The 72,089-nt window shown below is 44.2% G+C and overlaps 1 long non-coding RNA gene across 1 annotated transcript; it reads left to right on the top strand.

Moving 5' to 3' along the window:
* Positions 1–19,000: 19,000 nt before the first annotated feature.
* Positions 19,001–35,511, top strand: LOC138304523 (uncharacterized). The gene is made up of 3 exons (XR_011205586.1): positions 19,001–19,275; positions 29,418–29,555; positions 34,340–35,511. It is a non-coding gene; the product is annotated as an uncharacterized lncRNA (long non-coding RNA).
* Positions 35,512–72,089: the final 36,578 nt, after the last annotated feature.

The raw sequence follows: 72,089 nt of genomic DNA, 5'->3' as shown, positions 1-72,089 counted from the left end.
TCTTACTGACCAAAGTACGCCCCTGATAGGGGGCTGGGAATTCTTGCCTTGTGAAATTAGACAAACAGTCACATGCGAAGGGCACGCGCAAAAAACAGGATGCAGCGCCTCGTGACCATTCAGCTTAAGTCGAGGCCTCTCCTGGAGTTCGCTTGACGGTGCGGACAAAGGGGCATGTGTACACGTCAGCGGCCCGACAGTGGCGCAGGCCGGTACAAACAGTTGAAAATAATGATATCGACAGTGGGCCCTAAAAGTCTGCTCTCTAGGAGACCGAGAGGATTTGAGAGTGGACAGGGGCTGTCAGCGGCTAAGTGGAAACTTAAGAGACGCTCAGGCGGTGTTCCGAAAATCGCGATTGTGACGAGTGATGTGTTAAACACAAGCCCTCAGAACTGCCTCGGAAATCCGTCTGAGTGTGCCTCGTAAGCGGGGTGGTCAAACTGGCCGGCTTTGGAGCCCAGGAGTGTAATCTTTATATCGAGAGTCTGTTAGCGTCTGTCCCGGTGGCGGTTTTCAGAATTTGCTGCGACCAAGGTGGTTGCTAATCAATAGCAAGAAGGCAAAAAGAAAGAATATAGATCAAAACGCCCCCTCATATCGTTCTGGGGAGGTAGCAGAGCAGGCTGAGTTCGTGTGGCCCTAGATCTGAGCTAATGCAGCAGGTTCAAGTACAGGTACAGGCAGGTTGACGCTGCCTTCCATCTTTTGGAGGTCGACAACATTATTCTAATAGGGAACGAGCTTGGCTATAAACATAAACAGAGAATAGTAATATATATATATATGTGTGTATATATATATATATATATATATATATATATATATATATATATATATATATTACTATTTTCTCTCTCTCTGTCTCTCTCTCTCTCTATATATATATATATGTATATATATATATATATATATATACTGGATATAGTACAGATTTCGGGATTGAAAAGATCTTATCATTAGCATGAATATATTAAAAATAAAATGTGTGCACTTCTTCCCTTCTGTGGAGTCTGGGAGACTGATGCTCATCGCGAGGATGGAATGCAACCCCACCCCCACTACGTATTAAGAGGATGCATTAATTCCCTTCAAATGAACAGAGACATGCCTCAGCTCTGGTGTCTGTGTCAGATGATCTCTCTCTCGCTCTCTCTCTCTCGTCCCTCCCCCAGACGCTCATTAATGAAACAGAGACTATGTTCACATAATGTGTCTGAGGCCGTTTAAGGCCTCAGGGTTAAATCGTGTTTTTTCAGCACCAGCAAATTAAAACAGAGGCCTAGAATTTCTACAGATGTGGATTGTCATGTGTCAGCAAAACTCATGTGAGCAAGCCAAAATGCTTTCTCTGTAGGTTGGTGTTTACTGCAGAGATCTTTCTGCAAACTGAAGTTTGTAGGTATGATTCCCAGGGGACCTAGCTTCGCCTTTCATCTTCCAGAGGTTAAAAAAAGAATATGGTTGCAGTGGATGAAAATTTGCTGTATGTAAATTGTTTGAAATGCACTGTGCATCCCATTGTGTGCTTCAAGGCACATACCTGCTTGCCAAACACTCAGGCCTGATCCACAAAGATAAACTTAGACCTGAATTCTAAGGGCCCAATTCACAAAGGTAAACTTAGATTTAGGTCTAAGTTTACCTTTGTGAGTTGGGCACTTAGGCCTCAGGTCTAAACTTGGACTTCTGGCCTAAGTTTATGTTATATCGTATGAAGGTTATGTGAAGGTTGTTTTCCTTTAAAGAATGTATTTAGGAATGTAGTGTGTAAGAATCTGGCAGTAAGGTTCCACTGGGAAGTTCCACATTTAGTCAGTTGAGGTGGCTGGCTGGTAGGGCAGGACTGGGTGGAGTCGTCTCATTATCAATAAACCTTTCTGTCGTCAAACAAGGAGTATTAGAGTATTTTAAGTGTCACAACATTGAATTGGCGATGATTCACCAGATCAGCTCAAGAGACGGCTTGAGGTCCAGAAATTCAAGCGTGCGTACTGAATAATGTACAAGTTCAAGCGTGCGTACTGAGTAATGTACGAGCGGTGAGAAGTTTCTTTTCTTCTATAACTGAACGTCGGCATTTCAAGTAAGGATATTTCTACCTAAAAAAAGCAGCTCATAAAGCATTACGCGCGCATGTGTCCAGTGTAGCCTGCAGTTGCGCTAGTTAAAAACACGTCTTGTTTGCAACCGTGATGACCCGCGCTGCTATTCGGGAATGCACAGTGGAAAAGTGTTATTGACTCCTATGGCAACGCACGCTACTGTTCAGAATTTAACATAAAACTCTAATTGTGAGCGCTACCTTCACAACGTTTTCTTTTCAATATTTGGGAGTCTGCTTGTCGGGTGTCCGTGCTCAGTGAACCTTTCATAAACTAAGTGAGAGAAATTAACAGAGTAAAAGGACTACGGCTTGATCTAATGGAAATCGAGAAAAGACTATGGCCCTAATTTTTACAATGGCGGTAAATGCCGCCTACCGCCGTGGCGACGGCCACCAAAAGATTGTCACCGCGGCTAACATCCATCTGCCATAATATGACCACAGCCAGATTTCTGCCACAAAAAGGGTGGAAATCCGGCTGTGGCCATGCTGGCAGATGGTGTTAAGGTAGCGCTGCTACCACCAGCAGCGCCACACCAGTAGACCGCCACCAGCCGTATTATGTCAAATAATACGGCCTGGCGGTGTTCTGCAGGCGAGTTTTGCTGGCAGTAGCAGCGCCCGTCCCCTGACGGAAGACCTCCTGGATGCAGGTAAGTTGGGTTTCCGACAGGGAAGGGGGCTGGGGGGTGTTGTGTGTGTGTGTTGGAGTGTGTGCATGAATGTGTGAGTGTGTGCGTGAATGCTAATGTCTGTAATGTTGTTTGCGTGTGTGTGCATGTGTGAGAATGCGTGTATGAATGGAAATGTGAATGTGTGTCAGTTTGAATGTGTGTTCGGACGTGTGCATGAATCAATGGATGAATGCGTGTATGCTTTTGTTAGTGAGTGTGTGAATGCGTGGTGTGTCCCTGTGAGTATGCGTATATGGGGGGAGGATTGGAGGTGGGGAGAGTGGATGGAGGAGGAGTGGGGGTTGTCTGGGGAGTGTTGGGGTGGTGGGTGAGCCTCCTACCAGTGACAGGGAAGGAATTCCCTGTCACTGGTAAGGCCTACCGCCATGGTTTTCGTGGCGTTCGTAACCATGGCGGTAGGCAGGTTCATAATGCCGCTGGCGGTACAGTAGCAGCAGCCTGGTTGGAGAATGTTATCTCCGGCCCAGCGGCTGCTACCGCCATGGCAGTTGGTGTGGTATATTGGTGAGTTGGCTTCAACCAGCTTGTCGGTATCGGTGGTCGGTGTAAATGTGGCGGTACTACCGCCACATTTTACCCAACCGCCGGGGTCATACTGTGAATTACTACAAGAATAAATACAACTTATTCTTTCTAATCAATTTGACTTTATTAATAAAATAAATAATTAACAAGAATAACTCAGCTATAATTCCACCACCAGTGTTTTTGCAAGATGTTGGTACTCCAGACATTGAGTGGGAAGAGTGGATCAACATGTTTGAGAATTATCTCGAGGCACTAGATGGTCAAAGCTTCAGACCTACACGTAAAAGAGCAATTTTAATGAGCATGTTGGGTAAAGAAGGGCAAATTGTGTTGAAATACTTACAAGTTATCATTAATGAGGATGGAACGCAAATTGAAGATGTCTATTTGGAAGCTAAACCAAGATTTTAAAAAAGTTTGGCGAAAGACACTAGTGTAGTAATGTACAGATATAAGTTCTACACAGAACTACAAACAATGGAAGAGACTATAGATGATTTTGTATCCAGATAAAGAAAATTATTTACTAAGCGTCAGTTTGGTGGCATGACTGATGAACTGATAGGGGAGCAACTTTTTGTCCAATGCAAAAGCAAAAAAATACAGGAAAGGTTATAGGCAACGAAAAACCCAACACTTAAAGATACCATAGAAATTGCTAAGGTGGTGGAGCAATCAGAATTTTACATGAAAGAAATGGAAAAAACGAAGTCTGTAACAATGTCTCCTGAGACTGCACCTACCACTAGTTGTAATAAGTCAACTTGCAATTACAAGTCCAATGCCAAAGAATGTTTCAAATGTTGCAGTAGTTTTCACAATGTGGATTTCAAAGGTTGTATTTCCTTATGAAAAGAATGCAGGAAATGTGGACACAAAGGACATTTTGCAAGAGTGTGTGGAGCTTTGTTCCAATCGAAGGTAGCAATAATACAGGACGAACAAAATGTTGACAATTGTGAGGGGTATGAAGAAGAAGATAGAACTTTGTGTGTGGAAGAGTCACACACCGCTACCGGAAGATTGGGTAGACCAAATGTAATCAAAGACAAAGTTGAGCAACTCATAGTGGATTCAGGATCCTTGTACACTCTCATACCCAAGAGCATGTTAAAACGTGAATGGCCTGAAGTTAGTTTATTGCCTAAGGACATAAATCCAGGTGGTTATCAATGTGAAACAATTGACATAATTGGGTACATGGTAGTAGAAATAGAATTTCAGGACAGGTCTTTGGAAGGTAAAGTTTATGTGGCAGAATCTGGACCTCCAATCTTAGGTTGGCAAGACCAGTATGACCTTCGGATTGTCATTAACCCTAAAACTTCTAACCAGATTATGGTGGTGGAAGAAATGACTGCTGAAGAGATCATTGAGGGTGCAAAAGATGTATTTTTTGAGAATCTTGGAAAATTGAAAGGTTATGTACTCCATATAATATTAAAGAAAGATGCGGTGCCTGTGCAACATACTTTATAGAAAGTACCAGTAGCAGTTAGAGGGGAAGTGAAAAACTGATTGATGATATGATCTCCAAAGGGATTATTGAGCCAGTGGAAAGTTCTGAATGGATTTCTCCAGTTGTTATTATGAAGAAATTGGACAGCAGTTTGAGATTTTGTGTAGATTTGCTCAGTGTGAATCACAACATAATAACTGATACTTTCCCGTTACCAAACATCAATGAAATGGTGCTGTAACTTAAAGGGGTCGTTTTTCAGTAAACTGGATCTGAAGAGTGCATATCCTCAAATCAAATTACATCAAGAATCAAAGACACTCACAGCTTTCATAACTTCAGAAAGTATATTCCAGTTTAATGGAATGCCTTTCGTGTTATCGTCAGCTGCAAGTGTGTTTCAAAGAATGATGGCTAACGTTTTAAAAAATGTGAACAATGTTATGTTTTTTCAAGACGATATTTTGGTGTTTGGAGAAACTGTTGAAAGCTATAATGTTGCAATGAAACAGGTATTAGACAAACTCATTGTGGCAATGTTATCGCCCAGAAAACAAAAGGGTATGTTTTTTGTTGAAGAAATTGAGTGCTTAGGACATACTCTCTCAACGGAGGGTGTAAAACCTAAGAAAGACTTGTTGAAAGCTATTAAAGATGCTCCTTCACCAAGTAATAAAGATCAATTAAGGTAATTTATGGGCCTTATAGAATATTACTCAAAATTAATCTGAACCTTTGCAGATAAAACAAAAAACAAAAAACTTAAGAAAACTGTTAAAAAACAAAGTAGTTTTGTCTGGGGTGAGGAAAGGATGTTGTGTTTTAATGCTATCAAGGAGGAACTATATAAAACTATAAAGTCCCATTTGAGGTAAAGTTCAAAACTATCATTACAGCAGATGCTAGTGCTGTGGGCCTGGGAGTGGTTTTGTCAAAATGTCATACTGGAGGGGAGAGAACAGTAGCATTTGCGTCAAGGTCTCTCACCCCTAGTGAAAGGAATTACTTGGTTATTGAAAGAGAGGCTTAGGCTGCTGCCTGGGCGTTGGAATATTTTCGAACATACATTTGGAGTATGTCCATCGTATTACATACAGATCACAAGCCCTTAGTTAAGGTAGTGGCACCAGGTGGTGCAGAAAAGGGTTCCGCAAGTTTAGCAAGATTAGCTGCTTGTCTACAAGAAAATAGTATATCCTAGAATGTTTTCTGCGGTGTCGCGATATTCAAGCAGACTGTTTGTCTCGTATGCTAGTAGAGTGGCAAGAAATGGATAGAGCAAACCTGGAAAGGTGGGAGAGCGAGGATGCAGTTGCGAGTTTTGAAGATAATTATGAATGTGTGCGAGGTGCAGTGTCCAGACCCCCGTACTTAAAAGTGCTGGATGAATTTATCGATTGTTGGGAATGAAGTACTAATGAGAGGAGAGAGATTTATTCCCCCTGCAAGTTTGCGCTTGATATCGTTCACATAAATGCACAAAGGACATTTGGGACAAACATTGATGAAAAGAAGGTTGAAAGAGGATTTCTGGTGGCCAGGACTGGATGGTGATGTAGAATAATGGGTTGAGAAATGTAGTGAATGTAAAAACCGTGAGAAAAGATTAAAGGTAGGCAAACAAACTAGTTGTAGTGTCATTGAAGATCCTGGTAAGGTATGGCATAGTGTGTGCTTGGATTTTGTTGGCCCACTAGCGGATTTGGGTGCTGAGTTGAGGTTTGCCTTAGTTTTAGTGGATGTTCATTCAAAATGGCTTGTGGTGAGGTTTCTTAGAGAAATTACCACTAGATCTACGATAAGAGTCCTTGAAGAGATTTTCAAAGAAGAAGGGTATCCTAATAGAATTATAACAGATAATGAGACATAATTAGTATCTGTAGAGATGAGGAATTTTTGGGAGAAAACAGGTATCAAACACTCCCGGACCAGTCTTTACAACCCACAGGCTAATGGTATTGTTGAAAGGGCCAACCATTTGGCAAAGGATGCAATTTAGGTGGTAGTGACAAATGGTAGTAGTATTCAGTCCACACTGTCAGATCTTGTTTGGGCATACCGTACAACTAGGAGTGGTGTTACAGGGAAAGTGCCTTTCGAATTAATAAGAGGAAGGAAAGCAGGAACAAAAAGTTTGCCGGCATGGATGATAAATCTGTTAGATTTTGGCTTGGATATTTATAAGGAGTTTCAGGACAGTGGTAAAACTACTATGGGCAATAGAACAAATAAGTATAGGAAAATTCAGAAAGGGGATTATGTTCAAATTAAGACCAATAAGTGGTCAGGGAATTGGAGAAAATGTTGAGGTCCTTTCAAAGTAAAGGAGGCAGATCGTTTTTTGAGTTGTATTAGAAAATGGTGAAAAATGGAATTTGAGAAAAGTGGCATGGTATGGCGATGCAAATTCTGTAGATGTCAAAGAAGGAAATGGGTGTGGTAGTTATATGTTAATGGGTGACAGAGCATTTTTCATAGAAATGTTGGTAGGGGAAATCCAAATATGCATGAGAAAGAGAGCGTGAGTGAGAGAGAAATGAGTGAGATAGAAGTGAGTGAGAGAGGAGTAGCTATGGAACCAAAAAGAACTCAAAGGAACCACAAGATTATGGAGTATTTGAGAGATTTTGTGATGTAATTGAAATTTGTAGTTATATATGAGTAAGTCCTTTCATCTTATAGCTCTGGTTCGACTCATTGTTATTGATGTTTTAATTATAATGTGTAGTGTTAATTTATTTATTTATTTTTAAGGTTTTATTGTTTTGTTTGGGTTTTTTTGCAAAGGAGGAAGATGTGTTTTATCCTATGAAGGTTATTTAAAGGTTGTTTTCCTTTAAAGAATGTATGTAGGAATGTAGCGTACAAGAAGTTGGCAGCAAGGTTCCACTGGGAAGTTGAAGTGGCTAGCTGGTGGGGGAGGACTGCACAGAGCCGTCTCATTATCAATAAACCTTTCTGCCACCAAACAAGGAGTATTGGAGTATTTTTAGCATCACAACAGTTTACTTTCATGAATCGGGCCCTCGTGTCAGAAAGTCAACCTGTTCTTCATATACTCTTGTTTAATGAACTAATTTTGCCTTCTTTTACTATGTGTGTTTTCTCAAGTGAACGGCCTAGGTGCAGGCATGTATGCATCTCAGGGCCCAAGCACTTAAGGCTCATTGTCTGATGGAGCAAAGGCAGTGGTGGCTACTGCCAATCAAGGGTGGTGGGATGACGGAATGGAATCAGAGGGGAGTGACGGGGGTATAAAACATTTTTTTAAACTTACCTGCCGCTGCTGCTCCCGATCCTGCTGTCATTCGCTTCCTTTCTTCCCAGCAGTCACCACAGGCTCCCAATCCAGACACTGCTCTCATGCTAAAGCTAGCATGAGAACAGCAGCAGGATTGGCCTGAGTGGGCTGGTCTGACCCTTGCTCAGGCACAGAGAGCCAGTGCCATTTCTCCAGCCTGGCTGTGCAACAGAGCCAGGTTGGAGAAAGGTAAGTGATCATGTCTGTTTGGCCGGCCAAACAGACATGTGCACTTTACAGTGCCCACCACTCAATCCTATGGCCTGGCCCCGCCCACCCTACATTCCAAGCTGTCAGACAGACAGCAGCAAATAAAATGATAATAACATTGAGGTGAGCAGGAGGGGGGGGCGGCGACGCTCCTCCATGAAAACGGAGGAGCCGCCCCCAAGCAATGGAGGATCTGGCCTAGTATTCCGGAAGGTGATTTCTCCCTTTGAAGTGGGAGAAATTAATCTTCCACCGCCAAAGCTAGTAGAGCCGAGATTCAGAATCTTCTGAACTAACGAGGGGCATGCACAAATACACATGCAACAAAAATAACTACTTTAAAAATGATAAAACTTTTGGGGTATTAGTGAGATTTGTGAAAGAGAAGACAACATTTCCTATCTCATGGAACAAGGTGAGCCTCTGTCAGGAGCAGCATCCACCTGCTCATTCAAGATGCATGTTGTATGAGCTTTGAATTAATTGGATGGTACATATGCATAAGCATGGTTGCTCAAATAGAAAGTTCAGCCTACCTAGTTCCAGATCAGCCCGCTCTGCAGACTCTACCTCCTCACCAACAACTCTTAAGCCATGGTAATGTTGTGCTGACTCCACCCTGCGCCTACTAGCACCTGTTTTGCACTTCACAGTCTGTCTGATCATAAACATTGGTGCAAGAAACTGGGCTATTTGCAGATGCCCCCCACACTTTTTGCCCCCATTTAGACCACTGATGCTGTCATTTTTTATCTGAAAGTGCAGTGAGGCCTACTAATCAGACCTCAGTGCCAGTGCTCTTTCCCTTAAATTGTACTGTGGTTTTGTAAACCAATTTGGAAAGGACTTTAGCACCCCTGTAAGGCCCTAATAAATGGCACCAGTGCATCCAGCGCAGGGATGGTAAAGGGGTCACCAGGGCTGCCGCTTTGATTGTGCCACCCTGCTTGGCCCTAGTAAAAGCAAAGCCTGAAGAGCTGCCATGTCAGCCTGCACGAGCAGCTTGTCTGCTCAAGTTTGACTATGCCCACACCAAGTGCAGGCAGAGTCCCTCACTGCCCAAAGTACAGGTCAGTAACCCCAAAGGTAGGCTTCATATAGCCCAGGAGGCAGGGTGCACTGTGTTATGAGTGAGGACATATATGCACAAGCATATATGACCATGTGATAGCATTTAAAACGGAATGCTACCGCAAGTGAATGGCAGTTCATACGATAACATGGGCTTGCACCTGGTGAACCCCCAGAAGTCCACCTCCATGATGGCCCGACCGCTTTCCCCTGGGTTTAATGTCAAACACTGTGCTTTTTAACCCTGCCCAGGATTAGCTAGCATGTACCCTTTTGGCATCTTTAGAGGATGCACACCAAGTTGCTAGGTTTCTCTTGTCTTGGTGTGCTCCCCAGAGTCATTTGCTGCCAAGGCAAGAGTCTGCCCTCCTGCTGGTTTCGCTAAAACTTTCCAGAGGATGGAAACAAAGAGATTGGGCAGGCAGAAAGTCACACCTCCGCCCACCCAGGATGGCTAGTGCGTACAGTAATCAAGGCAGTGAGCCTCAAAGGCTTTCACCGCCCTTGATATGTAATCTTTTTTCCCTCACTCGAGAACAAGGCCCTTCCTGCCCTTCCCAGGCTGGCAGGCAGCAAAATTAGTTATTCAGTAGGCATATACCTCCAAGAGGCTAGCCACACCTTTAGGGTGGGCTAGAAGGTCTGTACAGCTGAGGATAGGATTTGCTATGTTGGCAAACCTTGGAATTAGAGGGTAGAAAGGTGACTACTCCCACAGGAAGTCATCACCTAGATGATGGACTAACCACAGGAGCCAGTAGCCCATTGGCCACTGTCACTCTCACCCTTAATGCCCCGTAACCTAAGATTTAAGGGGCTACCCTGGCACCAGAACCTCAGTTCTGACTTTCAATTCGAGAAGAGGCACAGAGAAGATGTTGTCACCGACAACAGGACTTTGGACTCTGCCGCAGCGCAAAGAGGAAACTTAAGTGCCCTGAAGAGATCATGTACTGGAACTGTGTGTTCGACGTGTGCATGTGGCAAAAGCTCATTGTCCTTAGCAAGAGGGACTGCTGTAGATGCCCGAAAATTAAGCAGACTCCCCTGACTTGAGGAACCAACCACTTGAAACCTGCAGAAGTATCGTCGTGCTGTGTCACAAGAAGTGCAACATGTCGTGTCCCTCTCGAGTGAGACCAAAGAAAATCTGTGCCCTGCACCCCAGAAGTTGTAGTGAGGCTCACACCAAGCTTTGAGCTGCTACACCACTCTTGTCGACCCCCAGCCCACGAAATATCTGTGAATTACTTTTGCCACTGCCAAGGCTTGTTGATCACCAGCCTGGTAACTGACCCATCCCCAGACGACACTAACTCAGAACAACTCCCAGCAATAGTGACCAACGTCAGCAATGATCCCACTGCTTCCCGAAGAAGGCTACTTTGACTAAGTGGCAAAGCGTCTTTGGCGTGACCCTTTAATGATTGTCAGTTGCAAAGCCACCTTTGCACCCAGAGCTGCTGGACGTGGGGATGAAGTGCCAGTTCTGGAATCACGGTCCTGGGACCCCAAAAGCCTCTACTGTCTGGGGGTAGAGTGTAACTCCAACTCCAACAGTGGTTTTGCAGAGTACTGCATCTTTGACCGCACTCGCGGTTCCTGGTCTTTTATAAGGACAGCAATGCTATCTCTGCACCCAAACTCCATCGGCAAGGTAAAAAGGTACTGTCTAGAGAAACCTGGTTTAGGGACCCCTCAGACCTTAACTCCAGGTGGGTTCCACGGAACTCACCCCACAAGTGACCAATTGCACACCATGCTTTCCTCCATTGACTTCAATGGTACTTGTGTGACAACTAAAAGTGCATCTATTTTTAAATGCTTTAAAAATCCACAACTCCAGTTGTATGTAAAGTACAAAGTTTGTTGTGGTGTCTAAATTAAGATACAAATCTGCTTTACTTTTCTAAATTGGTGTTAAATTTCTTTCAAGTTGTGTTAATTACTTATCGTCCCTGTTGATGTTGTGAAATGCTTTACACATGTTCCTCTAAGTAACCGGACTGCTCTTTGCCACTGTATTAGGACTGAGCTAAGGCTTACTAGTGTGAACCTGAAGTCCACTTCTGGGTAATGTGTTTGTATTACATGCTAAGACACCCCAGTAATACCACATAATACTGCCACCTTGCTACACGTGGGAAATATGAACATGTTCCACGAATCTTAAGAAGCTGCTAAAGTTTCCTCTTCCAGCTTGGATCCTGTTCAAGACGCAGTGATCAACAAGATTCTTCAGACAGACAAACTGGATTACCTAGCAAGGACTCTCTATTTCAGGTGGCCCCAATGTTGAGGACTAGGGGTTTTCAGCAATTTCAGCTAGGATTTCTATGCTTACAAATATTAAATGATCATGCAGTGGTGCTGGACGTTTCCTCTTTTCTGAAGGGTGTGCTATTTTTGGAATAAGATCTTGAATCCTTATTTTGCCTGGGTATCTTTTTTGATGTATGAGTGGAAAGGATTTCTGGTTTTACTCCCTTTTCGTAGTAGTGTGTAATTTTTAACCTATCAAAAGTTTTATTGTGTTTTAAGAAAATGTGTCTAGTTTTATGTGTATTTATATCCCTGTAGGATTATTTTTATAATCGAATAAAGATAAACTGAAATACATTAGAGAGTTTAAAATACAGGTGACTGTCACAACATCTACAGCACCTCCAGACCACGCTTGAATTTAAAAGACTATAAAAGAATGAATAAGCAGGCCTCCTCACTACAAGGCATAAGCCTGTGTAACGATCTGCCAATGCTTTGCAGACTGTTCTCTTTCCCACTGTTCCTCTTTATTCAGCTTCCCCACCTTCCTGCCGCCCCTGGTCAGAGCCCCTCTCCTGACCTCTTTCAAAATCTGTGAATCTCCTTTGAGGTGCCTATAAGTCCCTGCACACACCCTGAAAATAGGATGTGGTCAGAGTCTCACTATTGCTGTGTAAAGCATGCTACATTTTAGCGGTTTCCAACTGAATAAAAAGTCCTAAAGCCTTGATATATTTACTTGAAATTTGCAAGGTTTTGAGGCATAATTTGCAGTCGATTTTATCTTGATTCTCATGAAATGTTAGTATTGATGATGTGAGTTGCAAATACCTGTAGCCAGGTGCTCTGCTGGATTCAAAGATTCAACACAGTGCAAAAAAATTGCCAGATCACAAAGTAGACGCTGCAAACATTGCTTCTGCGATGAGACCAGGGCTGTGTTCCTTCTCTACATTTATGGCCATTTCCTTTGGCAGCATTTTTCTGAACTGACTTACATGCTGTTCTATACATGTAAAGAGGAGAGCGATGCCTGTGTGCACTATACTTGATCATCGATCAAGCTGTGAAAAACATCACAACCTGGATCTCCAACATCACTGACAGAGTCACCTCCAGCAAACCCCCAAACACAACAGACACTCCAGAAAAGTCAGCTGGTGGACCCCGGAACTGAGATCCTCCGAGTGCAACTGCAAACAACTAGACAGGAGATGGGACACCACCACAGAACCAGTGCTTAATTTGTGCTTGTTGTTTCCAGTGCTGTGCACCGGCACTTGTTTTTGAGGGCCAGCGCTTAGTCTTCTGCCTCAGGCATTTACTGCAAGCAAAAGACACATATCGATGGGAAAGACTGAGGAAGACAAAAACGAAAAAGCGTCACTATGGGAGAAAGCGGAAAGCTGCAAGAGTGAGCTGAAGGGGCAGGGAGTGGCTTCAAATGGATTGAAGAGGCCCGAAATGGCTTCAGGATTACGCTGCCTCAATATTCCGTGCTTGAACATTTAAATACAGCAGCCATGTGCTTCAGAGGAGGGCTTTGGGTACCGGCACGTTGCTATTTACAAATTAAGCACTGCACAGAACTGACCGACTGAACCACTTTGAAGATTTCTCTCAGCCAGTACCACAGGCTTCTGAACAACGCCAGTAGGAACGCCTTAGCAAACGAAGCCAGCTCCAACCACAGCAAAGAACTTTTTTGCATTGTCATGCAGTTCTCCAAGCCCTCAGCGACTGGAAACATCATCACCCGCTCCCAGGAACTGCAACACCCTAGCTGACCTCTTCTATGACAAAATATCCACCATCTACAAAACCTTCGACCCCAACACACTGCCGCCCCTAACACCCTCAGCCTCCTAGTCCCAACAGACACCATGTTGACAACAGAATCACCATCTGGAACCAGCTCACCATGCAGAAAACCTCAGAAATCATGCATTCAATCCTGTCAGAATCTCCTACAGATCCCTGCCCACACCACATGTTCAACCTTGGCACAGCACCATCAGCAGCAAGCTCACAGACATCTTTAGAATATCCATCACCTCAGCCACCCTCCTGGATGACTGGAAACATGCTGATATAATACCTCTCCTCAAGAAACCTTCTGCAGACACCAACAAGCTCAAAACTTCCAAACAAAAACCCTTCTCTCCTTTCCTGCCAAAGTCCTCGAAAAGGCCATCAACTCACAGAATGTGTTGAGAACAACGACCTTCAGGATGTATCTCAATCCGGATTCCGCCCCAACCACAGCATCGGCTGCTTTCGACACTGTCTCCCACCACACCTTGATCAAGTCAAATCAATTAGATCAGCAGCCAAGACGATGCCCTCAACTGTGTTGAATCCTTCCTCCCCAGAAGAACTCAGAGACTCCACCTCCTTTCCTTCACCTTGGAGCCAAAGAACATCACCTGCGGCATTCCTAAAGGATCATCCCTCAGCCCCACCCTTTTCAGCCCCTACATGACTCCTGCTGGCCACCATCATCAGAAAGCACGGACTGAACATCATCTCCTACGCGGATGACACCCAGCTCATTCTCTTGCTCTCCGAAGATCATTCCAAAACAAAGGCTCACTTCCACCTCTGCATGACCAGCGTTGCCAACTAGATCCAAGACAACTGCAACAAACTCAACACAAACAAGACAAAAGTCCTGATATTCGGGAACACCACCTCGCCATGGGACGACTCCTGGTGGCCCGCACTCCCGCAGACCAAACTTGGAACCATGGCATCATCCTGGACAGCAAACTCACCATGAAGAGTCAGATCAACACAGTCTCCACAGACTACTTCCTTACTCTACACATGCTTGATAAGATCTTCAAATGGGTCCCAGTTTCCACAAGATGAATCATAGATGAATCCTCACTCAAGCCTTCATCACCAGCTGCCTGGACTGTGGAAACTCTCTTTACGCCACAATAACATGACACCTCCTGAAGAGACTACAGACCATCCAGAACTCAGCAGTCAGACTCATCCTCGACTTTCCCAGATGGACCCATATCACCCCTCACTTCAAGAAACTCCACTGACTCCCCATACACAAGAGATGCCTATTCAAGATTCTGATGCTTGCCTCCAAGGCGCTTCATAAGCAAGGACCAGCATACATCAACCACCGCCTGAACTCCCACAGACCTTCCAGACTCCCTCACTCTGCCACTCTCTCCCTCGCTCGCATCACCCACATCTGCCACAAAAACAGTGGAGGTCGTTCCTTCTCACAACTTGCCGTGAAATCTTGGAACAGCCTCCCCATCCACTGAGGACCTCTCCCACTTTCTAGAAATTCAGAAGGGGACCAAAGACCTGGCTGTTTGACTCAGGTCCCCGAGCATCATGGACCTAAAGCCTGGATACCCTCATGGGTGATTAGCATGCCTTAGAAATCCTGCTTGATTGATTAATACAGTATCGAGTAGGGATGCAATGGATCATTACTCCGTCTACAATAGCCGGCTCCCCTCTTCTTCCATTCCTAGTTGGAACCTTTGAATTCTTGCCTTCTTTGCTCCTTCTTCAATACCACTACATGCTCCACTTGCTGAAGGTAGTCAGTGGCAGTTTGGGTGTTTTCCCCATTGTACTCCATTCTTCCTTGCTTCACTCAGAAGAGGATGATGCTGGCAGTCTATGATGTGTTGCTGCCCGCCAGCATACTGTGCTCTCTGTAATCTTTCCTTTCCAAGGACAGGGATAGGGTTGTGACCATGTGTGGTGTGATTTGGTGTGCTGCTTGCTGTGTTCATCTTTCCCCACTGAGTGGGAAGGTGACAGTCTTACTTTCCTTTCTAAAATGTCTTTCCCCCCCTGCACGCAAGTAAAGTCTGGATTAGTCTGCTGGTCTGTGCACGTTGTCCTCTTCTTCCACCCAAAATGAGCTTCTGACTCTGTGACACAGAGCTTATTGTCCTTGTCTCTTCACTAGAGCGGGCAATGAAGTTTGTGGTGCTGTGCTCCCTTGTTCTCATGGATCTGAGATTCTCTTTCTTGAGGGTCAAAGAGGTCTGTCAACATTGTGTTTGGATGTATTTTGTTTCAATTAAGTCATATTGGATAGTGGCCGGAAAGTTTGTAGCAGACTAATGGATTTAAATTGGATATTGCCGGCTGGATCCCAATACTATCCTGTGTGGAGGATTTTGTGCATGGATGTGTGTGCTGAAGGTATTTCTATTTGTTTTGTTCTTCTGGTGTGCATTGCTCAGCTTCAGGTACTTTTTAACTTTTCAGTGTGCATGTGGGTGTGGTTGTCTTAGGTTAACTTCAAGACGACTAATATGCGCAGGGCCAGCTTTAGCACCAGTTGCGCCTGGTGCTGCAGTCTTTTTTAGAATGCACCCCTTGACCTCTTCCTCCCCAAATTCCCTTACTACCACTCTCCAACAGCACCCCTCACCTCTCTATCTGACACACATTTCCTTTTAAAAAAAAAAAAAGCTCTACTCATAGTTCCTTTCACACAGTTTTGTGATCTGCATGGTACATGTCTTTGCTGAAGCCACATTGTGCACCCGATGTTGCCAGGAGTTGTGTCTCATGTGCACTTTTGTTGAATGTGTAAGTACAACTTGATCTGACTGTGCTGCAGAGGCTTGGAGCCATATCACAGATATTGAGGTGCCAGGGTTTTTGTTCAAGGAGTCAATGTTGGTGTAATGTGAATGATTTGCACATGAAGATGTGCAGGATACTATACTGTCCTGTGGGGGAGAAGCATGTGCAGAGGCAATGCTAACTCTATCTTCACAGATACACATTTGACATCAGTCATTTGGTTATGCCCAATGCATTATTGGACACTGAAATAGTGAATACTTTGACATGTCTTACCGTTCTTTTCATCATGGTGTAACCAAGGTAGGGAAAACCGACATGCAGGACCTCTGGAAGAGCCACCCGCTATAACTCCTCATCGTTTCCACATCCTGAGTGGCACGGTAAGCATAGAGGCAAGTATACGATCAAACGAGCAGCACAAAAGGCTGCCGGTACAGAGTGCAGACAGTTTGGTACTGGGACTCACCCAGGGGCCAAACAGCGCCAAAGAAAAATTGGTGTCTTACTCCACTTCGAAGAGAGGGGTGGCTGGAGTTTGCACACAGACCAATAAATTTAGCTTTATATATGCTCCAAGCCACAGAGCCACAGTTACAAAATAATGCGTAGGGTATAGTAGGATGTGTGGCCACATTAGGGATCATCAATTAAGAGTTAGTTAGTTGGAAAGTGGGGACATACTACAGTGAACTAGGTCGAGGCAGTATAGGGAATAAAATAGTGTACGAAATAGTGGTGGCAGAGAGGAGAAGGGCAGATGTGGATGAAGGGGTCAAAGCTTAAGACTCAGGGGCTTATTTACAAGCCCATTGTGCCTCCGGTGCATCATTTTTTATGACGCTTCGGCGGTGCAGAGTGATAGACGCATATCTACGAGGCCATGCAAAGCCATTTTGCATGGCTTTTCATGGCCTCATAGATATGGTGTAAGGCAAAGCAGTGCAAGTCACTGTATAGCCATACATTGCGTTGGGGGGCGTTTTCATGGGTGTTGTGTGCGTTCCCACGCTACACAAAAGGGTTTTGACTCATTGAGAGATTTACAAGGATCTGTAAACCTGGGACTGTATAAAAACTGTACGCCTCCCCAGGGGAAACGTAATATAAACAAATATCTTTATATCTCCTTATTCTTTTCTCTTTCAATGTGTGCTACATTATGCAGCACACATAGAAAGAGGAAACAGCCTCCATTTATTGTTTTTATGCAGGAAAGTGTCCCCTCCTGCCCAAAACCAATCCTGCCAACAACACATACACCCATGACTGTGGTGCAAGAGTGCCTGCATTGGCTCTAGGCACCAAATTGTGCTCCAACGCTGGCTGAAAAGGACAGCAATGCACTGTATCTCATAAATAAAGTACATTGCTGCCCTTTCGAATTAGCGTAGGGCAGCACAGCAAAAAGATTTGCGGCACTGCCCTACGCCAATTCATTGTAAATATGCTCCTCAATTTATTTAGAGCAGTTGCATACATTTATATAAGAACTATATTTCTTAACAAATATGGCGTTTAGGACTATTACTTAATGATGCTATTTTTGTAACAAGAAATGAACAATATTAATCGGTGATACTACTTGCTGCATCTCATCCATAAGAATTTTAGTATATGCATAGTTAATCTTTCTAAGTGGATGTTTCTAAGTGGATGCAGTTTGGAAGTAGTGACCATACACTTGTGTAAAGCTTTCTTCATTTAATATGGCAATATTTGTAGCAGATCAAAAAATCAGTCTAAGCTGAGCAACAATGAATGCGAGTAGACAAATTAATCTATATATCTATGTATGTGTGTATGTATGTATTTTCTTAAATTTAGAGAATCGTCCCAATCCTTTTTTCATCCTTTTCCATTGCGCTAAACATTGCTCTGCATGACAGTTCCACTAGAGGGACACACAAGTCTAGCAAAGGTTAATAAAGGTCCGTGAGGTCATTGCAATGCTGCATAAAAGTAAACCTTATGTGCTGGTCAAACCTGCAAATCATCCTGATGTCGCTGGCCCGCCCTTTCACCTTTATGAAGCCACTAGGATGAGTATAGTGGATTTAGGTTATAGTCACAACCCAACTAATAGGGATTTTATTCCATAGTGAGGTTTTAATACAACACAAAGATAACCCGTATCATATGGAGTACAAGTACTTCGTTCTGCACCTTGCAACGATACTGAAAACCACCAAAGACTTCCGTGTTTTTGATGAGTAATGGGCAGAGTTTTATTACAAGGCCACATCAATGTCATTCGTTTCACATAGTGGTTGTACTTTAACGTTTATTTTCAGAGTGAAATCTTAACATGTGGTCTCTGATTTGAAACCCTGGCAGAAAGCAAGAAAAAATAACAGCTGGTAAAAAATATTTTTGTTATCAGTTAGTGGCTTGATCTGTTAAATAAGATTTACATGAAGCAAATATAAAAATGGCGGCGTCCACTCCGCCGAAGTGCGTAAAGGCATTTGTTACGATTCTCATGCGTGCTTTTATCATTCTTTATCGAATCTTCTATAATTTATTATCGCCCTGGCGTAGGCATTGGGACACCAGAACTCCTCTATAAAAGTTGTTACCGGCCACTTCTGATGTGACAGGTAACCCGACACGGGGGGTCGTAGATCTGTTTCAGACTTCCGTGCGTCGCATCATTATTACTCTGCGTGGTTTACCGCCACCCTTTTCTCTTCACTAGGCCTTCCGGCGCAGAGCGGACACGGCATTGAGAGGAAGTCATCTGGAATAATCCGGCTAGCAGCCGCAAGCAGGATGTGCTGAGTAAGGCCTCGCGCCCATCCCACAGCAGCCTGATCGGCTTTCAGCGATGCCGCTGATCAATGCAGGACCCTATCAATAATGCAACAGCTCTTCCGCAGAGGACAATGCCAGGGGGCTAGAGACAGTGCAACCAAAGATCCCTGGCCTATCGGGTATCGACTGGCTCCCATCCCCAGCCAGCAGGGCACCGTTACAAATGGCCCGTGCCTCGTTATCAACATCTTCATCAAACGTCCGCCTCGTCTCCAAAACCGCTTTCTAGTTCTCGCCAAATAAGGTGAATTCGCTGGTCCCTAAACACAGAAAACAAAACGTATCTGTCTTTAGGGATGGGTGCTGTCAAAGTCTAGTCTCGTAAAAGAGCGGTAAATATCAGAACTTTCCACTTATATAAATATATAAAACAACAAATTTGTTTGGACCAATTTTGTTTGTGTGGTACAGAATGGAGAAAACGAGAGTTTGGTCCAAACTAACATCTGCACCGGTGCAAAACATGGAGCAAAGTGGTTTCACACCATGTTTTGCTGTGCTTACACAGTGAATAATGAAGAACATGCAAGATGGAAATAGGTTTGGGGCAGAATACGTTTCTTCCATTTTATTACATGAGTAGAAAATACAGTGCAAATCAGATTGCTCCATAAAATGTGCACGGACTAGGATTTATTTGTCAATATCTTAGTCATTTGCGTAAAATTGTTTGTAATTAGTAAATGTGTTTTATATGCTTAATATTGTTTTTACTCAGCCAAACCCAGATGCAAATACGTTTCTGTCAAACAAAGTGAAGCAACATTTGTTTGCACTACCCCTTTCACAGAAGATGCAAAACGGTGCATACTTGAATAGGCCTGTTTTTGTACTGGAGCAAGACTTCTGTTTTACGACCAGTAGTGTTATTCAGATTTAGGGCCATATTTATACTTTTTGACGCAAAACTGCGCTAACGCAGTTTTGTGCCAAAAAAATTAGCGACGGCTAACACCATTCTGAAGCGCCATGCGGCCGCCGTATTTATTGAATGGCGTTAGCCGGCGTTAGCCGACCGGCGCTGCCTGGTGTGCGTGAAAAAAAACCACGTACACCAGGCAGCGCCGGCGTAGGGAAAAATGGCGTTTGGGCATCCTAAAATGGGGCAAGTCAGGCTGAGGCAAAAAAAACGTCTTAACCCGATTTGCGCCATTTTTTTTTGGCGCCCAACCCCCATTAACATGACTCCTGTCTTAGCAAAGACAGGAGTCATGCCCCCTTGCCCAATGGCCATGCCCAGGGGACTTCTGTCCCCTGGGCATGGTCATTGGGCATAGTGGCATGTAGGGGGGCACAAATCAGGCCCCCCTATGCCACAAAAAAAATATAAAAAAAATACTTACCACAACTTACCTTTTCTTCCCTGGGGTGGGTCCCTCCATCCTTGGGTGTCCTCCTGGGGTGGGCAAGGGTGGCAGGGGGTGTCCCTGGGGGCTTGGGAGGGCACCTCTGGGCTCATTCTGAGCCCACAGGTCCCTTAACGCCTGCCCTGACCCAGGCGCTAAAATCCGGCGCAAATGCGGGTTTTTTAGTCCCGCCCACTCCCGGGCGTCATTTTTGCCCGGGAGTATAAATCCGACGCAATAGCATCGGAGTCATTTTTTAAGACGGGAACGCCTACCTTGCATATCATTAACGCAAGGAAGGTGTTCACGCAAAAAAATGACGCTAACTCCATGAACTTTGGCGCTAGACGCGTCTAACGCCAAAGTATAAATATGGAGTTAGTTTTGCGTCGAATTTGCGTCGAAAAAAACGATGCAAATTCGGCGCAAACGGAGTATAAATATGCCCCTCAATATCTATCATTTGATCGACCTTGGAAAGATGAATGATCCAGTGAGACCCAGAGATTTGAACTGTAGAGTGTAAGGGCTCTTTTATATACATTATTTTCAAAACACGTTGTTCAGAGTTCTAACCAGTATATAACATTCAGAACCAATACCTCTTGGAAAGTTTTCAAAAAGGAACTCAGATGTCTACGTTGGCGTCCCTGTCACCTTTAACCTTCTTAACGACTCTGATGACATGTCTGAATATGCCCTTAACCTTCCACTTGACCGTGTACATACTGCAGATGGAGACAGATGGAGAATTGCAGATCTGTTTTCAAGGCTGACACCTCACTCCAAAGGGAATCCAGTTGTTGCTTTCTCAATACCCTTGTTCGCCCGTGACACATTTTCACCAATCTTGTGGAAAGAACACTCAGGCTGGAGCACGCCAAATATCGTGCTGATGTGTTACATGGTTCAAAAGTTATAACAGAGGCTCCAAACTTGCACCTAGAAATAGAACATTTAGCTTTCCTATAACAAAGTTCCAGCATACAGAAGTACGAAACTGCTGATCGAAAGTCTATTAAATAAAATGTAAATAATAATGGCGTGACCACCTTTCCACCGTTCCTTTCCCGCTTTGGTGAAGTTTCCTCCATCCGTTTAGGAAACAGAGGGTATAAGGTGAGAGTATACTGTGCATGTGTCAGTGCTCTTTTTTTGGTAACTGGTTGGGATATTCAGATAAAAATTGTAAGAGTTGAGAAGCCCATGAACCACACTGAAAAACACAGACAAGAGAGACCAACGCAGAAGCCGGTTGGGAGAGAGGAGCACTGAAGAGAGCGAGAGCAGCAACGGGGTGAGAGAGAAGCACATGTATGAGAAAGAGAGCAAAACGAGAAGGTGGGAGAGAGCGGCACACAAGAGATACAGTTGGACAGCATATGCACTTGCAGAGTGCTTAAGTAAAAATAAACAAGTTGGAGCAAGAGGGGGTTGACAGTAGTAAAACGCACAGATGAGAGAGATCAACATAGTGCAAGAGGGGGTGAACAGACTAGCACACTGGGGAGACAGTTCTAAACAATTTCACTCTCTTGGAGTGCTTAAGCAAAAAGAAAAAAGTAGATCCTCAAAAGTTAGCAGTGGCAAGACACACGTAAACAGCCAATCATCTAAGGGAGGGGCAAACTCAAAATGGACAAGGAAAGCCATCAAATAGGAAGCAAGCTAATGAGAGCGGGCTTTAACCCCATTGTAAGTTCTTGATAAGGTTAAAATAGGTATTTTGCAACCAAACAGCTGGTGCTGGTTGCTACGCCCGACCTATAAAGCGAAAGGACCTACAGCCAATCCTGCATCATGCATAAGAGGGCAGGCCTTAGCCTGGACTGTGGGTGTTCCCAAAATAGGTCAAAACAATTAAAAAAATACCTTACCATGCCTTGTATCTGTTGTGGAGGAAACTCTGAGACACGCTGCAGCACATGTCCAAGAGTTGGGGTTTCTGTCACACAGGGTCAACAGGTACTCCACAGGTAGCAACAGTGCAAACACTCCTTCCTCACACAATATGCACAGCTCGAACATTACCAGGTACACTTCTCTCCCTCACAGCACAGCTACAGATGTGTTAGCAGCTCTTGGGGACTCCTCTTTCCTATTAGAATAGGTACTGCAGAGAAGCAACAGTGCAAACTTTTCTCTATCACACAACATTTATACCCAGGTCCACTAATAAATATGCGATTGAGCATCTGCAGCATAATCATAGATTTTCCGCATTTGCCACATAACCCATCAGCTACCAAATAATCTGAAGACTTTAACAAAATACATTTTATTTCTAGCTCAAACAGTTCAAAAGTTACTAGAAATGTAGCAACAAGTTTCTGTGCAGCGGAAGGGCCTTTGCAAAACTGGACTGGTCACCTTTCTGTTGCTTATTGCTATTTTTGATACTAATACTGGCACTAATGAGGTGCAGCAAATGCTAAAAAAAATGTTACCAAGTTTAGAAATTATGAAATACTAAAGCTATAGTATTATAAATATGCCACATTGTGCTGCATAATTTGCCTTTTCTTGCCAAATAATTTACTCAACTCCGCTGCATAATTTGACCCTCTCCTTCTGCATTGTTCCAGTGGTCCTGGGTATAGCTTGGGCAGTGAAAGCTCCCACTCCTCCCAAGACAATTTAGAGATAGGGCAGCAGCAGTGCAAACATACCTTCTCTCAGAGGAGGTGCAGCATAGGAGCAGCAAAACAAGCTTTCCTAATAAAACAGCCACATGCTAGCTTCCCTTCTCTTCAAAACAGGCAGGGCACAGTAGCAGTAGTGTATGCTTGCACATTGACCCAACATGTTAAGACATCAGTGGCATGGGCGTTAGATACAGATCTCTGCAGCAGGTGCTTAATCGGCTGAGATGAGGGTATTAGTGAGTGAAAATGTGAGTGCTCCACCACTCTTACATAAGGGTAATTCGTTATCAGCTCACTTGCAGCTCACTGAATTTCACCCCTCATGCTTTCACTCGTGATACTGTCAGTGACATTTCTGTTATATCACAAAAGTCCTGCTGTGGACATGCCCGTCCATTGCTGTAGATCTTGTTGTTGCTGTGACTTTCTGTCGATCTTACTCCGGTCACAGGTCGTAAAAAAGAAGTTGAGGACTAACCACGTTGGACAGTATACAAGAAACATCATGGCACACGATGTTACGGCATGTGACATCATGGTGCATGCATCACAAGAGCAGTCACAGGAAGTGACTTCACAGAAAGTGGCATTACAACCCATAAACTCCCAGGAAGTGGCATCACAAAATGTGACATTTGAAAGTGGCATCACAAAATGTGACGTTTGATCTTAATACCTCACACTTGTTTAGCAGGTCTATAAGGAGCACATTTGAGCGAATTACCAGGTTTAACAAATTTGATTTTGCATGAGGTTGTGCCAAAAAAGTGACACAACCCTGACACAAAATCTGGGCCTCAATTTCAACATTTAATTTTTAAAATCTCTGCCACAAATAAATTGATACAAGGAGAAACTTGGCAATAAATCTGTTCTTAATCGTTTGCAAAGACTGCATTTTTTAAAAATCTTATGGGTTTAAGACACCTACTGCAGAGATCTTTGTATGCCTAATAAATCTCAGGGAATAATAATAATGGTAAGTTAACTCAGTGGTTAATGGTTTTGCTGGAGAAAGGTGTGTTGAGTTTAGTCCCAGTTTTGAATCAAAGTAGCATAGTGGGTTAGCGTGTCTCTTGCAAAGCACATCATGACAGATTTTTATTTTATGTAGATATGTAAGAAGACTACTGCTTTTAACAGGGAGATCCTATTGTTACTTGCAGTTCACAAATTGTAATCCTTCTAATATAGCATGGTAAGCTATGAAGGACATGTGACCCCTACACCTTGTAACCCTCACTATCCTATGTAACACATCCTGTACATAAATTTGCACTTATATGAATTATTGTCAATGTATAATGTGTACATGTGATATAAAGCGCTCTAACATCCTGCAGTGGGATAAGTAGCACTATAAAACAAATAAAATAGTGACTTTTCAAATTGCTATTTTTGTAAGTACAGGACCAGACCAGCATATCTGACATTTTTACTGCGCATGCATAGCGCTTGTATCCAGGGACTGATCAAACTCAAAATCTTTGAAGTGACTACATGCTGTATGCCTTTGTTTCCCCTCCCATTGGATTTGCAGGTAGATATGAGACTCCAGATAACTCCAGCGAGAACAAAAAGGAGGCCTGATGGTCACTTAACTAAGGCCTTTATTTAGGCTCTAGCTCAAATTTAAAATAAAAAAAGCCACCTGCACGTTGCTGGTCAGAAGGAAAGCAGACAACGTGCAGGCGCTGTTGAATGCATTGCTGTGCTTACACATAAAAACGGGACGAGTTCAGCATATTACAGTGCGGCACAACTACTTGGAAGGGTGGACGGCGTCCACCTCGTGAAAATAGTGTGTGGACACCGTGTACCAGCTTGTACCCCGACTTGTGCTCTGATCTTACTGCTGATTTTTTCAGCCAGTCCTTACTACTGCTGACACTATATACAATCCTTGCTGCTGTTGTATCTTTCCAGTCGGACTGTCCTCGTGGTAAGCTTGCTGTTGCAATGCCCTGCTTTCTTTTTCCTTTCACTGCAGCCATTTTCATCTGGCGCCCTGCATTCACAGAAAACCTTTTGCTCCCTCTTCTGTCACACACCATAACTTTCCGTACACTCAACCTTCCCTCTTTTCGTGCCCCTCTATGTTTATTTTCACCTGGTCCTCACATGCAGTTTCACTTTTTCACACAAACGCCAAGGATGGCTTTGTTTATTTTTTTTTGCGGCCTATCATGAGTTCTAAGGTTTAATAATTGTTTGCTAAACTGCACTGGTGAAAAAAACTCTCTACCAGAAATCGTCGACATAGGTTTAGAAGCCCTGCTAATGTTGTGAGAACAGAACATCTTATGGCAGATGGTAGGCTTAAATCAATTTAGGGACGATTTGAAGGCGAAACCTGTCTATTTAGTGTTATAAAGAAGCACTATATTTTGTTCCTTTTTCAAACTGCTGAATTTTGAGTTGATTCGTCGGTTGTTCACTCATTGAGGTGAAGCTGTAGTCTGCTAGGTCGGTGTTATTTGGAGTAGCACAGCCCAGTGGCTTAGCAAGGGGGCCATGATCCCCATGCAAGCAAGGAAAGTGAGAAGTAGAGTGTCCCTCACAACCCTGAACTCTGGTGAAAGTTCAAAATTCACTATAGATAACGGAGCTCTTTGCCCACCCACTTCTAAATGGGAAACATCACTTACAATGCGGCAAATGCAATGAGACGCATTTACCGCAATGCCGTCACCATGCTTACCGGAACAACGACTCCCTCTTTCTCTGCCTTAACCACCCATGTACTGAACAACGCACATCTGTGGTTAAGGCAGAGAAAAAGGGAGAGTGCATCAGGAGAGGACACTGTCTGGTAAGTGGAGCTGAGAAGTATTTTTTATTGAGAGGTAAAGTTATCTTATTTTTAGGGGGCGAGGGGTCGGGGAAGTTTTTTATTTAAAGGGGCAGGGTTGGGGGGCTCAGGGTAGTTATATTTTTAGGGCGGGTGGTGGGGGTCGGGGTAGTTATGTTTTTATGGCAGGCGGGGGTCTGGGTAGTTATGTTTTTAGGGCGGTGGTGGGGGGTAAGGGGAGCTATTTTTTTTTAGGGCGGGTGGGGGGTCGGGGTAGTTATTTTTTTAGGGTGAGTGGGGGTTGGGGTAGTTATGTTTTTAGGGCAGGTGGTGGGGGGTCAGGGTAGTTATGTTTTTAGGGCAGATGGTGGGGGTCGGGTAGTTAAATTTTTAGGGTGGGTGGGGGGGGCGGATTAGTAGTGTTTTAAGGTGGGTGTTTTTTTTTTAAACCCTAAAATTGGACTTTTAGCCCACTCACCTTTACTTACCATTGGTTGGCTTCTTTGTCACTCTTATTTTCTTCCTTTGCATTGGTGAGCGCATGTCAACTTCACTTTGCCTCTGAGTTTTTTTCTTCACTGGGGAATGAAGAAAGTACTGATTGATCGCTTTATTAGTGTTCTTCCCTCCTGATTGTGCTCAGATTGTGGTACTTGTAAGTGTGTATTGTTTGCTTGAAGGATCTTTTTAAATGCTCCTATGAGCCTCTATCTCATCTTTTTTTTCTGCTTTTTATGCCCCTTCATTTTTGATTGTTCATTTTGGGCCTGCCTCTCCCCTCGCTCATTGTTTGCATTCCATTGTTTTCAAACTTTCACTTACCAGTAAGCCACTTTTCTCCGGTCAGTCTTGTCCTAGCCACATAACAACTCAACAGCACAATTTATTTCATTTTAAGGAAGTTACATGTTGCAGTATTCACTAACGGTGTGTTTGTTTAAGACTTGTTTTAATTTTGGTCACATTCTGTGTATTCCTGCATTCCTTCCTACTTTGGAGTCCCATAGTGAGGTGTTCTGCCAAAGATTACTACTTCTGTCTTGTCAGTTTTGAGCTTCAGACAGCTGGCTTTCTTCCTGTTAGTGACTTTAGTCATGCAGGCGGTGAAGTCGTTTTTTGTACTGAGGGGCTTGTCCGAGACATTCCATATTATACAATAACAAATTATACCATACCATAATACACAGTACCATACTAAACAATAACATGCCATACCATAACATATAATACAATGATAGCCCATACCACACCATATCATACATTCCATACCTTGCCATACTGTTCAGTGGCAGACAATACCATATCATACTACACAATCAAGTAACCCTCACCACCTTTTACCATAGCCCACACCTAAACACTCAAGTCACCCTCACCTCCTTTTACCTCTAACCACCTCTGAACCCCCATATCTCCCTGCCTTCCATTTACCTCTTCCCACTCCTAAGCCATCAAGTAATCCTCACCTCCCATTACCTCTATCCACCACTAAACTCTCAAGTTACCCTCACCTACCTTTTCCCACACCTGAGTCCTCAAGTCACCTCACCTCCTTTTAACTCTACCCCCTGAACCCTCAAGCCACCCTCAATTGCCTTTACATCTACTCACCCCTGAACCCTCAAGTCACCCGCATCCCCCTTTACTTCTCTCCACCCCTGAACCCTCAAGTTACTCTTACCTCCTTTTATCTCTACCCACCCCTGAACACTTGTCACCCTCACCTCTCTTTACCTCTACCAACCAATGAGCCCTCAAGTCACCATCACCTCCCTTTATCTCTACCTACACCTCAACCTTCAAGTCACCCTCACCTCCCTTTACCTCTACTCACCCTTAACTCTCCAGTTACCCTTACTTCCCTTGAACCCTACCCACCCCTGAACACTCAAGTCTCCACTCTACTCCCCCATAAAGCTTCAAGTCACCCTTGCCTCCCTCTACCTCTACCCAGCCCTGAGCCCTCATGCCACCTCTCATCCCTTTACCTCTCCTCACCCCAAACCCTCATATCACATTGACATCCCTTTGCCCACCCTGAACTCTCAAGTCACCCTCACCTCCTTTTAACACTACCCACCGCTAGAACCCTCAAGTTGTGGTAAAGCATGACAGGCCTGCGTAGAGCCTCCATTTTAGATCACTTATTTTAACTGAGCCTTTCTTTCTGATGATTACTTTATACATATTTTTTCACTTATGTAATAATATACTGAGGAAACACTGTACATGCAGCCTATTCCTTGTAAGCGTTGCTGCCGTGCAGTCTGTAAACCCTGTCCAATGCTAGGCATACAGAATACGATGCCCTTGTATCATGATTGCCTATTGGAGACACCTCTGTAATTGCAGACATATCATCGTACCAGTTCTGCGCCTTTGACAGCATGAAATATGACAGTGCTTTCATTATAAGTACTGCATTTGAGCTACATTTGGCAGAGGAGCACTTCTGCTGGGATTAGCCTGAAACGCTGTGCACTGAGACCGAGATGCAGCCCTACCGACTCTAACCTCCATCCTGCAAGGGACGATAGCCTGACCTACACTAGACAGGCTTCCTGGCTTCCCAATACATCCTACCCAGGTATGGGAGTGGTTAGGCTATCCCAACTAATCTGGCACAGGGTACTCCCACTATGCTCTTGATAGTTTAGATAATAACAGATAGGTATGTACCAACACAGTAACATTACCATGTTTGAACTATTTATCTTTCTCACCATTTTTGGACTGCTGGTTACCATGCTTTGTTTCATCTGCAAGTTTCAGCTGGCTATACAGCATGCCCAAATTCAGCACCATTAAACGCTGGTGAGCTCCATACCCTAGACACAGTTCTAGTTAGACTACAGAATTGTTTATCACAGTTTGTTATGCGTACAATAACTACTTCCCTAGCAAGGGCTATTTAAGCTGTGCAACTGCAGATAGCTGTGCCTGCAATTAGTCCAGTCACTGTTAATGCAACTATGGGTAAGGATCCCACCAGAGAGGAAGAGGTTCCGTTCTGGAATGCACGAAAAACAAACCAGCTTGAAGCAGTATTTCCCCATACAGGAGCCAAAGATAAACATAGAATTCTCAGAATCTGTTTACCACTTGGTATGGTTCCCCCACTAAGGATTTTGCCACCTGAGCCACTGTCTTTGCTGCCATTAATGCCATGGGTATAGGAGGCTGCCTCACCTAGATTTGGGGATGAAATTAATTGGCAACATTGCCACAATTTCCTCAACAATATTAAGTAATATTAAAGGGGAAGCAGCAGTACTGACAGTACACCAATGCCTCACACAAGTTCCTTCAGTGGACTAAGAGATCGCAAACTAACAAAAATTATTGCGGACACCTATAGCTTGAGATAATCTGGGAGCTAGGACTAATAAGCCACAGCTTAAAGGCAAATCTGAAACAGATAATACCAAAAAGGCACCAGAGTCTTCTAAAAACATGCTGGGACAAGCAAAAAAACATAAGGACACAGTGTGAATCTCTGCAATCAGAGCCCACTGAAAATCGTTATAATTTTTGTAACCGTGATCAATTTAAATAGCCTGATAGGTATCAGTATACTGATACATGTTCTTCTTGTTCTTTTCAGGACCCACCAGAAAAATGCTCTGAGAGAGGAGGATGAACAGAACGCAGGCATGAAGAGTATGTGAAGCAGAAAACTGACATCATCATAAAAAAGGAAGAGAAACTACCACAACAAGAACCCCAGTTTAAAAAGAAGCAGGTATTTTAGCTAAATATGCCACAAATATTGAGAACACTCATTCAGGACAAGACACGGGGATTGACCCTGTTAGACAGTGCAGCAGAGGTTATGATAGTTCACCTGAATCTTCAAGTTTCTGGTTTTGAGAGTATCTAGTGAATTAGTTTAACTTGAAACACTAGATCAGTGGGTGAGCCCTCCTGACAGACTTTATGATTTGGATATTGTCTGGGACACATTGACAAATACGTAGGGTTACTGGAGTTATGCAGCAGTAGAGGCCCAAATTATGCATCAGGGTTGAGTAAATTATGCCGCAAGAAAAGGCAATTTATGTGGCATAATGCTGCACATTTTCTTATACTTTACTTCATTGTTTCATAATTTGTAAAATTGGTAACACTGTCTGGGCATTGTTTGCACCTTAATATTACAATGGTAACACCCAAATGTAGCAAAAAGCAACAGAAAGTTGACCAGTCCAGTTTTGCAAAGGGCCTTCCACCGTGCAGCAACGTGTGTTGCTGCTTTTTTCGTAACTTTATAAGCATTTGAGCTACAACAATTTTTTAGTTAAACCTGCAGATTATGTGGCAGATGATGGATTATGTAGTAAATGCGGCAAATCTATAATTATGGAAAAATTGCAGTGGCCCCACGATCACATAATTCCAATGGCCCTGCCTATACCTATGACATTCTCTTGGCTAAGGTAGATTGATTGCCTGAGTTTGTAAGAAAAGTCCTACATGGAGAAGATGTAATATTTCTTCCTTCCCTGTTCTTGTCCCTGAAGCAATTAAATAGGAGTTTGCCGAAGATTGGCCTCTTGCAGAAGTCCCAGCATTATACCTCAATCATGTAGGTTGGAATACGGGTTCTCGTTACCATATAATAGCTATATTCTCTTGCCCACAAGTTCAACCAAACTACGCAATGAAACATGAAGCAAAACCTATTGTGGGAAAAATTCTCTCACAACTAGAGTATCATGGCGTAATTGAACACTGCGTTTCTTCTATGAATAATCCTCTTTATCCTATAATTAAACTCAATCATTCCTTTCGCACAGTTTTAGACTACAGATATTTCAGCAGCCACACATGCACCTTTGCAATTGAAATTTCACACAATACAGCCTTAACTAACAATATAGTACATCAAAAATACAAAATAACATTGAATATTTCCAGTAGATTTTTCTGCCAAAATGTTATGGTTGAAAGCAAAGATCTAACCGCATTCAGCTGGCTGGGAAGCCAAAGGAACTTTTATTGACTTCCTCAAAGATATAAGGACAGCCCTGTATTGTTTTCTGGCAGATGGAGCACTGTGAGCTAGATAGGAATTTCCTGATGGTTTAGATGGACTGAGTCCCTGTATCCTGAAGTTCATGTTGACCCAATACACAGTCCTACTTATTTCGTAGGAACTGTATAACAAAGTAAGCCTCACCTTCCCTTACCTCTACCCATTTTCAAGCCCTCAAATTACCCTAGCCTACCTTTACCTCTACCCACCTTTGAACTCTCAAGTCACTCTCACCTTCCGTTACGTTTACCCACTCCGTACCCTCAAGTCACCAACACCTCCATTTACCTCTACCCACCCCTCGGCCCGTTAGTCACCCTGACCTCCCTTTACCTCTACCCACCCCCAAACACTTTTGTCACATTCACATCCCTTTATCCGCCCCAAAGACTCAAGTAACTCTCACCTCTCTTTAAATCTGCCCGCTTCCAGACCCTCAAGGCACCCTCATCTCCCCTTACATCTACCCATTCATGAGCCCTCTAGTCACACTCACCTATCTTTATCTCTACCCACACTTGAACCCTCAAGTCACCCTAACTTCCCTTTACCTCTACCCACTTTTGAATCCTCAAGTAACCCATATTTCACTGTACCTCTACCCACTGTCAAACCCTCAAGTTACCTTCACCTCCCTTTACCTTTATCCAACTGCAAACACTCAAGTTACCCTCACCTCCCTTTACCTCTTCCCATAACAAGCCCTCCTCATCTACCTTTACTTCTAGCCAGTGCTGACCCTTACTCCTACCCTCCCCTGAACCCTCAAGTCCCTCTCAACCCCCTTGACCACTACCCACTCCTAAACCCTTGATTCACTCTCACCACCTTTTACCTCTACCTATGCCTGAAACCTCAAGCCACCCTCACCTCCCTTTAAGGCTACCCAGTGCCAAATCCTTAAGTCACCATCTCCTCCCTTTACCTCTACCCACCCCTGAGCCCTCAATCCTCAAGTCACCCTCGCTTACCCTTACCTCGACCCAGCCCTGAACCCTCAAGCCACTATCACTTTCTCTTACCTCTACCCATCCCTGAATCCTCAAGTCAGCCTCACCTCCTTTGACTGCTACCCACCCGAACCCTCAAGTCACCCTCACTTCCCTTGACCTCTATCAACCCTAAGCCCTCAAGTTACCATCACCTTCCTTTACCTTTAACTCGCCTGAACACTAATAATCCCATACTAAGAAAACAGATCAATGCTCCTCCTGGCTTTGTTTTTTTAACTTTCAGCCATGCTGCACAGCAGATGCGCTGCTGTATAACATGGCTAAATGAAACTGACAAACTAGTAGCTCTCCAATAGGCGAGACCTACTGGCTTTGTCAGTGCTTGTTGTTGCTTGGCACCACTGATCTCCTTGGTCATTCTGCCTAAGGACTGAGCTCCCTTTGTCACTCTCTGTGTAGCACTCCAGCTTTAATTGTACCGTTTACCCCTACTCTACCTACAGAGCTCTGATGCTTGCTCATTGCTAGGATGCACACTTCACTTAGCGTCGTCACTGACAGACATGTTTCAGGACCTGGGTTGCCGTGTGGCAACCTAATGCATTTTGGGTATTGTAGTTGCGGTTTGTATCCGTTTAACAAATTAGACCAACACAACTGAAAGCATTAATTAATAGGAGAAAAGCACAGCAGGGGTAGAAATATGGTATCCTTGATAAAATGGAGTGAGGTGACCACTCTGTTCCTGACAAAGTTTCCCCTACATAATTTCCAACACCGACGAATACATCCTTTAAAAGAAGACTGTGTAAAACAGTTCCTCACGACAGCTCCGTAAGCACGACTCTGTCGCTAAAAGCTTTACGGATGTTTTAACTTGAAATCACATTGCTGTGATCGGTAACTTTATTTAGTTGACTCGCACTACGGAATAGTTACTTCCTTGCAGGTATTTCTGGGGAATTTTAGGTTGCCCATAAATCATTGCGTTGCTGTAAATGAGAAACCTGTTGCAGACGAACTGCAATAGATTAATAGGAAATTTGAACAAGTCATTTCTTTAGCACATACATTTCAGTAAATCTCTGACTAATTCACCTCCAAGCTATGACAGACTTCCAGGGAATTCATGATATGGAACGCTATTCTTTTCGTGGCTAGTAATACGCAAGCAAGATCTCTGGGTTTTCGGCTGTGCACAAATAGAGTTCTAAATGGTAACCAAGCGTGGCCCACAACATGAACATCTACAAGGGGATCAATAGACGGTAAGGTAGTTCAGTGTGTTTTTGAATTTGCTGCAGTGGTCATATTTACAAACGAAGAAATCATATTAACAGATCACATATTCAGATTTCTGGACCATGGTGTGGACAAGGTCATCAGAGGCCTAAATCGCTCCATTCCATACACGGTAGAAACCTAGTTGCATTTCCCAGCCAAAACAGTTGGCAATAGGCTATTCGGCGGATGGCAATGACCTGGAAATCCATCATGAACCCGTTACTTGGGGGTTTGGGAGAAAGATGTGACAACCGGGCAAGGGCAGAGGAAAGATCACTGCTACACAAGGAAACCAGAGGGGTGCACCACCGCCCCAAAGCAGGACTGTGGACATAAGTTGTAGACCAACAGACAATGCTGGCTGTGTGAGGGAGGCAAAGACACATCAGATGTGGCAGACTTAGAGCCTCATTACAACTCTGGTGGTCTTAAGACCGCCAGAAACGTGGTGGCTGTCTGACTGCCACACTCCTGGTGGTCTGACAGCCGTATTACAACCCATGGGGCAGGGAGGAAGCCTGCCAGCCTCATTTCGGACCGCCAGACTCATAATGAGTCCCTTAGAGATAAACTGACCAAAAGAGATGAGTGGCCCTCCCCATTACCATGCTGGTGCTGCATTCTGGTCCAGTGGTGGGGACAGGTGAACCCCCTTCCCTGTGTGGGTGATGCTTTCCGCCACCAGACCCCCCTACCCAGACTGACGGGCGGCTTGGGGGGCCCTGACAGAGGCCCTTGGGATCCCGCTCCCCCCACGTCCCCATGCCCAAGTGCCCCCTCACGCATTATTGCCTACTGATAGTAAAATGTAGTCCCTTTGACACATAGGTTTGGGAGTTCTTCCCCAATTTATAGTTCTTTATACTTTATTGACTACTATATCTCTATGAACAAAGGGGACTCTCGGCCACAGGCTATGCATAGACCCCCTAAAAAAAGAATATTGTGGTTACACCATCATACCCTCAGGCTGAGCATGAGATTCATTGTGCACAGGAAGCCATAACCTAAGGGGAAGTCTGAAACGTTGCATGTGATTACATGTCACTTAAATGATAGCTGTATTAAGATGCCTATGTATGTTTCTGAATATGTTATACGCAAATGGTTGTATACTGAGATATTAAAAATGCCAATAATCACAATTTAGAAAAATCACATGTTGTAGCTCATTAGAGCTATTTCATCCATTAATCAATCCGTGTCAGGAAACAGTGCATTTGAGTAATTGTTCCCCATTTTATTTATTTACAGTTTTGTGAAGAGTAAAAGCTGTTACATCAAAGACTGTATAAAAAGATTACAAAATGGGCCTGTGTCGCTCTACAGCTTGGAGCTGGAATCGCTGTTTCTGGTCTCCGGTTAAGAGGCACGTCTTCCATATCTCAGGATCTCAGAAAAGCCACTGGGCCTTGGTTTAAGTCCGTTAATAGGTCAGCTGCACACATCTTCCCACAGATGAGAAATAATGTATTTTATTTGTCAGTGCTTTATTGCACAAGAAATAAAAAGGAACAATTTTGTTTTCTGTGTCTCAGAGTGCAGAAAACCACCTGGATGGGAATAGAGGGTGTTGTAGTGTGTGCTCGTGTGTTTTGTGGCTTTATATTTTTGTGTATCATTAACAATGTTCAATGGGAATTTTCACGTATGATTTTGTATCTGTAAATTGAATTAACATAATTGCATTTGAAAAGGGTTACCCATGATGAGTAAAAGCATGTGTATTCCTTTATCCTAGGCTACGTTTCTATGTAAAATGTAATTTTGAAAAATATGGAAATAATGTCTGTCATTCGCTTCTGCTTCCTCCTGTGTATATCCTCTGCCACAGGCTTTGCAGCATATAGTCAAGCTCAAGTAATTTCTTATTTTCTACTGTTACTGTTGTCCTGCTAGTGGTGAGCCTGCTATGGTGCGGATGAAATATTGTTACATGTAACCATACTTTCCATGTCCTCACTGGATCTATTCATTCAAAGGAAGTCGTGTTGTGAAATGTTTCACATTTGTTTGAATTAATCTGGATGACGTTAGCATGGAGGGTGTTGAATAATTTTTCAAGAACGTGACAGTGCTTATGTCTTAAGGTAGTGTCATTTATTTTTCTTGTGTTTTGATTTTTTAAAGAAATTATACATTTGATCACCCCATGATGACTTTGCAAAAGTTCTAGTTTTCTGTGCAAGAATTGTGCCTAGAAACCATCTTTTCTGTTGGTAAGCACAGACTTTCCAATCTGCTAGGGATGCTGTTTTTGTAGTTATTTTTCTGCCCATTGGGATTTAAAATATTTTCTATATTGTACATTCTGTGTATAATTCTGCATTAAAGAGCCTTGACGGCATTTGCTCGGTATTGCTTATTTTGAAATTTTGTAATAAAACCTTTTAGCTTTTCATGGACTTAGATCTCAGTCATTGATTGGGCTCATTCAATTTTACCTCTTAATGAACTGTGGTATATTGATTCTGATGCTTTGGAAGGTGCCTTAACGTGGGAACACCTTGCGGTTTAACACTGTTTCTGATCCAGTAAACTGTGGGGGACTGACTGAGGTGAATTTTGAAGTGTCTTGGAGTACCTTGTTGCTCCCACAATGGCTACTTACAGCACACATTCCTAGCAATGGTACTCCACAATGGAGAAAGTCATCATCTCTGTTGTCAACATGATTTTTGTAGAACGTGGCACACTTGCACTACAGGCCATCGAAAAGGGCACAGCTTTCCTAAATCGTAATCTGACTGGAATTCCATGTTTCTAAAATCACCCATACATGCCAATATGGAAGCTGAATGGCTTACGCACATGCCAAAACATACATTTGCAACTCCAATGGGTCTGGGTGTAATATGCTAACACAATTTAAGCACATTAAAGTCAGACAAAGCTACTAAAAGCGTATTGTAATAAAGGCTCCTTTGCATCTGATAATCTTCCATTTTAGTTTCCATTTCAAATAATGAAGACAGCTGCAAATTTATTACAGCCCTTTTTGCAGTTCAATGGAAGCACTCATGTGAAAAAGGGTACATCCAATCAGCCAATAGAATTTGGTGAGAGATGAATACTCTTCTGGGCAGAGCAAAATCGTGGTGGACAAAGTCTCAGGCCAGTGGCTGAAATAGGCTTGTCAAATAAAGCCAGTGGTGAAAGAGGTGGGAAAAAGTCCAATTTATGTATATTGTGAACAGTAGGTCTTTTTGACTATTGAGCTTTCAGCTCAGACCTACAAATTTGTTACAGACAGCACAAGCATAACAACATCCCATCCAAGTGTGTCTCACCCAGTCCCGGTGAGCAAACTACACCTGTCACATGCCACCAGTGGCATGAAAGCTCCCATCTTTCTCTGTGGTATAATGGTGCTCTGTAAAATACCTCATGTCCAGTGCCAAGACACCAGACTGCCCTTGTAGAACAACATGACTTCTGTGTTTGTTAGTGCCTGTTACATAATGAGGCTGTGATGTAATATCATGCAACTAGATGTTCTTCTGCAATAGTCACACCTCATTTCCATAATTTAGATGTCCTTCCAAGTTCTAAAGATTCATGGTAGGCAGTGACATCATAGTCACAGCACAATGCAGCAAATGTGTACCTCTCACAATTTATTTCTCCGGACTGTATATGTCAAACATGGTGCAGCCTGTGTGAAGTTACATGTTAAGGAGAATGCTGGTGTCATATGGAGGGTATTGCCCTTAAGTAACCATTATGACACCAGCCAAAAGCATCACTCGCTATGAAAAGCATCACTAGCTATGAAAAGGTCGCCTTGACAATGGTATGTTAAAACAGCAAAGATTAATCTTCTGATGTGGCCAGCTGGGTTACATCCAAACTGCCAACAACATGTATCCATCCATGAAGCCTCAGAACTAGCGTGCATAGAGCTAGACTCCTTGATTAAACCTTCTTTCTTGTCCTTTCCATCTCCTGCACTCCCTCCTCTTGAAAATCTCTTTCTCAGTCTCTCAACCATCAATACGTGTTGTACCACCTTGTGGTGATTGATAGGGAGGGCTAAGGTCATTGACTCCAGTACAGCATAATGCCAAGGACAGCAGAGGATAAATCTAGCACTGCTTTGATGGAGCATTTTGTATGCTCTACTTCGAGGTAGAAGGTCTTGAAGTCTGTGCAAACGGTTTCACTAGGGAATCAGGTAAGATTCAATCAACATTTAATGTACAGTGTAACTGATATCGAGTACCCAAGTTGGAAATATACTTAAAGGGTTTTATTACAAATTAACAATCAGGTTAATGTAAACAATTCTCAATAATATGGTGTGAGGATACCATATCACCATAGGAAATACAAGACACCCGAAAAAATTACGTTTGATTTGCATAAGACAAACCAAACACTCAGTAACCACAATAAAGAATATCAACAGAAGAATTTAATGTCTGAGAATAAGCGCTGGTCAATTCTTTTACACGTTAGTGCACATTAAATTCATCTAACTTAGTTAGCTCTGGGCAAGTAGGATGTCTCCAAAATTACCTAAACCAATTCAAAAGGGATGTTAACTAAAAGACATAAGGGCAAAAGGTGAAAAGAAAATACACAACAAAAAGGATTTGGAAAAGTGTCATTGGGGCAAAAAAAAGTTACCCAACGAATGCAAAAAGAAGGTAACAAGGGAAGGTGGCAGCATTTTAGAAGCTCAGTCAGCAGTCTTTTTAGAGAATCAAGTGTAAGCCTAAGCCAGATTCAGCAAAGCATGGGGAAAATGAAGAAGGTCTGTACCTCGGAAAGTCCAAGAGAATCTGCTCTATTATCAATAAGTGAAAGCCCTAGTTAAAACTGCACATTTAGTTAGGAATTGCCTCTTTTGATCTCACTACTCCAGGCTTCATCTTCTCCCATCTCAGTGTGGAACTTGCAACAATACTGTGCTTTCACAGGACCGTCCTGGGGAGGTTGCTGTCCTTGGTCTCCTATACATCTTTTGCAACGTGTATGAATAGTGTCAGTCTTCAAATTTTGGTCTTTCCACATACCTTCTCCAAGGTTGTTTTCTCAGACTCTGTGTGAGTAAAACAATAACATATCTATTTGCAAACTAACACCCCATGTGAAAACACCTAAAATGAAGTGACACGTTAACAGAAATGGATAACAGTTTCTCACATTAAGAAATTCAGGCCTAGTCAAGTTAAGCTAATGTTGTACTGTGCATGTTTAAATTCTGCGTTATAAAATGTCAGTTACACATTCTCATTTAAACTATATGTTACAGTTAATATAAGACCAAATAAACTTCCTAACACATGTAAGTGAATAAAATGTAGAACAACATTTCTCAACGTTAATCTACAACATTACTAAACACATTGCATAAACCATTATCGTTTTATGGGTAAACACTTTCCAGTAATGTGAGGATGGTTAAGCTTACATTATGATCCACAGCTTGGTTTGTTCTTTGTTGATTAGATTATATTTGCCATTCAGCTTCAAAAAGTGTCTTTTCCTGGCAAAAGACCAGTGGATCTTAATATATTCAAACGTTTGATCAGGGCCCACTATATTTTGATTCTGCCCAACCCCTTTTTTGCTGGATGTGAAGATACCCATATTCAAGAAGAGCTGTTAGAAAGATGCCACTAATTTCCCACCCTATTGGTCATATACCCCGTACATTAAAAACTTTTGAGTGGCTGATTTTTACAAGACTTGAAACCTGTATAAAGGATGATGTTAGAAATGGGGTCTCTAGTTGGCATTCAGTTTACCCCCTGTCCATGTAGGGGCCCTCACTTTAGTCAGGGTAAGGGAGATACACAGCTCAGATAACCCCTGCCCACCCCTTGGTAGCTTGGCACAACAGTCAGGCTTATCTCAGAAGCAATGTATAGAGTATTTGTACAAGCACACAGAGGAACACAGTAAAGACACCACAAAATGACTCCAAACCAGCTTAGAAAAATTGCCAACATTTATCTAAACCAAACAAGACCAAAATGGCAAATATCCAACATACACAAGAAAGAAATTCATTTTTAAAGTAAAAAGAGTCTTAATCCATAGAATTCAATGGATGCATTATTTTAGCACGAAGTTCATTGTATGCGTCAAAAATAAAGCCGCACGGGTGAGCATGCATCAGAAAAGCAAGTGATGTGTCGATTCCTTACTTGCAAGAGAGGCAGTGCATCAATTTTTTCTCCGCTGGGTAAGCGATGCGTCGGTTTCCGGACAAGCAGCCTCAGGTCCGTGTGGTGATGTTGAAGCTTTTGACACCCAGGGACGATGCGTGGAAAATCCAGAAGCACGGCAATGATGAATCTGTAGTGAGCTGGCGATGCGTCGACTTCACCGGTGCTGCATCGATTTTTCAGCCCTGGTGCAGGTGCTGCATCGATTTTTGTCCGCTCGGCTCTGGTGCGTCAATTTTCACTTTGGGTTTACCAGCTTCTCCTTTCAAGGACCCTGGGATTAAATAAGGTACCACTTAGCAGGGTAGGGGTCTCAGCAAGAGAGCCCAGGTGCTGGCAAATGAGTTTTTGATGGCCCTGAGACTTCAGAACAGGAGGCATGTTCAGTCCATGCCCTTGTAGAAACTTCACAAGCAGGATTTCAGAAAGCAAAGCTAGACCTTTCCCTCCTCTGGCAGAAGCAGCAGCAACAACAGGCCAGCACAACAAAGCAACAGGCAGAGTGGCAGGTCCTCCTCAAGCATCAAGCTCTTCTCCTTGGCAGTGTTTTTTCTTGATTCAGAAGTAATCTGAGGTTGTGGGGTCAGCAATGCAACACTTATACTAATTTCTGCCTCAGAAGTTGGCAAACTTCAAATGAAAGTTTTTGTAGTGCACAGGACCCTGCCTCTTCCTTGCCCTGCCACAGACACACACTAGGGGGTTGGAAACTGTAATGTGAGAGGAAAGGCGCAGCCTTTTCAAGTTCAGGTGTCAGCTTCTCCCTCTCACTCTAGTCCAGGGAGGCTCATTGGTACACCTCAGCTTCCTTTGTGTCACTGTCTAGAGTGAATCCACAAACAGTCCCAATTGTCAATCTGACCCAGATGTGGATTCAGCAGCAGCAAGAAAATGCCCACTTTCTAAAAGTGACATTTTCAAACTTACAATCTAAAAAACAACTTTACTAAAAGACGTATTTTTGAATTGTGAGTTCAGAGACCCCAAACTCCAAATCTCCATCTGCTCCCAATATGAAACTACACTTAAAGATAGTTAAAGGCAATTCCCATGTTAACCTATGAGAAAGATAGGGCTTGCAATAGTGAAAGCCACATTTGGCAGTATTTCACTATCAGGACATATAAAACACACCAGTACGTGTCCTAACTTTTGAATACACTGCACCCTGCCCCTGGGACTAACTTGAGCCTACCTTAATGGTGACATATGTAGTACAAGGGGAAGGTTTGGGCCTGGCAAATGGGTACTCTTGCCAGGACAAACTGGCAGTTTAAAACTGCACATACATACACTGCACTGGCAGGTCTGAGACATGTTTACATGACTACTCCTGTGGGTGGCACAATCAGTGCTGCAGGCCCACTAGTAGCATTTGATTTACAGGACCTGAGCACTTCTAGTGCAGTTTACTAGGGACTTACTAGTAAATCAAATATGGCAATCATGGAAAACCACTTACCAATAACATTTAGACTGAGAGCACGTGTTTAGCCCAGAGTTAAAAAAAACAGTAAAAACAAATTACAGGACACAATCCAAAAACTGGGGGACAGAAGCAAAAAAGTACAGGGAAACCTCGCCAAGAGCTGCCAGGACTAAAAGATGAGGACATCATTTCACCTTATCAAACAGGCTTTAGAATGGTGATCAGAACCATGGTTTAATGTTTTACAAGATCACTGAAAATAATATTTCTTAAAAATGAGATCCTTTATGTGGCTTTTGCTGACCTGAAGTCTACATCTGGCAACATCTCAAGACATTTTCTGTGGGTTTTATTGATAACAGTCAATCTCTGGTTCTGCTGCTAAATGTGGTAGTACAGCCTCATGATTGTAATTAAGATCCGATGGGGCCAGATAAGGAGACCACAAAATATTTTCCTGTAAAACTGGGTACACGTCATGGATGAGATTTGGCTCTGTTCTTATGTACCCTGTATATCAATCATATTGTGCATTTTTTGAGATTGGCATTGAGGGCAACTCGATGTTGGGCTGATGAAAAATTGCAACCTTGTTTTGTGCCAATAACAATTTAATAGATTCTCACATCCCTTTACTGGATAGTCTGTCTAAATGTTGCTGCCAGTCTGAGCTGATAAGTAGTGCACAAAAAGAAACTGAATGGCATTAAACCTGGACAAACCATTTAATACTAAACTACATCTTGGCAACTGCCTTCTTGAAAGGGAGATGGACATTAATTATCTGGGCAATTAGGTGGGCTCTGATGCAAAATAGGGCAAGTAGATTACTTGTGCAGCAGTGTGTTTTGCAACAAAAGTGTCCAGAAAAGCGCTAGCTTTCTTCGGCGAGCTATTGGTCTGTGGCCAAATCTGCAACCGTTTATGGATCCGAGATCTTGTTATTTTTTAATGTGTCCTCATTGGTAAAGCCAGAAGACATTCTCTTGAAAGGTGTCTTGAGAATATTGCAGAACACACCTAATATTCTAGCGACCAAGGCATGAATGTCAATTCACCAAAATGTCAGGGGTAGTGAAAGTGACATCACATGCCTTTTGACCTTCAATTTCACTCACACACATGCTTACACACACACACATTTACACTTAGACAGATACTCTCATTTAAAGACACATTCACCCTCAAACACGCACACAACATATGTTTAAAAGCACTTTTTTACTTACCTCAAATGCCAGGGAAGTCCTTACTCCAGCTAATTGTACTCCATTTTTGTAATTACACTAACAGTGAATAATGTGATATTATTCACTGTTTGTGTAAGAAAAAAGTTGAGAGAAGCTCCAACTGACGTCGTAAGGAGAAGCTGCCACTGTGTACCTAGCACTGATTTTGCCACCTCTGGGGCCAGAGGAGCTAAGACAGTGCCGGGAGTCGCAAAGGGCAAGCCAGGGGTCACCCCTGCGAACCCCGGCGACCCCTAATTGACGTCCATGTACCCAGTTTAGAGACATATAGCAAAACAATACAGTTAAGACCTCCTCTTTATTGGACCCAACCTTGTATTAATGAATAAAGGAGTTCATATTGGTCAACGGAGTCCTTATAGAGTTGTGCTGAAGGGTGATTTATCCATGTTGGTTTAATTATATCGAAAATGCCCTTGCTGCTCTTGGCTCTACCTATATTTTGGTCTTCAAGAGACAATCAACAGTCATTCAGCTATGTTATTAAGTAGGCTCTCAAATGGGAATTGAATGACTCGCAGCCGTAAAAAATGCACATACATGAAAACTGAAGGAAGCCTTCCTGTTATTCAAATATGTACCAGAATCTGAATGTTATTCTAATCATATTGGACCTCACAGTGCCTATGGGCCAATATATTAAATTCTGCTTTGGATCTTTACCTTTGACTTTCTAAATCTAGTCCTTGCGATCTTCCCCCCAACCCCCGTCACTCAAAATACTGTTTTTACAGTTTGAACCCTGATAAAACTAATGCACTTTTTAAGTTTTGCCCTTTATTTGAATTGCCACACAAGAGGTGGTTGTTGCAGGGAGTGAGAAATGTAGGCCTTTTGGAGTGTGAAATATCAAATCGTGACTGTATCTTGTTCAAAAATTCCTCTGTAGTAGAATGTTATAACTCAGAATGCATGAGCAACTTTAATCAAATATGATTTTTTTTTATGGTCGCCTAAAGCTTCTATTAGCATTGAACATGTTGCTAATTGTCTTGACTTAGTAGGCCTGGACACCATATGGCTTAGGGTTAACCTTTGTACATTTCCTAGCAGCACAGCTTCACTCTCAAACTTGCCAAATAGAAGCAGTATTCCAGGATTATAATCAGGCCTGTATTGTGTGCATGAATGATAGAGATGATCCTGTCACCCGTTAATTAGATACGTTTTCGCTGAGAGTAATACAATTCTGTCATATGATTTATTTACATTAACTTCTATAATAAAAATACATACCTGTATCAATCTCATTTGTAATGTATTTTAGCTCTAAAGCTGAACTGACTGATTTCTAGCTAGAGTTCTGGTCAGCTGTAGCAACAGTTGTCTTTGATCTTTTTCTGTGCTGCCTGCTGTTTTGCATTAGATGCTGTTTGGTCTCTAGACTTCCCAACGTGTTGTGTTTTATATTTAACAGGAGCATCAACCTGCCTTCAAAATATGTACATCAGATACCCATGTTTTTTCACTTCTCCAGGTATGATCTGAAAGAGGGATTGGGTAGATACCTGAAATTGGCACTCTGATTGAAATCAGTGATGTGCCATAGATGGCTGATTAGACAATCTGAACTATTTAAATAACAGAACACTCCATAGTTCTCATCAGCTTTTCTTTAATTATCAGTTCACTACTAGGATGGTGTGTTATATCATGCATTGAAGGGGTTATTTTTATGGTCAAGTGTGCGAGAGCATGAGCTAGAGCACGTGCCTCAGTTGTGAGACAAGGTTGTTAACAATAAGGGCTCGGAGCACGCCCATTGTTTAGCATTTGTTGATTTGTTTGGCACTGTTCTTTACAGCCTCGTAATTCACCACTGCAGGCCTAGCATTACTTTTGTTCCTCTCTGTGGAGCAGGGACCAAGCACAGATTGATTCAGCTTAATCAGTGCCCGTCCGCTGCTCCCTACGTGATTGAGGAACTATTTTGTTCTTTTTACTTTTAATGCCATGCAAACAGAAGGTGGGCGACTGGCAAAAACATGCACAGAAAAACAAACAAAATTGGAGAGATTTATTTTCTATAGTTAACTTTCTTTAATTTTTCAAAGTCTTCATTTCTCACTCCAGTTCGTCCACTCCAATCCAAAACAACCTACCCTACTACAATCCGCCCCATCTCAAGTGTATAGGCGACAGGGCACACAGACAGTGTGCCATGTCGAGTTTGTATGTTAGGTGTGCATCAGGACACTCAGCCTGCAATGGCAGTGCTGGGTGCACCTGAATGCAGGGCCCTAAAGTGTGGCACAATCAGTGCTGCTGTCCTCAGGGGCCTACCCTTAGTACCTCCTGCCCTAGGTACCTGAGTACCATTTACTAGAGAGTTATGGGGCCAGCTAAAGGTGTCTCCAATTGTGCCAATGCATCACAACAGTTTTAGGGAAAGAGCTCTGACCAAGGGAACGGATAGCAGGGGCCCTGGGCACTAATTACCTCTAAGATACACCAAATACCAGGCAAAAATTGGGGGCTAATTATGTCAAAAGGAGGCCTTTTCTCATACCCCTAAGTGGTGCCCTATGTGTTATATGCTCAGGGCCCACACCCAGTCAATAAAGGGGAAGCCAGACTTTAGATTTAGCAGCGACTGTACATTGTGTGCAAAGGTCACATCTTAAAAAAGAAAAATGTTCAGGCTCGCTGTGCCTTTGTGCCTATTGAATTGTAACATATCGTGCTTCGGACCCCTGACAAGACCAAAAAGTGCTCCTCTGGGTTCTGCTGAGTTCCTTACATTGAGAACCATTGTTACAGTGCTTAGAAGCAATAGTGTCTGTATCGGACGTTATATGGAAAGATACATTACTGATTAATTTCTTTAATGTTGCCTGTTGGAACTGAGAAATCCTTTCCACCCTGCTATCCTTGACGACTTTCTAATGTTTTTTTTGCAGCCGGCTCTCTCCTGGCTCAAGTTCAGAATAAACTCGAAACGGAATTTCGATTCGGCTACCTCTTTCCTTCAGGTTACCATGGCAGATGTCTCCTAGACAACAGAAGGCCCTTCTGGCACGCGGAACACATTCTCACCTACTTTGTGACCTGCTTGCAGCTGGTATTATTTCGCCACTTTTCCATTCTTGACTTTATAATCTTTAAATTAGAGTGAGGGCGTGCACCAAGAACTCGGGCAGCAGTTCTTCCACTTCAGGCAGCTTTACCTATCAAAGGAAACTGCAGTCCAAATATTTTTCTAACCTTTATTTAAAGTTTGGAAAGAACTGAAAATCCAATTCCTAGAATAAGGTCCACGGGTGGGATTCCCTCCGCAATACTATTTTTATGGTGAAGGAGATTCAACCAGCAATTCTATTCTCCATGTAATTTTCTATAGAAATGAGAGGATTTTCAGTTCGTGCCAAACTCTAAAAGAGGCCCTAGATGTTTTATATGTTCTAATCTAAACCTGAAGTCCAATCAAAATGTCTTCCCCAGATCCCTGGTTTCGCAGTTCGTTGGCCTCCAGGGAGAAGCATGGGGTGCACGCCTGGTGAGTGGGGGGAAAGGCAGGTACTCACTAAATTGAGTAGGAGGCTGATAGGGGCGCGGCCTCGGGCGTGATTTTCGCATCAGAATGTTCTTGCTGTGCATCGTTCGGTCGTTAATTAGTGCAGTTTCCAACACCATTTTCTCATAAATGTGCGAAGACATCAGACCTTTCCAAACGGCATCAGAGAACTACTTTATTTCACAGCGTGTTAAAGATGTAGCATTGCAGCGGGGATGTAGCCTTGTGGATACATTGTAATCTGTTTATCCAGGAGACCCACGTTCCAGTGCCAGTGCCACTACTCTATGAGCAGAGCCTGCTCACTTCTCTTCTAAAATGTATCTTGAATTTCACACTTTAAAGGGATCTTTTTGTATTTGCTAAATGCTGCATAATCAATATTGTTTACTCTGAAACTAAGATGTGTTTCTACTCCCCAACCTGGTTCCTTACTGAGAGAAGTAGAGGACGTTCAGGGTTCTGCACAGTATATGTCCTTGCTCCAATTATTAGCTTTGAAGACCTAGGTCACATTCTTTTTAAATAATCATATTCATGTGTTTTAGTAAACACAGTAAAACCACGTTGCTCCTGATGCCATCGGGTGCCAAAACAAACTGCAAAGTAGCAGTGGAGCTGCAAGTCTGCACTCGACGTTTTCATGATGGTGGAGATACAGTAACTCACTGAGTCATTTTGACAATTAACTTTGAGAGCTGCAAACCTATACTTTGGTAAAAGTGGTAATGAATGCCCCACGACCATATATATCTGAAACCTTGACAGTGGTATTCTACGACACTAGGTTTCTGAGGAAGGCCAGGGCAAGCAGAATACATGCTTCTGAGATTTTTGTAGTCTGTGGTAGATGGAATAGGAGATTCAGCCGTTCATCGTTTTGAGGTTCATTGAATTGTTTAATGGTAACTATCATCTCCTATTAACACAGTGCGAAGTGGCAATCTTTCTCCACAAAATGCTATACAGAAAAATAGCAATACTGTGAAAGTGGATGTGCACATAGGTCCTGTCAAGAACTGCTCTCACACCAATGTGAATAGAGGGAAAAACATTGCAAATGTTCATTTGCGTTTTATAGATTACTTTCTCTTCTTTAGAAAAACATGTTGATCAGTTGCAGCAAACCATATCACACAGAGTATCTGAACATCAGAGTGTATCAACACAACAAACTCTTGCTAATGTGTATTGAGCACTTTTTGCAAAAGTCCTGGAGCTCCACAGTGCTGTTAATGGGCATTTTACTATAAATAATCTTAATGATAATTATTTTATCAAATTCCGACAAATGAGAACTACTCTTTCAGGAGTTTAACTAAGTGGCTAAATGCACATTTTTGCAGCTGGTGCACAAACACCCTAAGCTTTCTTGCCAGCAAGAATGGATATTGCTACTGCAGAACAATAATATAGAATTTCTATGTATCCTAAGACATGGCAGGTAAAGAACCCTGTGTCAAAAGTACAGTTTGAATGACTGCGCAGGTTCTAATTTGAACCTGTGTGGTTTATTAAGAATGCTTGTCCGATCCTTTCCACCCCTGCCCAGCCATGAGATATTGCACCCAGTTCATGAATAAAGTTCATTATGGCGACCAGACATGCTCCGCTCCCACAGCCTCGACGTCAGCTGCACTTTCAATGTACAAATTCATGTATCAGAGACAGCTCGGCTGCTACTATGGGTACTAGAACTCCCCTTGGCCAAGGAGAAGTCAGGTACTCAGGCAGAGAAAACGGAAATGTGCCGGTAATCAGTACCGGCAAGTACCGATCCATTTAAAGCACTACTTCTAGTGGATGGACTCGGGTGGTGTTTAGAAGATAAAGGCCAGACACATAACAAAGGCCCCCGCAGTACCCGCGGGGGTCTCGTCAGCCCTGTGCCCGTGCCTGAAAGCACCTGAGTAAGACCGGAGGGGGATCCTCCATGTACTTTGCAGCCCACCCCCTTTAAGTTTCTTTATGACACTGGTAAAGGCTGTGCCAAAGTCTGCGGAGGAGGAACTGAAGCTGAACGAGGCGGGCATCTTAAGGTCTGGGTGTTCTCGAAACTCTGGCATGCTGTGGCCCTACACAAGGATGCAGATTCCCTCCACTCCGCTGATGTTTGAATTATAAAATACGGCAACAGTCGGGGTTCCCTGGGCCCGTCAGGCCACTGGGCCCCGGTGCCACTGCACCTGCTGCATCAGTGCAAGCTGTATATGCTCCAGGCGGCCAGAAATGTATTCTCTACGGTGAGGCAGGGTTCTGGCAGGGAGGTTTTGGTTTCCAAATGCTTATGGCATGTTTCTGGTAGTATTTGCGGCACGAGGAGAGTAAGGCGTGCGTTCAGCATGCTGGGGCAGGTTTCAAGCTTAACGAGCTTTGCCCTGCCCCAGGCCACTCTGGCAGAAGTCAATATACTAAATATCAAATCAGGCAAAGCATTATTTATTGACTGCAGTGCAATAGTACACAAACATTTCAAGTATGTCCATACAACTAAACCGCAGTCTAACTGCATCACAGGTCATTTGCTATATGTGCCACACAGCTAAAGAATGAAGTGTGGTGCTTTTTCCTGGACCTATATTCGTGGGCTCTACATTATTCTACAATGTGAGCTTCACATTTCTGGAGAATATTTAACCGAGAGTTGCTTCTCGGCTAATGACGGAGCTGGTGGCGCTAATTTTGAAGTATGTAAGATATTGTATTGTAATTGTATTGTAATAGTATTTATATAGCGCTTACTACCCCTGACAAGACGTCGAAGCGCTTTTCGGTGAGTAGCACGCTACTCTGGAATCCAACAAGAATTAGTGATGGATTATTATCGGGAAATATGAGTACAGTTTTAGTATTATTATGAGTTAATTTGAGCTGCGGATATGAGAGTTTGTTAGTTAGATTGACTGGAGTAATGGAGGGGTGGAGGAGGAAAGAAATCCAGAAGTGTTAATTGGGAGTATATCTTTCATTTACTCAACCCAAAGTCTTGGGATGAGTAAAGGGGGATGGAGGTGGGAAGAGTCTGTGGAAGGGTTAGGGAGAGTGTGTGTGTGTGTGGGTGTGTGTGTTTTGTTTTCAAAACGCTTTACACATTGCCTCTGGGGATAAGCCTGACTGCTCTGTGCCAAGCTACCAGGTGATCGGCACAGGTTATCCTTGGTGTGCAACCTACTTGCCATGACTAGAGTGGTGGGATCTGCCTTGCTTTGGTGCATATCCTAGCCAACCAGAAACCCCATTTCTAACAATATCCATCTAGAGATGCTTTGTTCTGATAGAGGAAAACCTTTTCCTGGAGGGCTGTGAGCTGCAAAGAGTTGATTAGATTTGCGAAAGTTCTTAGTTCTATCCAAATAGAACTTTAAGCTTCTTTTGATGTCCAAAGAGTATAATGCTCTTTCTGATAATGTTTGAGGATCCAGAAAAAAGGACTAAAGAACCACAGGTTAATTGAGGTGAAAGTCTGATGGGACTTTGGGAATGAATTTAGGGCTTTTGAGGAGAATAACCCTATTGTCCCTGAACTAGAGAAAAGGTTCCTGAAATGTAAAAGCCTGGATTTTGCTGATTCTTCTTGCAGAGGTTAAAGGTAGGCAGAATAATCAATCAATCAGTATTTGTAAAGCGCAACACTGTCACCCATGGGTGTCTGGGAGCTGGGGTGGGAGGTCGTTCAAGGTCTTGACGACTACGTAGGAGAGGGAATGGCCACTGCTGCGGTGGATGCGAGGGGTGTTTGTGAGGACTAGTGATGAGGAGCGCAGGTGTCTAGTGGGTTGATGGAAGTTCAGTTTGTGGTTGATATAAGCCGATCCCTAATCTTGTAAGGCTTTGTAGGTATGTGTGAGGGTCTTGAACTGGCATCTCTTGTGAATGGGGAGCCAGTGGAGATGTTTGAGGTGAGGGGTGATGCAGGTCCATTTGGGGATGTCCAGGATGAGTCTGGCTGCAGCGTTCTGTATGGTGTGGAGTCTTTTGAGGAGTTCGGTGGAGATGCCGGAGTAGTGTGTGTTGCTGTAGTCGAGGCGGCTGGCAACTAGGGCCTGGGTGACAGTCTTCCTGGTGCTGTCAGGTACCCATCTGAAGACTCTGAGGAGCATGTAGAGGGTGTGGAAGTAGGAAGAGTTGACTGCGTTGAACTGTCGCTTCATGGTCAGTTCAGTGTCGAGGACGATATGCATATCGCTCTGGGTTTATGTGCCTGCTGAAGCAACAGGCATGTATTCTGTAGGCAAAGGGTTAGATTCTCACCAGCCTGAATCCGCCTTTCATCATCTAAATTTGTTGAAATGAGTACAAATTAATTAGGCAATAGTAACTGTTAGACCTGACAGCCTTAGTGGTCATATCCCAACTTTTTGACTGCCTCCCTCTATTTTTCTGACCGTTTTTGCTGGTTTTAGTACTCTGCGCACTTTACCGCTGCTGACCAGTGCTTACGTGTATATGCTAGCTCCCCTCAACATGGTAACATTAGTTTCTACCCAATTGGCAAATTTAATTTACCTGTAAGTCCCCAGTAAAGTGTACTACCTGTGCCCAGGGCCTGTAAATGAAATGCTACTAGTGGGCCTGCAACACTGACTGTGCCACCCACATAAGTAGTCCCTTAACCAAGTCTCAGGCCTGCCATTGCAAGGCCTAGGTGGGCAGTTTCACTGCCACTTTGACTTGGCATTCAAACCTACTTACCAAGCCTTAAGCTTCCCTTTTTTTTTTACATATAAGTCACCCCTAAGGTAGGCCCTAGGTAACCCATAGGGCAGGGTGCTATGTAAGTAAAAGGTAGGACATGTACTTATGTGTATTACATGTCCTTGTAGTGAAAAACTCACCAATTCTTTTTCCACTACTGTGAGGCCTGCTCCTCTCATAGACAAGCATTTAACTACCCTCATATACGTTTTAAGTGGTAGAGTCTGATCTGGCAGGAGTAGCCCTGTCATGTTAGTATTGCCAGAATGGAACAGAAAATCTTGCTTACTGGTGAAACTGGATTTAATATTACTATTTCAGAAATGCCACCTTAAGAAAGTGAGCATTTCTCTGCACTTACTACCTATTGTGTATTACAGCCCTATCTCTAATTCACGTCTGGTCTGAGCTGGTTGACAGCTCCTCTTGTGCATTCCACTCAGTCAGCCATAAACACAGGATACTCAGTCACATCTGCATTCATCTGGATACTGCATCTGCATACTGAATGTGTCTTCCTGGGAATGAAGGGTGGAGGGTCTCTCTCTTACACGTAAAAGGCCTGCCCTCACACAAACGACTGATAACTCCCCACAGGGATCCTGGCAAACAGGACTGGGCTGAAAGGTGAACTTGTACACTTCAAAACCACTCTTTGAAGTTTCCCACACTTCAAAGGCATTTTTGGGTATATACACTTGGTCTCTGCCCCTACCAAATTAGATACTCCTGGACCTACACCTGGACTAGGTCAGAGAGACTGCCTGGCTTCCCAAAGGACTCAGCTGGACTGCTTTGATGAAGGACTGCTTTCCTCCTTGTTGCCATGCTGCCTGGTACTTCTGACTCTGCTGAAAGGACTCTGCCTTTCTCCATTGGCTTGAGATGAGCTTGCCTTCTGTTTCTGAAGGCTCAGGGCCAACAAAGACTTCACCTCTTCAGGAAATCCTCATACATCAGAAAATCGTCAAAACGCCTGTACAAATCGATGTAACACCTGCCTCGCAGCTGGAAAATTGCTGCATCGCCTACTGGATCGACGCAGGGCGAGCTCCTTCTACGAGTGCGTCAAGGATTTTCAACGCATCGTGCCTGGGTGTCAAAATATCCCTGCATTGCAGTGAGGAACTAAGGCAGTGCTCCTGGAAATAGATGCATCGCCTTGTAGGGTGGAAACAACGCATTGTCTGTGCTGTGCCGGAAAACCCGACACAGTGCCTCATTTTTCAACGCATCTCTTCCTCTGTGTCCCCCATATGTTGTTACTTTTTGACGCATCCACTGATTCTTAAGGATTGAGACTCTTTTAAACCATTACAAAGTGACATCTCAACTTGCGCATATCAGATTTATGTTGTTTTGAGCTTATTTTATTAAGTTAAATATCATTTATTTTTCTAAACCTATGTGGTGTATTTATGTGGTGTTTTAACTGTGTTACTGTATGAGTTATGGCACAAATACTTTACAGATTTACTTCTAAGTTACCAGAGGGTGAGCACAGGATAATTTGGGTTGTAGTGTGACTTACCCTGGCTAGGATTGTGGTCCCTACTTGGACAGGGTGCAACACTCTCCCAAATAGAGACACGATTTCTAAAAGTAACAACTGCTGTTTACATCATAATCACAAGACTGACAGCTAACTAAAAACACGCAATTAATTATTTATAATTTGGCAATCACAAATACCTAACAGAAAGTTCAATTCCTACATGCTATGTACTTGCTGTGTGCCAAATGAGCAATAATTGTGGGAAAGGTGATACCTTGTGAAAGCAACGCTTCCTTTGGCTGTTATGAAAGAGTAGAAGATCTCATACTTTCAATTTTCCCCAAGTGTGGAGACAAGCCCTGGGGGTTCCAATATTTAAAAATATCTTTCATCCTGTTTCTCTTCTTCTTTTGCCCGTTAAGATTCTTGAAAAATAAATTAATCATCAGCTGTCCCTCTTTTTGGAACACAAATCCATACCTGACTCTCACCCATCTGCCTCAACCAATGTCTCTTATACATTATAGACCTACGTAGATGATGGGTCTGGCACATACAAAGGTACATCAAAAACCTCTGTAGAATCTTCAAGATGATCAAGCAATGGATCCAAGCAAACTGACCATCCATCATTGAAGCCTTAACCTGGCCCAACGGTCAGGGGCGTAGCTTAGTCAGTTAAATTGGAAGGGGGGTAGGAACTTCAGGATTTGTGACAATCACACAGGCATATAATGCTCAAATACATGATACGATAAGCAGGATGCACAACAGGGGTGTAAGGGACAGTGGAAAGGGAGATGAATGAGGATTGGTAGGAGTACTATGTGAGAGAAACACAAAATTTTGTAAAATTACCAACATTTTTGAGGTGTTTAAAAACATAGATGAGAGAGTGGGTGTATTTTTATCAGTGTGTGCATGCAAAAATCCTTGGTGAATTCCAATAGACACCTCACCATATCCGAATGAAGGTACCTGTACCCAACTATTCATCAGAAAACAAATTTATTAAGAGGGTGTAACACCCAAAACATCGCCCCTGAAGCTACGCCCCAATCAACAGCCTCCCCCGAACAAAGTGCTAATGAAGTGCAGTGAGGTCCTACTGCATCACCCAAACCAGACAAATGTTAAAATCCAGACTGATCCCTTGTGTCCATTTGAAGTAAAAAACATTAATGGCCTACATGCCATCCAATCCCAATTGCAACGAACAATGGAGGTTCAGGCCTTCAGCAGAAGAAACTGCCTTGTTGTCCCTGCACGCACGATCATATGGCCTTAGATAGCATGGGTACAGAATCCAGTATTGTACTAGATATCCCTGAGAAGCGTTTATATCAATTACAGAATGACCAGAAATCACGCAGATAGATTAGTAAAAAAAAAAAAGACCTTGGGCCAGATGTATGATCACGGCCCATTGCTATTCGGTAATAGTGATTTTTAAGAAATCGCTATTATCGACTCGCAAAGGGCCATGTATCACATTTGCGAATCGGTAATAGCGATTTCTTAAAAATCGCAAATGCTATTACCGAATCGCAAATTGCGATACCGGCCCCATTCGCAGCTATGGGCCTGTTGGCCCATAGCTGCGATTTTTTTGCATTTCCAAAATTGCAATTTCTGAACCAGAAATCGCAATTTTGGAAATGCAAAAGGCCAGGGTGCCGGGGGCCTAAGGCCCCCTCTCCTGCACCCCAATTTTTTTTTTGGGAACATGTAAGGTACACACATGCCAAAAGGGCATGTGTGCTTTACATGTTAAATTTAAAAATGCTGTTTTACTGCATTTTTAAATTTTGCACCAGGTTACCACCTGGTTGCAGATCATGGTATTTTGCATGTGCAAAATACCATTCTGCGAAAAATCGCAATTTGCGATTTTTTGCAGTATTGCCTTGCGACCTGGATTTTGCGAATTGCGAATTGCGATTTGCAAAATCCAGGTCGCAACGCAAAAAATCGCAATTTTTGCGATTTCTACTTTGTGGTCTGCGAATGCTTTTCATGCATTGCAGACCACTATTTTGCACTCGCAAACGGCCGATTTTACCGTTTACGAGTGCAAAATATTTTCATACATCTGGCCCATAGTGCCTATGTTACTACAACTGTGCTGAATGACAAATTTAACATGGCACTGCCTATAGGATTTTGTTTGGAATCCAAGTAAGACACTGCAGCACCACAGTATCTCTATGTGCGTTAATTCTCAGGTGAAATGCCGCCATAAGTAGCTTTAGGTCTGGTGCGCGGCAGTGGATTTCCAGGTGAAATGCTTTTTCTAATACCTTTGATCTGTAAATATACAGTTGTCTCAGTCTGGCAGAAACGGTCTGTTAGAATATCCTTAGAAAACGAAAGTATCTCTTTCTCGGATGTCTGGAGGCCTGTATTAATCTCTACAAAGTGAATGGAATCATCTCTTGTAATTGGTATTACCATTGCTGTTTTGAGAGTTTGGAAATCCAGCCGAGGTCTGCAGCCATTCGCTGACCATAAGAAGAAAACAGATCTGCAAAACCTTAAACGCATAATTAAAACAATATTTTAATGTACATGCAAAAGTAAAACCACCAGGAGGATACACTTATACTCCTGCAGGTTTTAATGTCGTGTAAGTACAAATACTACTTCTGTAGTACCACATACTCCTGTCTCGCTGATTGCAGACTGGTGTGGAGGAAGGTTCCAAGGCTAATACCAGCTGTTGATATATATATACACAGAATCTGGGCTTATGTTATATATATATCATGTAATGATTATGTTGGAAAGTAAATTGTTACTGTGAATTATAACTGGAAATGAGGCAAAGGATAGTTCCCTTTGTGCCCAAATAATGGAAAAGAGGATTTTTTTAAGTACAGAATAAATCTATATTTTCCACGCCCCCAATTCAACAACATCTCTGTGAACCACCTTTTCAGGGTTTTTGGCATTCCACAAAAAACTGTCACATTTCCCTCGTTTATAGCGGTGTGTGGAAGTTCTCACAATTCCAGGAGAACAACTATGCGAAAAAAGGGACAAATTCATTACACAAGATACATTTTTCTATGGACGGAAGTCACAGACTTGGTACTGAGACTATACACAGCACATACACGAACAGCATTTACAATATGCATTGGCAAAGGCAATAGTTTTCGTCTGTGCAAGACCTTTTGGCTTTATCAATGTTTTTTACGCTGCTGCGCAACATCGCTTAAAGTAAAGGAAAAAAAGTGCTATGACACAGTCAACATTGACAGCGTCATTCAATTTTTTTTCTTCTTAAGCAATGCTGGACAGCAGCCTGTGCTGCCATGCAAAACGTCTAAAGAAGCATGTGCGGCAAGCAGTAGTAGGGATGTGCGGAGCAGGGAAGGAGCAGCAACGGACAGCAGGAGGGGGGCAGGGAGAAGCAACACAAGAGAGGTGCGGGGGAGGGGGAGAGAGCGGGTATGGGCAGTGGGAGGTTGTCATGGGGGGAAACAACAGAAGGGGTATGTGGGGGAGGAGTGAGGGAGCAGCAACAACAGACAGCGAGAATTGAGGGAATGTACAGTGCCATGCATTTATATAGAGTGCATGGCAAAAAGTAAAAAAGACAAGCATTTGCAATGCAATGGGTCTCCCATTTGCAATGCAATGGGTCTCCCATTTGCTTGAGCTAGAGGTATTGGCGTTGTAAACTCATAACTGGACTTTTATTGCCATATAAAATAGTCAACCCTCCCTTGTAATTTGGTCTTTTCCTGCCACATAATTCCAGTGGCCCTGCATATAACTAAAGTAATTTAATTTACCTTCTTTCTCTAAATGAAAATGTTGCCATTTAGCATCTTAATTTAAATCTTCCGTGCTAATTCCAATAGAATACCACTTCCACCCCCCCCCATCAGAATTGCTTTTTACCTGCTGCTAGGTGGGGTTATCAAATCACTATATGGATGTGGTGTTGGGAGCCACTCATTGGAGACTCCTCAATCCCAAACAGAGCTTTCCTCCAAAAAGGCTCTGCTACCTGAGGGAATCAAATTGTGTTACCACCCTTTATGCAGCCATAATTTTGTGAATAACTTGTAGTGCTGCTACTATGAGTACTCGAATAAAGATATTACTACTTTTGATATGGAGCCACACTTGGTTAAAAATGATGCAAAAAATTAGAGCTGACTGGGCATCGCTAGCCTCCACCTTCAAAACATTAGCTCAACCTGAATAACAAAGTACTCTTGCCGACCAATTTGGGATTACAAAGGCTCAACAATAAAACCTGGTGACAAACACCTTAACTAGAAGTAACATTGGACATAAGCTTTGGTTATGTCAACAAGACCTCTCCTTGTACGGAATAGCACTATCGGCTCCCACTTGAAAAACACAGTTTAGATGCCTGTCGCACTGCAGCCCATTTCTAATCTTTTCCCTCAGTGGATTGACACATTTCCCCGACTCACCACTGCCTCCACACTTCCAAGTTTATGCCGACTTCGCAACCAGTATGCATTCTGATTTAACTGACCCACTCACCTGTGTCCCTCGCAATGCCCCAGGTCCTGGGCACCCTACAATAACTTTGTAAGGAAGCCCAAACTGCTTGCGTTGTATCAGGCCACTGAAAGCCTCCAGCACTCACGTACAGCCCCCAATCTCTGCCGGCACCAATGTGCACAAGTGCAACATGATAGTGAGGGGGGACTAGAGAGGTAGATTCAGTGCCACCAAAGAAGGACTATTGTTTGGTCAATATGCTGACGACAGACACCAGATGAATTTCCGAAAAAGAACAAGAAAGAAGATGAGTACCACCAGATTAAACATGGTCAAAGAAGACCTTTTGAATCATAACTCATGGTAATAGTGAAACAAATCCACCTGCTTAGGGTCAAGGATGAGAAACGCTTGTAACATACATGTATAAACCAAAAGTTTAATAGAAAAACAAGTTTGAGCTCTATGAAACTTCAAAGCGACATGACTGCCATGGAGCGTGAAGGAGAGACGAAATAAACAATGTGAAGTACCTGGTAGTCATGCAAAGCGCTCCAATACCGCTGATGGAATTCGGGCTGTACAAAACTTTTAAGCGCCATGGCCGCCACGAGCTTGAGCGCGAAGGAGAGACACAAACGAAAATACAGTGAAACATATCGGCAATCATGCAATAATCCATGTAACAGGGTCAGTCTACAAGGTGGTAACAAAAACGCCCCAAGGTGGGACAAACGTAAAGCATTTACCAATGACATCAAGGCATTTTTGCAAGGCAAGCCCATGAATGAATGACAGTGATGGGCATGGTTAAAGCCCACAGAAGAGATTACAACACCTCCGGAAGCAGCACTTGCGCTGCTATGCTCACCCTATAAAAGTACCTTCAGGAGCATGCAGCTAGTGGAAGGACACTGGCCATAAACATGAAGCTGTACTAGGTTCATGCTCCATTTTACAGACAACACTAAAGCCCCCTGATGAAGCAGAAAGCGTCGACCAAAAATGAGAAGCAAGGAAATGAAAGTGACATAGAAGACAACTGATAGTAAGTAATGGTAGGTAATGGGTGGGCTCTAAGCTCGATTTCAGCTTTATTTTTTGTTGTTAATAAAATATTTTTCTGATAGCACATGGGCGTTGTCTCGGGCATAAGCTAAAAATGGCAGCCGCAACATTGGAAAACCAATAATATTATTTAATAAAATATACTTCAATGGTCAAATCCACCAGTCACAACTTAAATCTGCAAAAAAAGTGCCAACAGGCCCAATCGACCAATATTTCATAAATACTGCCCTGCACGAAAAACACTTAACATAACATCATTCTCTAAGTATTTATCCCATTTACGGTTTATCTTTGCAATATTTCACGTTTTCCTACGATGTGCAGCACCTTCTGGCCACACCATACTGTAGGAGCAAACTACAGAGAATAATTTCACGCTTTTATATGTAATATGTACGTTTCTCAATATTTTTGTGCCAAATTGACAAGTGAGCTCATGATTTTAACCTTGTTCCAGGTGACAATTCCCACCAGAGAAAGGGCCATGAGTAGGGCGCTGCCAGGTTTGGCGTTGGGCGTGTGGATCAGCCGGTTGCTTTTACAGGCTGAACTGGCCAAGCAGGCATCTCCTTGGCATCGTCCCATTGTTTGTCCAATAGCTGGGGAACACCCATAGTTGCACAGGTCGCATTTTTCTTGAAGCTGCTGTTGTTCGCAGCTGGCGCGCGCCTCCTAGAATCTGCTGAAGTATGCAGGGCCACGTAAGCATTCCCAAGGCTAGTTGCAGATAGGCCTGCCCAGCACTTTGTATAAATAGCTTAATAAGAGAAATAGAGAAGAAAGAGGCCGCGAGAACTCACGTCGCACAGGCTTATTGCTAAATCCGAAACGTTTTGATGGTACTGTGTGATCATTCACGCTAATGCGGGGCAGCAATCTACGCCCTACCAACTATATGAAACGTCCTTACTGCATACATTGGGAAAGAAGTGGACGCCCAGCACTTAAGAAAATACAACAAAAAAAACACATGTGATAACTCTTTATGGCGCCTGGCTCTACGTAATAGATAACTAAGGTAGATAGTTAACGACCGGCAGTCGGACGGATTGACTGACAGGAAGGCTGGAGGGCAGGCGGGCACATGGACGAACGGATGATTGGATAGATAGAAAGAGGGGTCTCCACCGCTTCCCTATGTTATATCGAAGGGAACCCGCTCGCGTCACCTCAAGATGGTGATTCTAGCGCTAGGCTTCCCTTCACCTTGTGATGGTGCAGGCGGACCCCCCGGGTTTATTTCAGGACCCCCACATGAGGTGCTCACAATAAAAACACTGACACATTGTACTTTCGTGGTCGCTCCGGGACTGATGTAATATCCCCCCCCCCCCCGCACACCTATTTATTAGTGCGCTAGCCAGTGCTGGGGCAGACCACTTTGAAACAGGTACCGGGGGATTACAACGAATCCACCCGCGAAACAGTTTTGTTCGTATAGTACACACTTGGCAGCGCCTCCTGTGTTATTGAAGGGCCTCGGCCTTGGGAAGGCGTGTCATTCAGAATCAATGGTTTATTGCTGATAAGTGAAAGTTTTTTATCTGGAAGGGAATCACTTCCAGAACTGGCAGCAACAGATGATCAGAACTGCACCCTTATCCACCCCATGGGCATGGGCTTTACACTGTTCACAGGCCAGATTATCCCAACACCGGCTGAATTTAACATAAACATGTAGGCAGGAATGGTAAGAAGGTATAGAGAGGCGTATTTAACCTGGTGCGTCACATGATAGCCACCAAACGGCGGAATAACAACGGGACAATCACCTCTAGTTTTTATTATACAGCACGGTCAAGCTGGCGCTTATGAGAGCAGCTTGATAATGGGAAAAGTCGTCAAATCTATGTCACCTTTCTTCAAGGGCTTTTATATTCTCCTTTAAAAAGCAGATCAGAGTTAAACTATAGCAGAGTTTGGGGAGAATTGATCTTGTGAGGCGTGGGAGAAAGTTATATAGTACGCCCCCTTTCCAGAAATTAGAGATAATATTCTTTCTATGGCTTCGGTTCTCTGTAGACAGATTTGCGTTGCTCATCACACCTTAGAACCACTGCTTAATGTGTGCTGGTGGTTACTGGTGGTGGGCTCTAAGTCATTTTTGGTACCACGACTTATCTTCCATCATTAGAGCTTGTCTGAGAACAAGATAGAGGAATGCAGAATAGGGAGAAAGAAGGAAGAAGGGAAAGATAGGAAAAAAAAGACAAAGCAAGAAAGAAGGGACTGCCTAAAATATATAAGACAGGCAAAGAAGCAGGAAGCATGGGCAGGCAAAGAAAGAGGAATGAAGTGAAATACAGAACTGGATACTCGAGTCGTACAAGTGCGTAAAGGAAGATAGTCACCCCCCACTAGCTTCTCTAGCGCCCGCATTATCGACAATGTTTATTGAAGATTTGCTGGAGCCATAATTGTTCCTGCAGTCCCCTCCTTAAATTGCTGTGTCCAGGGGGTGTCCCCGGATAACTTTGTTTGGAGTTCTATGCTGTTTTTTGAGCCTCCAAGACGCTGAATCCTCCACCAAGTCTCCTTCCATTCGCAGCCAGTATTCCTTGTCAACGGTAGGGCATGGCCTGGGCCTATGATCCTCCCACAGCTGGACAGCTGGTTTTAGCTGCTGCACCTCCACATGTGGTGGTGACATGTGGTCTGGGCTATCCAGGTTGGGCGCCCATGGCAGTGAAAGTTGTTAAGCAAAGATGCTATCCTGGGAACCAGGTATTAGGGATTTAAAGTGGGAAGTTCCGCAGCATGTAGAGAAATCGGGGGAGTATCATAATTTTAATTAGCGCAACTCTACCGAGGAGGTGGGTCAGGGGCAAGTCGCACCACGCAGTCAGGCTAGTTTTAGTGCTGTTGAGGAGGGGTGTCGAGTTGAGGGGTCGGGTAAGTTCTGGCACGGTCGTCACATGAATGCCTAGGTATTTGAAGCTGAGCCTACAGCGAGTGATGCCCATTCTCCAGCCCATCAACGTAGTGTAGCCACGCAGAGGAATAAGAGGAGAGTTTCCTTTTTTAAGGCACAAGTCAGAGCCCTCCTCAAATAAATGAAAGATTTCAAGGGCCCGAGATTGCCGGGTTTCGTAGATAAAGGAGGACGTCATCGGTGTACAGCGCAATTCTGTCCTCAAACGCGTCTAACCAGCTCCATCCTTCAATTTGTGCCAGGGGTTCAATGGCCAGGGCGAATAGCAATGGTGACAGGGGCCGACCCTGTTGGGTGGCCCGTTCAATTGGGAATTTGTCAGAAAGTGTCCCATTAATGCAGACTTGAGCCATGGGGTGATAATAAAGTAGGAAGGTCACTGCATGAAAATGGAGTCCAAAGCTCGTTTTACATAGAACTGCAGCTAAGTAATACCAGTTGAGGTGTCAATGGCCTTTTAAAAGTTGGGAAAGAATAGCGCTATGTCCCATGTCAGATTTCCCATGCAGGCAAAGGCACAGTGTGATCTTTAGATACTGCGTTGGGTTCTATGGTGAGGCTTGAAGCCACACTGATCGGGATGAATTAGGGCAGGAAGGATCGGGTGGAACCTGGTCGGCAACATTTTTGTGCAGATTTTTATGTCTGTATTAATTAGGGAAATAGGGTGATAAGACACACGGTCAAGCGAGGGCTGATTAGTCTTGGGGATAACAACAACAATAGTCGCTAAATCTAAATCTGTTTGGAAGGACCCCTTGTAAATGGCCTCCACGTATAATTGGCATAAATAAGGAACCAATTGGTCTCTAAATGTTGAATAGTACTCAAGAGAGAAGTCATCTGGGTCTGGGGTCTTTCCGGCATTGGCATCACTGATGGTGGTGTGGATTCATCTTATGTGATTGGTTCGTCTAGGGTTTTCCATTTGTCCACAGTCAAGGATGGGAGAAGAATGTGATTGAGGAGCGGGTGGATGCGTTCTATGTGGGGTCACGCGTAACAGGCGTAAAGTCAGGTGATAATAGGCTGTAAACGCAGCCACAATGCCAGAGGCCGTCTGAATCACCGAGCACGAATTGCCAGTCACTGCAGGGATAAAGCGGGATGCTAAGTCCAGAGACACAAGTCTATACAGAAGTGACCTGTTCTTCTCACTGTGCTCATATATACGTTGGGGGGACACCCTCCAGCATTAACGTGCCTCTCATGAGAGTATGTGCCAGAGCGCAGTCCTGCCTATGTTCATTTGGCTGGTGAGTGTCTCAGTAGCCGTTTGGGCCAATCTGGTCTCACTGTCGAGGATACACGTCTCTAGCTCTACAATAACATGCTGCCGGTCTCTCTCTCTGTGTCTAAGATAGCTTCTAGTCCGCCCCGTATCGTGGGTTTGCTACCCATCCATAGTGTGCTCAAATACCGGACAAAGCCAGTATTAAGGGCAAGTAGGACGTGAGCTCCTTGGCTAAGAGCTCCACCAACCCTTCATCCATCAAGAGCCAACCGTTGAGCCACCACATAGGATGATCAGAGGGAGTAGGGGCCAGTTGGAGGTCTTGTGGGGAATGATCGGAAACACCCCAGAGAAGCACTGATGTGTCCACAGTGGCAGGGATGTCTGCAGCCGAAAGGAAGACATAATCAATACGGGACAGCAAGTGAGTGGAGGTCGACATGTGCCAAAAGACCTTTGCATGTGGGTTCCAGACCCTCCAGGCATCACAGAGGCCCTGCGAGGTCAGCCAATCCATCAGAGAGCAGGATCGAGTCTTGGGAAATGGGGCAGAGTACTTCTAGAGATGGGTCAGCTATTGAGTTGAAGTCGCCCCTAAGAACTAAAGAACAGAGGACAGACCAGCCACCAGTTGGGTTAAGTCCTGGAGTGTTCCACCTTTGCAGTTGTGGAGGAACATAGACGCTATAGAAAATGTAGTACAGAGCCCACATGGAAGACTTAAGTATACCCAAACCAGCCTAAGAAGGAGCCTTAGGTACCTGTCAGGTGAGTCTCCTGCAATAAGACAACATCTTGGTGATGCTGGTGTAGGAACTTGAGGACCATTGTGCACTTAATACGGTCTAGAAGACCATTAACATTCCAGGAGTCAATCTGTATCATGTGCTGGGGAAGAAGAAGAGCAGGACGGATCTCTACTGAAAGCAGGCAATGGGGAGAAGCAGAGCACAGAAATAAAAACAAAGAAATGAAAACCTTCATGAAATGATCAAACATATGCCACAATATTTCCCCCAACTCCCTGCCTCCCCCACACCTCCATCCCCGGAAGTATCTGTTGCCCTAAAACAATCCCCAACAAGTAGTGAATGCATATCTGGGCCTTCGAGGAAGAAGAAGACCCCCTCCGTATAAACAGATAAACATAAAGGATATCAATGTTATCAGGCATCCTGGGTCGCAAGTGAGAACTATTCTACATATAGGATCTGGAAGTTCAAGATGGCGTCTCTAAGGTTACTGCATCTTCATGTTTGTCGGCGTCCCGCTTCACACAAGTGTCTTGAGTCTGCAGGGGGCCATCTCAACCCCAGGACTTTTGGCATCAGCAAGAACAGGGGGGAGCTACAATTGATTGTGAGGCAGCCGAGGTTCCTTTACCCGTATGCCCAGAAAAGTCATGACTGCAAAGATTCTGCTGCTTGGTAGCCCATTCTCAGGCCACCTCTGAGGTGTCAAAGAAGTAAGTGCAAGAGCTGTGCACCACTCTCAGGGGAAGAGCAACGTGTAGGTAATAGACATAGCCCTAAGTTTTAGCTTCATAGCAGCAAAAGTATTGGTATTTCTATTGGGTTGGTCTAGTGAAGCTGGGAAATAGCATGATTTTCAATGATTGATATGAGAGGGTTTCTTGGGTGTGGGCCTCTCGCAGAATCCTGTTGCGGTCTCTGTAGTTAAAGACATGAATGATCATTGGGTGCAGGGGGGATCCCAGGAGGAGGTCTCTGTGCCAGTAAGCAGTGGACGCATTCCACCACAAACAATGGTGAGAGGGAACTCTCAGGCATCAAAGAACGCATCTAGGTCTCCACAAAAGTTGTTGAGCTGGGGGGTCTCAATCTCTCAGGGAATTCCACCAGGCAAAGATTTTACAGGTGAGAGCGGATTTTGGTATCCTCCATTCTCGCTTCAAGAGTCTGGACTGTGGCCCGTAGAGCAGAGACTTTGGCTTTGACATCTACTGAGACATCATTGAGAGTAGAGAGGTGTTATTCTGTCTCCGTTACTCGCAATACCAGATTACGTAGTTTCTGGCACAATAAGACCACATCCATACCAGTCTCTCTGTTTTTGTTTTCTAGTGCCTCTTTAGATGCTTGGATGGCTTGGAGAATAAGGAGCACATCAGAGGAGACTGAGTTGGATGCAGGGGTCTCCCCCTCAATGGATTTCTTCTTGTGATTGAGAGCAGAGGTGGAAAACCTGTCTATTTTCGATTGAGTGTTTAAGGAAGATTGTTTGTCCTCCCCATTTTACATAGGCCACCAGTTGTCCCACCAGGTGTGTCTCCACAAGCAAATTTCTATTTGGCATAAACCAAGACTGCAATTGATTGACCTGTGGGTCCTCCTGCAGCAGACAGTGGAGAGGTGGGGTAAGTGAGTCCCCTCAGCCCGTTTACCTCAAGGGGAGGTAGCACGAGCAGCTGAGGTAAGGCATGGAGTCAGCAAAGGGTGATCGGGGAGGCTCCCTTGCTGGCAATGGAACTCCGTCTGGGTAGTGGAGAGACACCCACCCTCCCCAGTGTGACTCTCGCAGGGGGGGCATAGCAATCATAATTATAGCCTGCATGGGGGCCCCCGTGGGTGCACAGAGCCCAAAGCACCCCAGATGATAGTCAAGATGATAGTCAAGATAGGTCGAGATGTCTGTGTCTCCAACTCAATAAGCGGAGGGAGCGACAAACACAGTCCCCCAGGACCCAAACCTCAGAGGCACCCCCCGCAGTCGATGCACGAGTGGCCACCCAAACCAAGTTCACCTGTTGAGAAAGCTGACGTCCTCTGAGTCACTGAAGTAGGCTGCACCCAATTGGGAGGCCCGAGCCACAAGAGCAGGCACACAATATCAGACAGTAGCAGCAGTCATCCTGGCAGGCAGGTAGGAAGAGGTCGGGTCACCACGCCGGGCCTCCAAGTAAAAGCGTATCTCACGCTCCAGACCATGGTGGAAACAAGGTCGAGGTCAGATCCCCACACCACACCCAGTAGAGGGTCCCAGCGCAGTATAGAGCACCCACATTCACCATGGCCGTGTCCCGGGGCCATCCGCCACAGCAGGAAGTCCTGAAGGGGGCAGGACAAAATCAAAAAGCAGTCTGGGGCTTGGGGTGGCCCGAACAATGGTGCGGCAATGCCTCTAGGACCCCAACAGAGGCAGGGACAGCCCCACGGAATCATGGTCCCAGCCAGCAGCATGCCACCCTCCGAGGCGCAATCCTGCAGGTCGGTAGGAAGGCAAGGCAGCGCTGTGGCACTCCACATATGGGCCCAGGTGGTGGCCGCAAGCTGCCCTACAGTGTCTAAGGGCCCAGCCACAGTAATGCAGAGTCAAGGGTGTCCTTGGTCAGAGGTAAGTTCTGCGCACCAAATCCTCAAGTCAGGAGCAAAGGGGACAAAACCACCCCCAGCGGATTGCTCTGCCAGTGTCAACGGTCCACTCAAGGTCAAGGAACACAGGCTAGCACTATGTTGTAGGAGTTAAGGGCGGGCCCATGCGCAATAATAACTGCCTTGTTCCATCTTATAAAATATTGGGGGGGCGGGAAGGGCCATCTCACCAGCTCAGAGGGGTGATAGAAATGTCTGGATATCAGCAGGAAGACCCAGGGTGCCACGATTATGAAGGATGGAGGAGGAGGTCGCAAGAGCATCCCTAAGACGCGTCCTCCATCTTGGCTGTGTCCGCCACGTCCCAGGACAATTTGTACTGTATGGAAGCAGAGATTCAACTGGGACACCTGCTTTTTTTTCATTTGTAGTTGCTTCTCATTGTGATTTAATGTCTGTGACATGGACATTGGTGCTAGAATGCATCCTGAGCTGCTTATCTATCCAAGGAGAATCCAGAGTTTTGTGCAAATTATCTACTCAGCTGGATTACTTTCTACTGCCTTAGAGTGAGAAGGTAGCCTCTTTCTAGCCTTGTTACCCCCACTTTTGGCCTGTTTGTGAGTGTATGTCAGGGTGTTTGTCACTGTTTTCACTGTCTCACTGGGATCCTGATAGCCAGGCCTCAGTGCTCATAGTGAAAACACTATGTTTTCAGTATGTTTGTTATGTGTCACTGGGATCCTGCTGGTCAGGACCCCAGTGCTCATAGGTTTGTGGCCTATATGTATGTGTCACTGGGACCCTGTCACACAGGGCCCCAGTGCTCATAGGTGTGCATGTATATGTTCCCTGTGTGGTGCCTAACTGTCTCACTGAGGCTCTGCTAACCAGAACCTCAGTGGTTATGCTCTCTCATTTCTTTCCAAATTGTCACTAACAGGCTAGTGACCATTTTTACCAATTTACATTGGCTTACTGGAACACCCTTATAATTCCCTAGTATATGGTACTGAGGTACCCAGGGTATTGGGGTTCCAGGAGATCCCTATGGGCTGCAGCATTTCTTTTGCCACCCATAGGGAGCTCTGACAATTCTTACACAGGCCTGCCACTGCAGCCTGAGTGAAATAACGTCCACGTTATTTCACAGCCATTTTACACTGCACTTAAGTAACTTATAAGTCACCTATATGTCTAACCTTTACCTGGTAAAGGTTAAGTGCAAAGTTACTTAGTGTGAGGGCACCCTGGCACTAGCCAAGGTGCCCCCACATTGTTCAGAGCCAATTCCCTGAACTTTGTGAGTGCGGGGACACCATTACACGCGTGCACTACATATAGGTCACTACCTATATGTAGCTTCACAATGGTAACTCCGAATATGGCCATGTAACATGTCTATGATCATGGAATTGCCCCCTCTATGCCATCCTGGCATAGTTGGCACAATCCCATGATCCCAGTGGTCTGTAGCACAGAACCTGGTACTGCCACACTGCCCTTCCTGGGGTTTCACTGCAGCTGCTGCTGCTGCCAACCCCTCAGACAGGCAGCTGCCCTCCTGGGGTCCAGCCAGGCCTGGCCCAGGATGGCAGAACAAAGAACTTCCTCTGAGAGAGGGTGTGACACCCTCTCCCTTTGGAAAATGGTGTGAAGGCAGGGGAGGAGTAGCCTCCCCCAGCCTCTGGAAATGCTTTGTTGGGCACAGAGGTGCCCAATTCTGCATAAGCCAGTCTACACCGGTTCAGGGACCCCTTAGCCCCTGCTCTGGCGCGAAACTGGACAAAGGAAAGGGGAGTGACCACTCCCCTGACCTGCACCTCCCCTGGGAGGTGTCCAGAGCTCCTCCAGTGTGCTCCAGACCTCTGCCATCTTGGAAACAGAGGTGCTGCTGGCACACTGGACTGCTCTGAGTGGCCAGTGCCACCAGGTGACGTCAGAGACTCCTGCTGATAGGCTCCTTCAGGTGTTAGTAGCCTATCCTCTCTCCTAGGAAGCCAAACCCTCTTTTCTGGCTATTTAGGGTCTCTGTCTCTGGGGAAACTTTAGATAACGAATGCAAGAGCTCATCCGAGTTCCTCTGCATCTCCCTCTTCACCTTCTGATAAGGAATCGACTGCTGACCGCGCTGGAAGCCTGCAAACCTGCAACATAGTAGCAAAGACGACTACTGCAACTCTGTAACGCTGATCCTGCCGCCTTCTCGACTGTTTTCCTGCTTGTGCATGCTGTGGGGGTAGCCTGCCTCCTCTCTGCACCAGAAGCTCCGAAGAAATCTCCCGTGGGTCGACGGAATCTTCCCCCTGCAACCGCAGGCACCAAAAAGCTGCATTACCGGTCCCTTGGGTCTCCTCTCAGCACGACGAGCGAGGTCCCTCGAATCCAGCGACTCTGTCCAAGTGACCCCCACAGTCCAGTGACTCTTCAGTCCAAGTTTGGTGGAGGTAAGTCCTTGCCTCACCTCGCTGGGCTGCATTGCTGGGAACCGCGACTTTGCAGCTACTCCGGCCCCTGTGCACTTCCGGTGGAAATCCTTTGTGCACAGCCAAGCCTGGGTCCACGGCACTCTAACCTGCATTGCACGACTTTCTAAGTTGGTCTCCGGCGACGTGGGACTCCTTTGTGCAACTTCAGCGAGCACCGTTTCACGCATCCTTGTAGTGCCTGTTTCTGGCACTTCTCCAGGTGCTACCTGCTTCAGTGAGGGCTCTTTGTTTTGCTCGACGTCCCCTCTCTCTTCAGGTCCAATTTGCGACCTCCTGGTCTCTTCTGGGCCCTGGCAGCGTCCAAAAACGCCAAACGCCCGATTTGCAACTAGCAAGGCTTGTTGGCGTCCTTCCGGTGGGAAAACACTTCTGCACAACTTTCCAAGGCGAGAGGGATCCGTCCACCAAAGGGGAAGTCTCTAGCCCTTTTCGTTCCTGCAGAAACCTCAGCTTCTTCTGTCCAGTCAAAGCTTCTTTGCACCCGCAGCTGGCATTTCCTGGGCATCTGCCCATCTCCGACTTGCTTGTGACTTTTGGACTTGGTTTCCTTGTTCCACAGGTACCCTAGATTGGAAATCCACAGTTGTTGCATTGCTGGTTTGTGTCTTTCCTGCATTATTCCTCTAACACGACTTCTTTGTCCTTAGGGGAACTTTAGTGCACTTTGCACTCACTTTTCAGGGTCTTGGGGAGGGTTATTTTTCTAACTCTCACTATTTTCTAATAGTCCCAGCGACCCTCTACAAGGTCACATAGGTTTGGGGTCCATTCGTGGTTCGCATTCCACTTTTGGAGTATATGGTTTGTGTTGCCCCTATCCCTATGTTTCCCCATTGCATCCTATTGTAACTATACATTGTTTGCACTGTTTTCTAAGACTATACTGCATATTTTTGCTATTGTGTATATATATCTTGTGTATATTTCCTATCCTCTCACTGAGGGTACACTCTAAGATACTTTGGCATATTGTCATAAAAATAAAGTACCTTTATTTTTAGTATAACTGTGTATTGTGTTTTCTTATGATATTGTGCATATGACACTAAGTGGTACTGTAGTAGCTTCACACGTCTCCTAGTTCAGCCTAAGCTGCTCTGCTAAGCTACCATTATCTATCAGCCTAAGCTGCTAGACACCCTATACACTAATAAGGGATAACTGGGCCTGGTGCAAGGTGCAAGTACCCCTTGGTACTCACTACAAGCCAGTCCAGCCTCCTACATTGGTTGTGCAGTGGTGGGATAAGTGCTTGAGACTACTTACCACTCTTGTCATTGTACTTTTCATAAGAGAAAAATATACAAAACAAGGACAGTGTATATACACATAGCCAAAAAGTTTTGCATTTCCTCTTTTCACTCTTTTCTAAGTGCTGAAAAGTACCTCTAAACTTTCAAAAAGTTCTTAAAAGTTTAAAAAGTTTTTTTCTGTCTTTCCAAAAAAAGTTCTGAAAACTTTTTTCTCTTTTTCTATCACTTTAACTCTCTCTAAAAAATGTCTGGCACAGGCCAAAGTGTTGATCTGTCCAAACTTGCATATGACAACCTTAGCTGGAAAAGAGCAAGGAGTCTCTGTATAGAGAGAGGTTTGAGTGTAGGGAAGAATCCTTCCTTGGAACTGTTACTTAACATGCTTAGAGAACAGGATAAGGCCATAGGTGCCCCATCTGTTGAAAAAGTACCTAATAGTTCTCAATCTGATTCAGGGACTCCCCCAGGAAAAGATTCAGGAAAGAAACTTCCTAGCCTGCCCATTACTAGACAGTCTAGCATAGATGGTAATGATGATGAGCCACACCATATAAATAGTGTTGTCTCACATCATAGCAAAAGCATTTATTCTCACCATACTGGTAGTAATGTTTCTGTTAACCAAGCTGTTAGGGTGGCTTCTGTAAGGGACAGGTCTCCTTCTGTTCATTCCCATCATAGCTCTGTTTCTAGGAATGTCCCTCCCACCAACCCTGATGACAGAATGTTAGAGAGGGAACTCAATAAGTTGAGGGTGGAACAAACCAGACTGAAGCTTAAAAAGCAACAGCTGGATTTGGATAGACAGTCTTTTGAATTAGAGAAGGAAAGACAGAAGTTGGGTTTAGATACCCATGGTGGCAGCAGCAGTATTCCCCATAGTCACCCTGCAAAAGAGCATGATTCCAGGAATCTGCACAAGATAGTTCCCCCTTATAAGGAGGGGGATGACATTAACAAGTGGTTTGCTGCACTTGAGAGGGCCTGTGTTGTACAGGATGTCCCTCAAAGGCAGTGGGCTGCTATCCTATGGCTATCATTTAGTGGAAAAGGTAGGGATAGGCTCCTTACTGTGAAAGAAAATGATGCCAATAATTTTACAGTTCTTAAGAATGCACTCCTGGATGGTTATGGCTTAACCACTGAACAGTACAGGATAAAGTTCAGAGAGACCAAAAAGGAGTCTTCACAAGACTGGGTTGATTTCATTGACCATTCAGTGAAGGCCTTGGAGGGGTGGTTACATGGCAGTAAAGTTACTGATTATGAAAGCCTGTATAACACAATCCTGAGAGAGCATATACTTAATAATTGTGTGTCTGATTTGTTGCACCAGTACCTGGTAGACTCTGATCTGACCTCTCCCCAAGAATTGGGAAAGAAGGCAGACAAATGGGTCAGAACAAGGGTGAACAGAAAAGTTTATACAGGGGGTGACAAAGATGGCAATAAGAAGAAAGATGGTGAAAAATCTCAAGCTAAGCATGGGGATAAGGGTAAAACCAAAGATCCCACTTCAAATCTTAAACACTCTTCAGAGGGTGGGGATAAAACAAATTCTTCCTCTTCTTCCCAACCTGCACACATTAAAAAGCCTTGGTGCTTTGTGTGTAAAAATAGAGGCCATAGGCCAGGGGATAAGTCCTGTCCAGGTAAACCCCCTGAGCCTACCACCACTAATACATCAAGCTCTAGTGCCCCTAGCAGTAGTGGTACTAGTGGTGGGACTGCTGGCAACAGTCAAGCAAAGGGTGTAGTTGGGTTCACTTATGGGTCCATAGTAGAAACTGGGGTAGTCAGTCCCAAGACAGTTTCTGTCACACCTAGTGGCACTGGCCTTGCCACACTGGCTGCTTGTCCCCTTACAATGGATAAGTACAGGCAGACAGTTTCAATAAATGGTGTTGAGGCCTTGGCCTACAGGGACACAGGTGCCAGTTTCACTTTGGTGACTGAACACCTAGTGCCTCCTGAACAACACATCATTGGACAACAGTATAAGATTATTGATGTCCATAACTCCACTAAGTTTCTTCCCTTAGCTATAATTCAGTTTAGTTGGGGTGGAGTTACTGGCCCTAAGCAGGTGGTGGTATCACCTAGCTTACCTGTAGACTGTCTCTTAGGTAATGACCTAGAGGCCTCAGGTTGGGCTGATGTAGAGTTTTATGCCCATGCAGCCATGCTGGGCATCCCTGAGGAATTGTTCCCTCTCATTTCAAGTGAAATGAAAAAGCAAAGGAGAGAAGGCCTGAAAACTCAGGATCCCTCTCCATCAACAGGTAAAAGGGGTATCACAGTATCCCCTAACCACCCTACCATTCAGGATACTATTCCTGTGGTGGGAGAAACCTCTCCTGGGGTGGCACCTGTTCCAAGGGAATCATCAGCTGGCAAAGCTGGACTCCCTGAGGTGGAAGTACCTCTCTGTGGGATAACTAACATTGGTGAGAAAAACAGCACCATTTTAGTTAACATGGAGCATCCCTCCAACCCTCCCAGAGAAACTTTAGTGCAGAAACCCTGCACTACCTCACAACACTTAGGACAGCATCCCTGCCCTAGTGTGGAGCTCATAGGACAGCATCCCTGCCCTGCTCCAACTCAAGAGAAACAGCATCCCTGTTCTCTCTTCCAGCCAGATGGACAAAGTTTTTGCCCAGCTATGGCTTTTCTGAGACAGCATCCCTGTCTGGCATTTCCATAACTACAAATAGGTTCAGTGGACAATTCCCACTGCTCTAAACTAAAACTTACTGATAGAAACTCTGAAAATACATCTTCACATTGTTGCTTAGCTAAAAAACTTCAAACAGGGTGGTTTACATCCCCACAGGGAAGTAACCATATAGTGGATGATAAAGGGAGTAACCAGTCTATTGCAGAGCTACTCTCTACTTATCACCACTTAGACAATAAAGTCTCAACTGGCCAAGGTTAGCCTTATTGTCCTTCGTTTGGGGGGGGTTGTGTGAGAAGGTAGCCTCTTTCTAGCCTTATTACCCCCACTTTTGGCCTGTTTGTGAGTGTATGTCAGGGTGTTTGTCACTGTTTTCACTATCTCACTGGGATCCTGATAGCCAGGCCTCAGTGCTCATAGTGAAAACACTATGTTTTCAGTATGTTTGTTATGTGTCACTGGGATCCTGCTGGTCAGGACCCCAGTGCTCATAGGTTTGTGGCCTATATGTATGTGTCACTGGGACCCTGTCACACAGGGCCCCAGTGCTCATAGGTGTGCATGTATATGTTCCCTGTGTGGTGCCTAACTGTCTCACTGAGGCTCTGCTAACCAGAACCTCAGTGGTTATGCTCTCTCATTTCTTTCCAAATTGTCACTAACAGGCTAGTGACCATTTTTACCAATTTACATTGGCTTACTGGAACACCCTTATAATTCCCTAGTATATGGTACTGAGGTACCCAGGGTATTGGGGTTCCAGGAGATCCCTATGGGCTGCAGCATTTCTTTTGCCACCCATAGGGAGCTCTGACAATTCTTACACAGGCCTGCCACTGCAGCCTGAGTGAAATAACGTCCACGTTATTTCACAGCCATTTTACACTGCACTTAAGTAACTTATAAGTCACCTATATGTCTAACCTTTACCTGGTAAAGGTTAGGTGCAAAGTTACTTAGTGTGAG

Source organism: Pleurodeles waltl, chromosome 7 (genome assembly GCF_031143425.1).
Source record: "Pleurodeles waltl isolate 20211129_DDA chromosome 7, aPleWal1.hap1.20221129, whole genome shotgun sequence".
NCBI classification, from domain to species: domain Eukaryota; kingdom Metazoa; phylum Chordata; class Amphibia; order Caudata; family Salamandridae; genus Pleurodeles; species Pleurodeles waltl.
The sequence above is the reverse complement of the archived record's forward strand: the minus strand, read 5'-3'. Positions and strand labels throughout refer to the sequence as shown.